The 60,856-nt window shown below is 44.3% G+C and overlaps 2 protein-coding genes across 3 annotated transcripts; one reads left to right on the top strand and one right to left on the bottom strand.

The window, feature by feature from the left end:
- Positions 1–12,975: 12,975 nt before the first annotated feature.
- Positions 12,976–23,590, bottom strand: RAB33A (RAB33A, member RAS oncogene family). Its single transcript, XM_027533461.1, has 2 exons — positions 22,467–23,590; positions 12,976–13,566 (listed from the first exon to the last, which is right to left on the bottom strand). The coding sequence occupies exons 1-2, from the start codon at positions 22,722–22,724 to the stop codon at positions 13,111–13,113; spliced, it is 714 nt and encodes a 237-aa protein (XP_027389262.1). The 5' UTR covers positions 22,725–23,590; the 3' UTR covers positions 12,976–13,110.
- A 4,728-nt stretch (positions 23,591–28,318) lies between these two features.
- Positions 28,319–59,122, top strand: AIFM1 (apoptosis inducing factor mitochondria associated 1). 2 transcript variants are annotated; one of them, XM_027533459.1, is made up of 16 exons: positions 28,319–28,604; positions 35,241–35,383; positions 41,326–41,425; positions 42,661–42,785; positions 42,913–43,043; positions 44,535–44,625; positions 49,349–49,433; positions 50,017–50,093; positions 50,984–51,092; positions 51,839–51,946; positions 52,280–52,368; positions 52,821–52,961; positions 54,585–54,727; positions 56,191–56,315; positions 58,336–58,532; positions 58,855–59,122. In XM_027533459.1, the coding sequence occupies exons 1-16, from the start codon at positions 28,499–28,501 to the stop codon at positions 58,924–58,926; spliced, it is 1,842 nt and encodes a 613-aa protein (XP_027389260.1). In that variant the 5' UTR covers positions 28,319–28,498; the 3' UTR covers positions 58,927–59,122. The 2 variants fall into 2 exon arrangements, with proteins under 2 accessions (XP_027389260.1, XP_027389261.1); XM_027533460.1 differs by lacking the exon at positions 35,241–35,383 and adding an exon at positions 36,572–36,702 and having other exon boundaries at positions 28,333–28,604.
- The last annotated feature ends 1,734 nt before the right edge of the window (positions 59,123–60,856 follow it).

Consider the following 60,856-nt stretch of genomic DNA (forward strand, 5'->3'; position numbering starts at 1 on the left):
TTCCAGCAGTAGTAACAGTGTAACAGCAATGAGAACAGTCATGACAGGGGCAGCAGCAGGTGCCCGGAGCCAACGTGAGGAACTCCGCCTGTGGCAAAAACGTGAGGAACTCCGCCCGTGGCAAAGGGATCCTTACTGCTTACCCAGTGGATCCAGGGAACTCGAAGCAGGGACGGCGTCGGTGAACTGGATACAATAGCTTTAATTAAATATCAATTAGATATATAAAGAGTAATAGAATAAGGATAGCTCAGCAGGAAAATTCAGTGGAGAAAAGAGGCTGAATAACTTGGTTTACGTGGAAAGCTAATAAAATTCCAAAATAAGGAATTTGCATCACCTACATAGGCTGCAGGTGTCCTCCCATTCTCCTGAAGGAGAGGAGACACTAAGGCCTCCCTGGTCAGATTTTAGAAGCCCAGGCATAATTAGTAGGCTTGACGAGCCTCCATGCTACAGATGGGAATTCAGCCAGAAGGTGAGAGAAAGAATGACATGGGGAGACCAAGCTTCGGTGAACAAGGTCTGCACTTTATTTTCCAAAGTAGTTTTTATACCTTAAGTTGTGCATAGAGGATAATGGGGGAAGGGGTAGGGTCAGCAGTAAGCCAGGCTTTCTTCCTGCAAACTTACTAAATGCAAAAGTTTAGGTGATTTACATAATCTTCTGGCCCGGAAGCCTGTCAACATTTTAAGATCCTTCTTTCAGAAAACTTATTTTTCTCTAAAGGTGATTATTCTAAAGTCAGGCACCACCCTCCAAAAGCATTAGAAAAAGTTGCATTCCTATAGGGCAAAGGTGTGGTGGGCTATAACAAGAAAAGAATTAACTCAAGGGTCCAAGGTTACAAACACTAAAGCTATTACTTACATTCCTATACACCAATTATATTAATCAGTACACTCCCAGGGACACAGTAGGTAAGGGATATGGAAACTTAGGAGCAAACATTGGCCCAACAAGTGAAAAACCCTTCGCCAATACAATTTCCAATCAATCTTTTAACTGCTCAAAGGAATCTGCATTTAGACAGTTTAGAACGTTTCATGCCTCTCACGGTTGGGAGGCTCTGAACAATCACATGTGGCCGGAAGAACCTACTCAGGCAGGCTAGAGGACTTCCAAAGGAGTTTGTAGGTTGAAACACCCTTGGCATGCCCAGGAACTTTATTAACTGGAGCTGTAAGTTAGCTCTTTTTTAGAGAGAGAGATGGTGGTGGGGGACAGCCCCCTGTAAAGTCAGAGGTGTAGGTGAGAGCACAAAGCAGTAAAGTAGGCAGACTCTGGTTTTGGGGGTAGATGCTCGAGAATTTCCAGGGGGACTCCTGAGGCTCAATCCCGCCTTTGCGTATGCTGAGCCTCCTTCCTCATGACCTTTGCCACGGGCGGAGTTCCTCACATTGGCTCCCGGCACCTGCTGCTGCCCCTGCCATGACTGTTCTCATTGCTGTTACACTGTTACTACTGCTGGAAGGAAACCCTGGGAATACATATCAGTGGAATCTTCTCATTGACAGCTTTAGAAGCAATCCATCAGCACTGTGGTGATCTGTAACTTTGGCTTATAGTTCCCAGGTCTGGCGATACATTCCTCCAAACTGTTAGGTCGATAACATCTTATCACAGAGCTTCCGTTATACATGCTATAATTCTCTAATGTTGGAAATGAGGGTAGTTATGGCTTTTCCTGTCACAACAATGATAAGACACTGACTCATTAAAAAATGAGTACAGAATCCAATCTGCTTTGGAGGAAAACATTTCTTCTGTGAAAGAATCTCATGTTTACAGGAAACTTTTTAAATGATTATTACCAGGAATTCATTTCCAGGGATCTCAGCTGCTTGTCTGAGATGAGCAGTATTACTAGTATTATTACATTATTACTAGTATTAGTATTAACTAATACTAGTAATTTTATTAAAAAGTGTCATTGTATATACCAGCAGTAAAGTAGCCTTTCCTTTGGTGGTTTAGTCACTAAGTCATGTCTGACTCTTGTGACCCCATGGACAGTAGCCTGCAGGCTCCTGTGTCCATGGTATTCTCCAGGTAAAAATACTAGAGGGGGTTACCATTTCCTTCTCCAGGGGATCTTCCTGACCCAGGAATAGAACCCGGGTCTCCTGCATTGCAGGCAGATTCAGCCTTTCCTTTAGTAAAGCTTTGAAATGATTAAAAAGTCCCTGCTTTTCTCAGAAATTTGGGATATTTTCAGTAGATCTGGGAACAGCTCTGTTTGCCCCTTATCTCCTCCTTTCCTGCCCTCCATTTCCTCCAATGTATCTACCTGGGCATGGAACAACAGACTGGTTCCAAATAGAAAAAGGAATATGTCAAGGTTGTATGTTGTCACCCTGCTTATTTAACTTATATGCAGAGTATATCATGAGAAACGCTGGGCTGGAAGAAGCACAAGTTTGCCGGGAGAAATATCAATAACCTCAGATATGCAGATGACACCATCCTTATGGCAGAAAGTGAAGAAGAACTAAAGAGCCTCTTGATGAAAGTGAAAGAGGAGAGTGAAAAAGTTGGCTTAAAGCTCAACATTCAGAAAATGAAGATCATGGCATCCGGTCCCATCACTTCATGGCAAATAGATGAGGAAACAGTGGAAACAGTGTCAGACTTTATTTTTTTGAGCTCCAAAATCACTGCAGATGGTGACGTCAGCCATGAAATTAAAAGATGTTTATTCCTTGGAAGGAAAGTTATGACCAGCCTAGACAGCATATTAAAAAGCAGAGACCTTATCTTTCCAACAAAGGTTCATCCAGTCAAGACTATGGTTTTTCCAGTAGTCATGCATGGATGTGAGAGTTGAACCATAAAGAAAGCTGAGCGCTGAAGAATAGATGCTTTTGAACTGTGGTGTTGGACAAGACTTTGAAGAGGCCCTTGGACTGCAAGGAGATCCAACTAGTCTATCCTAAAGGAGATCAGCCCTGAGTGTTCATTGGAAGGACTGATGTTGAAGCTGAAACTCCAATACCTTGGCCACTTGATGCGAAGAGCTGACTCATTTGAAAAGACCCTGATGCTGGGAAAGATTGAAGGTGGGAGGAGAAGGGGATGACAGAGGATGAGATGGTTGGATGGCATCACCGACTCAATGGACATGAGTTTGATTAAACTCTGGGAGTTAGTGATGTACAGGGAGGCCTGGCATGGTGCAGTTCATGGGGCTGCAAAGAGTTGGACACGACTGAACTGAACTGAGCTGAACTGAACATAGAACAGAAAGAATGCTTAAAGTTGTGCAAGTTTCTTTTTCTTGACAAAAATGTTGGGAATAGAAAGGGGCATTTCTACCTAGCAAATCTTCAGTATCTTAAGTATCCTTGAGTAAATCAGTAAATATCTCAAGCTTAGAAAATTAGGCCATTTAATCAGTTGTCTATTTATTGATTGATTTATCCTAAAGGCCAGATTGATTATTTTCTTTGCAGCCAAAGATGGAGAAGCTCTATACAGTCAACAAAAACAAGACTGGGAGCTGACTGTGGCTCAGACCATGAACTCCTTATTGCCAAATTCAGACTTAAATTGAAGAAAGTAGGGAAAACCACTAGACCATTCAGGTATGACCTAAATCAAATCCCTTATGATTTTACAGTGGAAGTGAGAAATAGATTTAAGGGCCTAGATCTGATAGATAGAGTGCCTGATGAACTATGGAATGAGGTTCGTGACATTGTACAGGAGACAGGGATCAAGACCATCCCCATGGAAAAGAAATGCAAAAAAGCAAAATGGCTGTCTGGAGAGGCCTTACAAGTAGCTGTGAAAAGAAGAGAAGCAAAAAGCAGAGGAGAAAAGGAAAGATATAAACATCTGAATGCAGAGTTCCAAAGAATAGCAAGGAGAGATAAGAAAGCCTTCCTCAGCGATCAATGCAAAGAAATAGAGGAAAACAACAGAATGGGAAAGACTAGAGATCTCTTCAAGAAAATTAAAGACACCAAGGGAACATTTCATGCAAAGATGGGCTCGATAAAGGACAGAAATGGTATGGACCTAATAGAAGCAGAAGATATTAAGAAGAGGTGGCAAGAATACACAGAAGAACTATACAAAAAAGATCTTCACTACCAAGATAATCACGATGGTGTGATCACTGACCTAGAGCCAGACATCCTGGAATGTGAAGTCAAGTGGGCCTTAGAGAGCATCACTACGAGCAAAGCTAGTGGAGGTGATGGAATTCCAGTTGAGCTATTTCAAATCCTAAAAGATGATGCCATGAAAGTGCTGGATTCAATATGCCAGCACATTTGGAAAACTCAGCAGTGGCCACAGGACTGGAAAAGGTCAGTTTTCATTCCAATCCCAAAGAAAGGCAATGCCAGAGAATGCTCAAACTACCGCTCAGTTGCACTCATCTCACATGCTAGTAAAGTAATGCTCAAAATTCTCCAAGCCAGGCTTCAGCAATAGTGAACCATGGACTTCCAGACGTTCAAGCTGGTTTTAGAAAAGGCAGAGGAACCAGAGATCAAATTGCCAACATCTGCTGGATCATGGAAAACGCAAGAGAGTTCCAGAAAAACATCTATTTCTGCTTTATTGACTATGCCAAAGCCTTTGACTGTGTGGATCACAATAAACTGTGGACAATTCTTCAAGAGATGGGAATACCAGACCAGCTGACCTGCCTCTTGAGAAATCTGTATGCAGGTCAGGAAGCAACAGTTAGAACTGGACATGGAACAACAGACTGGTTCCAAATAGGAAAAGGAGTTCGTCAAGGCTGTATATTGTCACCCTGCTTATTTAACTTATATGCAGAGTACATTATGAGAAACGCTGGACTGGAAGCAGGACAAGCTGGAATCAAGATTGCCGGGAGAAATATCAATAATCTCAGATATGGAGATGACACCACCCTTATGGCAGAAAGTGAAGAGGAGCTAAAAAAGCCTCTTGATGAAAGTGAAAGAGGAGAGTGAAAAAGTTGGCTTAAAGCTCAACATTCAGAAAACGAAGATCATGGCATCTGGTCCCATCACTTCATGGGAAATAGATGGGGAAACAGTGGAAACTGTCAGACTTTATTTTTCTGGGCTCCAAAATCACTGCAGATGGTGACTGCAGCCATGAAATTAAAAGGCACTTATTCCTTGGAAGGAAAGTTATGACCAACCTAGATAACATATTAAAAAGCAGAGACATTACTTTGCCAACAAAGATCCGTTTAGTCAAGGCTATGGTTTTTCCTGCGGTCATGTATGGATGTGAGAGTTGGACTGTGAAGAAGGCTGAGCACTGAAGAATTGATGCTTTTGAACTGTGGTTGGAGAAGACTCTTGAGAGTCCCTTGGACTGCAAGGAGATCCAACCAGTCCATTCTGAAGGAGATCAGCCCTAGGATTTCTTTGGAAGGAATGATGCTAAAGCTGAAACTCCAGTACTTTGGCCACCTCATGTGAAGAGTTGACTCATTGGAAAAGACTCTGATGCTGGGAGGGATTGGGGGCAGGAGGAGAAGGGGATGACCGAGGATGAGATGGCTGGATAGCATCACCGATTCGATGGATATAAGTTTGAGTGAACTCCGGGAGTTGGTGATGGACAGGGAGGCTTGGCGTGCTGCGATTCATGGGGTCACAAAGAGTCGGACATGACTGAGCGACTGAACTGAACCTGATTCTAGGGTGATATCACCAGGTCAAGCCCTGGCATATAGGATCAGCTCCCAATTAATGTACTACTTTGTCCTGGATGCAACAGGAGTAGAGCCCTTTGTCTCAGGCCCAGGAGCACAGCTTCCTTCCAGGCTTGAAAGAAACAGAGACAAGAGAAGTTAGCGATGTGGTTCTGGCTCTGCAGTTAGACTTGGGTCACCCCTGCTCTGACACTGGGCAGCGGTGTGAGCCTGGGCAAGTGACTTTGCTAATTCCATGCCTCAGAGGTTACTGTGAGAATCAAACATGATAGTCCATGTTAAGCACATAACCGAATACTTCAGCAGTGCAGAATAGACCGTAAAGTTTAGCTGCCATTAATAATTGTCATTATTTGAGTTGGAGGTAGAGAGCTTGAAAACTGGGTGAGATTTGACATCATCCTCCCCATGGAATAATATCCCTTGAAGGACAGGAAGGACCGAAATACCTGGGTGCCTGTGTGCATGCTAAATTGCTTCAGTCATGCTCAGCTCTGTGGGACACTATGGACTGTAGCCTGTCAGGCTCTGTCCACGGAGTTCTCCAGGCAAGAATATAATGGAGTGGGTTGCCGTGCCCTCCTCCAGGGTATCTTCCCAACCTAGGGATCAAACCTGCATCTGTTATGTCTCCTGCATTGGCAGGTGGGTTCTTTACCACTAGTGTCACCTGGGAAGCCCCAATACCTGGATAATTCCCCTTTATCTGCAACGTCAGGGTTTCCACCTGGGATTGGTGGGTAAGGATCAGATAAGCCAGGTTTCTTATCCACGGTTGTATCTGATGCTTCCTCCAGTACTTTAAATGTAGCGGGTCATAATACATACTTATTTTATTGCTGGAGAAGAGATTAAGTACCAACCGGAGTCAGCTCAGGTCATAAGGTCCATTTGTACCAATTTCAACTGTGTCATGGCTTAGGGGATTCTCCCTGTACCCCCAGGGCTCTCTCTTCAGGCTCCCAGGGTTACTTACTTACCTAGATTCAAAATCTATCTCCCTGGACAGGTGAAATGCTTCTCAATGTCTTCCCTCCTTCCTTGCCGCCAGACTGAGCATTCTCCAGGGGTCACAAATTTCCCTTAGGAGAGTTCAGCCCAGTGACTTAGTAAGGGAGCTTAGTTCTAAGAGTAACTCATAACATGAGATCTTTACTGTGGTGCTTTTGAACTGTGCTGTTGGAGAAGACTCTTGAGAGTCCCTTGGACTGCAAGGAGATCAAATCAGTCACTCTTAAAGGAAATCAGTCCTGAATATTCATTGGAAGGAGTGATGCTGAAGTTGAAGCTCCAATACTTTGGCCACCTGATGGGAAGAGCCAACTCACTGGAAAAGACCCTGATGCTGGGAAAGATTGAAGGCAGAAGGAGAAGGGGACAACAGAGGATGACATGGTTGGATGGTATTATCAACTCAATGGACATGAGTTTGAGTGGGCTTTGGGAGTTGGTGATGGACAGGGAAGCCTAGTGTGCTGCAGTCCATGGGGTTGCAAAGAGCCGGATACGACTGAGTGACTGAACTAAACTGAACTGACCCTCTTTACAAATTTAAAGTACTAGGGAAAGTGTTCTTGACACAAAAACTGATGGTGGTGGTGGTGGTGGTTTAATCACTAAGTTGTGTCTGACTCTTGGGACCCATGGACTGTAACCTGCCAGGCTCCTCTGTCCATGGGATTCTCCAGGCAAGAATACTAGAGTGGGTTGCCATTTCCTTCTCCAGGGGATCTTTCCGACCCAGGACAGGAATTGAACCCATGTCTCCTGCATTGCAGGAAGATTCTTTACTGACTGAGCTATGAGGGAAGATAAGTTCGAAATAAAAAAAGTGATGGATATGTTTATTACCTTGATTGTGGTGATGGTTTCACTGAGTATGTGCATATGTCTAAACTCATCAAATTATATAAAGTCAATATGTTCACTTTTTACGTATCATTATTACACCTAAAATTCTTTTTTGGTTAGTAGCCTTCCTAGCTCCAGGTGTCCAAGTGCCCACACTGGGACCAGGATTCACTCCTTCTGTATGGGCTTCCACACCAGGACATGGTCAGCACCCATTAGACATTAAAGAATCCACCTGCAATGCGGGGGACCTGGGTTCGATCCCTGGGTTGGAAAGATTCGAAGGAGGGCCTGGCAACCCACTCCAGTATTCTTGCCTGGAGAATCCCATGGACAAAGGAGCCCAGCGGGGTACAATCCATGGGGTTGCAAAGAGTTGAACACGACTGAGCGACTAAGCACAGCACAGCAAACACTTTCCAGCCTTCACTAATTTTACCAGCAGAGGGCACACAGCAGACATGCAATCTCTATTGAATTATCAGTCTTGTGTCCAGAGTGGTCCTCATAGTGTTGAACTGTTAATGCTCCAAATTAGTTCTTCACTTTCCTCTCATGGTTAAGAGGCTCTTGCCTTCTATTTCAGACAAACAGCCCAAGGACATTTGCTATGTCTGGAACAGTTTCATTTATCCTAGGAAAGGATCACCAGGCTGGATTCTGTGGTTACCTAGATCACTAATTTTGAAAGCATGGCTCAGGAAAGGTAGTTGTAAACTTTAGGGTTTATCAGGATGCCTGCGGGGGTGGAGGGGGCGAGAGACACAGAGACCTGGAGGAACATCAGAATCAACTGTGCATGTTAAAAAAAATTCCTGGGCGTGGCCCCCAGATCTAATACATCAGAATGTCTAGGCTGGTGCCCTAGGAATCCATACTATAACATGTTGCCAAGGGATTTCATACAGTCAGCTCTGAATCAGCACTGGGGACCTACTGCTGCTGCTGCTAAGTCGCTTCAGTCGTATCCGACTCTGTGTGACCCCATAGACGGCAGCCCACCAGGCTCTCCGTCCCTAGGATTCTCCAGGCAAGAACACTGGAGTGGGTTGCCATTTCCTTCTCCAATGCATGAAAGTGAAGTCGCTCAGTCGTGTTCGACTCCTAGTGACCCCATGGACTGCAGCCTACCAGGCCCTTCCGTCCATGGGATTTTCCAGGCAAGAGTACTGGAGTGGGTTGCCATTGCCTTCTCCGTGGGGACCTACTAATCCAGGGCAATCTCTGGTGTTCCCATCTCAGTCCTGCTACCAAAACAGCCCTTAGGGCCATGAGCGGTCATGGAGTCAGAAGTAGGTGTAAAGCACTGAGGCCTGGACCAGCCCTTCCTGAGGGAGCAAGGCCCCTCCCACTGAGGGGATGTGGAGGGTGGCCTCTAAAGTTAAGGTAGCAACTCTGTCCCCTCTGAGGGATTTTTTAATATTTATTTATTTGACTGTGCCTAGTCAGTTACCACACGCGGGATCTTCAATCTTTGTTGCAGCATGCAGGATCTGTTAGTCACAGAATTCAAACCCTTAGTTGCGGCATGTGGGCTCAAATCCCCTGACCAGGGATTGAACCTGGGCCCCCTGCATTGGGAGCATGGAGTCTTGGCCACTGGACCAGCAGGAACGTCCCCTATACTCTCAGATGTGATCAGAGAATAGCCACTGCGTTTGCCACTCACAGTGACAGGAGAAGCTGAACCTTGCTTCCCAGGGAGCTCTCAGCTTGTCTCCAAGCCCTCCGTCCCCACTCTGCACACAGGCAGGGTGGGCTGCAGGCAGCTACACTTGGGGGCCAGGTCTCCTCCCCAGCATGGCTCCAGATGGCGGTGCTTAGAGCAGCTTCTATCTCTCTGACTGAAGGGTCTTCCTGACAGAGTTCTCAGTCACATTGAGCTCAGCCAGAGCCCGTCCTCAGGCTGAGTCGGGAGCTGAGCACATGCTCAGATATTGGTGGGGGAGTAGTCCTGGGGGTCCCAGTGACAAGATTCTACAGACCCAAAGGCTGAGCTGCAGAGTCCAGCCAACTGTGTGGTTCCCAGCTACTGTCCAAGCCAAGGGCATCTTAGGGACTCCTTTGGCCCAGAGCTGACACTTCTGTCCAGCACTCGGGTTTCCTGGAGGTGTCTCATTCAGGGAGGGAAGTCCCTCTCTGGCCTCCTGGATACTGAATGGCCTCCTGTTCAGGCCTCCCTGGGTTGGGGGACTGACTGGAGGGAACCTGCCATCCCCACAAGGGGAGAGATCCTGGAGGTTGGAAGGGACTTGAAGATGGTGTAACATCATAGAAAGAGGCTAGACATGAAGTAAGACAGTACTACCTCGGACAGGTAAGCATGCATATTCTTATGTGTAAAATGGAAGGTATTATCCCTATCTCATAGGGTTGAAGGAACATTAAATGAGCTACTGAAAGAATATAAAGTGTTTCAGCACAGCGCCTGGCATCCAGTCGGTATTGAAATGTTGGCAGTGACTTCTCCAAGTCTTATCTCTGTAGCACAGGTGAAGACTCAAGGGTACAGCTCTGGAAAATGAAGGCGAACTGTAGAGGGGAGATGCTGGCCATCATGGATTGTTTCAGAGCCTCACTGGGGCTGAACGAGAAGCCCGCATCCCTTGAAGCCCCTTGTTCCTTATAACCCTCACAGCAACAAGGGTGTCACCATTCTCTGGATTCCTGTGTCCCCTTTCCTCTGGGTGCACCCTGGTAACAGCCCATTCACATGTTCTCTTGCTCAGTCTGTGGGAGACCTGGGGACCACCAGGCCGGCCTGCTGCTGCCAGCAGGAAGTTCTGGGGCTGGAAGACTGGGTGGAGCCTGGGGCTTCTCAGGATTCCTGGGGCCACTGTGGGGAGCCCCTGGACTTCTTGGCTGTCTCCAGGTCTCCAAGCCAGAGCAACATCATCCTGTGTGAAGGGCCGGGATGGGGCAGGTAGGAGTGGAGAGGGCCTGCTTTTGGCAGCGAAACTCCCAGAGCCTTGGAGGGACCAAAAGGTAAATGTCTGGGGGCAGTTTTCAGAGTCTGACTTTTAAGTTCAGGCCCAACCAGTGTGAAAGTGGCAGCCACACCCTCCTCCTTTCTGTTCCTCAAATGCACAAAGTAATTCAGACAGTAAAGAATCTGCCTGCAATGCAGGAGACCCAGGTTTCCTGGGTTGGGAAGATCCCCCTGGAGAAGGGAATGGCTACCCGCTTCACTATTCTTGCCTGGAGAATCCCATGGACAGAGGAGCCTGGCAGGCTACAGTCCATGGGGTTGCAAAGTCAGAAAGGACTGAGCGACTAACACTTTCACTTTCACTAACTCCTGCCTCAGGGCCTTGGCATGCATTAGCTGTTTCCTCTGCTTGAGGTTCTCTTCAATCATGGCTGGTTGCTTTCTTTCATTTAGGTTTCATCTCAGGTGTCCTCTCTTCAAAGATGCCTCTTGTAAGCACTCTAATATGTTGCTCTCCTCCAACTCCCACATTTTCTGTCCATTTACCCCATTTTATTGCCCTTAGAGTCCTTATCACTCTGTCAAATGATCTCATTTATATATCTCATTTCTTGTTTAGTGTCTGTCTCCTTTATGAAAGTAGGATTTTATTTTGTTCACCTGTCTATCCCCAGGGCTGAGAACAGAAGCACATAGTAGGTACTCAGTAAACGTTTGTTGAGTGCTGGAAAGGTGTTGGGTCTAAGAGAGGCAGTCCTGATGGTGAGAGAGGTTTTGGAATATTGTCGTCTTGACCTTGTTAAAGCAGAAAGGGGCGTGATCAAGGTGGGCCAGGATTCAGACTAAAATGCACCCATTAGGGTGAATGGATAAGTGTCCTCGCAGCCACTGAGAGGTGGCCTGACTCTGCAGCCAGGTCACAAGAGCCAAAAGACATCACAGCAGTCGTCCATATCCTGGACGAGGAATTGGCATCTGAAGTCAGACAAGGTCCTGGGGTGTTCCACTGTGGAGAAGCACAGTGACGAGGGTTCAGCAGGCAGTTCACCCATAGACAACAGGACCCCAGCTCCTCAGGTGAGATTCGGGGGCAAAATGTTAGGTGGCAACAACTGGACAGAAAACACAGTCTTAACCAAGATTACTAGGGAGACTCCCAAAACCAGAATCCAGGCAGAAACCAAGTCATGAGACCCAGAGTGGGAGCTGGGCTGAGCCTGAGGTCAAGGGGGAATTGGGCTAGCTGGGGAATTAGCCAGTGAAAGAGGCAGGACCGGACAGGCTGTTTGGTTGGGAAACACATCTGTGGCCCTTTGCTGTCGGGGCACGGGGCAGAGCTGCATTTGCCTACCAAAGACAGTGCTCAGCGGCTGTCTGTCTTCAACCCTCTCCCCTCCTCTTGGGCTTCCAACAAGAGAGCTGCCTTCAGCAGCACCCCTAAGCCAAAAAATATCCTTGGGACTGTTGTGGATATGCCTTCAGACAGACTTTTAGTTATTTTAGCCATTGGACGAGGAGCTGTCATATCCACAGGACCAGACATACAAGAAATACCTATAGGACTTCTGCTGGAGAGTGACCAAAAGTTCCCATTGGCTCAAAAAGCAATAAACTGCCCTGCCTGGGGCATGGGCCTCTCCAAGCTTGGCTCCCCATGAGGGCTGCTCAGCTGTCAGTAGGCCAGACTCCTAGTTGCCCTCCTGCTCAAGCCACAGGCTCATTCCTGCCTCCCTACTTCTGCCCACTCCCCTCTTCTTTACCAATCCAAACATTACACTTTCTTCAACAACCAACACAAGTTCAGTGATTTTTTTTTTTGGTGACCCCTCCATGATGTTGAATACATAATGCTCTCAATTTCCATAGCACAGTCTTACACTTGGTAATACTCTGGACTAATTTTTGTTCCCAAGTAGTTTCGGCGTGTACTTTGTTCTCCTAACTAGATCAGAGGGCCCTTGAACGTAGAGGTTGGATCCTCCTGCTATATTTCTTCCAGAGCACCCAGCAAAGAGCTGGGGACATCATAGATCGATGTTAACTTGAACCCTGCCCTCTTCAAGAAAGGGCAGCGGGAAAGAAATATTTTTGGTACCTGGGGCTGCTCAGTGAAAAATGGGGAACAGGAGCTAAGGGCATGGGAAAGAACTGGGCCTGTTGGGTAACCTACACTTTGTATTTTTAAATTTTGGAAATAAAAGGAGAGCAGCCTAGTCTCAACATCCAGGGAACCTAGGAAGTAATGATGAGTCAATGTCTCCTTTTAGAACTTCTCTATCCCTCCCCCTGCACTGGCTCTCAAGAACCATATACCTGGCCTGTATTCCACCCCCTCTGGGTACTTCTGCCCACTGATGACACCATATGAGAGAATGAATTAATCCTGAAGAAGTGACTCAAAGGATGAGCATTTCAGGTGGCATAGAAGACTGATAGAAAGGGTGCCTAACTAGTAGGGTGAGCTGCCTCTTCTGCTCATCACAGTCAGAAATGTCTTCTTGGAAGAAAGCAAGACATGAAGGCATGTGATAATCTATACAAATTTTATTTTAATATCAATTTGTATGGAAACAAGCAGGTGTCAGTGTTACGCAGGCACGGAAAAAAGGGAAAGAAAAAACCCTCCAGTGATAATTGCTCTTGTATTTATACCATTTGGTTTCAACAGGGACAGGAAGTTTTACTGTTAGCTTCCTGTGGGAACTCCAGTTTCTGCACCTTTCCCTGCTGCCTCTCAGCATCACGATAGAGCAGAGATTTCTGAGCCTTCAATCGGCAAGCCAGGCACATGAAAATTGACTCCACATTCTGGCTCTCTTTGGGGTCCTTGGCCGACGTCTCAAATAAGAGCATGTTGTGGGCATCAGCAAATTTCAGGGCTAAGTTGGAGGGCACCTGGATCTGTTCCCTCAAGTCACACTTGTTGCCCACAAGCACTTTCGGGACTAGTGGGGGCACAGCATGCCCATTGCATTCTTGGATCCACATTTTGAGGTTGGTGAAGGAGGTCATCTTCGTGACGTCGTAGACAAAGACCACAGCGTGCACGTTGCGGTAGTAGTGCTCCACCATGCTCTTGCGGAAGCGTTCCTGACCTGCTGTGTCCCACACCTGAACCTGGAAGATATGAAAGACCAACATTTGGAGTCAGAAGAGGAAACATGAACTAGAGATAGGACAAAACATGGTTCTGTGGCACTATAAAATGAGGCGACAAGCCCTGACACAGGAAGTGGTTCTTTGATAAATTGGCAGAATGGTCTTTTTCGAAGTAGAGAGAGAAGTTTCTCCCAGCGTTTATTAAGTCTTTCTTAAGATTTTGAGTTGGAAATCTTAAGGTTTTTAGTTGAAAACCTGGAGTGTAAATTGGTCAATTTTCCTGGAGGGCAGTTTGGCAATATTATCAAAAGCTTAAAAATGTACCAAAATTTTAGAGCCTAGAATCCCATCCAGAAATGTGTACAAAAGAAATAGCAAATAATGTAAATAAGTAGTTGAGATGTAATATACAGCATGATGCCCATAGTTACCACTGCTGTATGATATATATGAACATTGTTAAGAGAATAAACCTGAAAATTCTCATCACAAGGAAAAACTTTCTCTTTTCTTGCTTTTTCTTTTTATTGTACTTGTATAAGATGATGGGTGTTCACTAAAGTTACTACAGTAATCATTTCACAACATATGTAACTAAAACTATTATGCTGTATACCTTAACCTTATACAGTAATGTACATCAATTACATCTCAATAAAACTAGAGGGGGAAGCAAAAAGAGAGATGCGGTCAAAATTCTGTACAGAGATCTTAATCAATTTTTACAAAACAGGAAACAACCTAAATGTTCACTAGGAGATAAACAGCTAAAATGCATGTATGCATATATACAGGTGGGCTCTTCACCAGCTGAGCCACAAGGGAAACCCATCTACACAATGGGCTATTATGCAGCCATTAAAATATTCTTTGCAAAGAATAAATCGTGTATGGGAATTCCCTGACAGTCCAGTAGTGAAGACTGTGCTCTTTCACTGCCAAGCTCCCAGGTTTGATTCCTGGTCAGGGAACTAAGATCCCACAAGCTGCACAGCATAGCCAAAAAAAAAAAAATTAAATGGTGCAAAAATGCTCACAAAATACAAGCTTAAAAAGGATGATATAAAATATTTTGTACACTATGGTCCCAATATTAAAAAAAAATTTTAAACATAGACATATGCATAGGAAAGATCGGAAGTGTACAAAACTAGAATATTAATGGTTATTTATGAACAGTGGGATTTTAGGTGATATTTATTTCCTTTTTTGTATTTTCCAAATTTTCTACTGTAAGCATACATCACTTTGGGGTTTTAAACTTTTTTTGTATGACTTTTTAAAGAAAATAAAGTCAGTGTTAAAATCTCACTTTGTGGCTCAATTTATTTTAAATTCACTTCTTTCTTATGTAAAAGGTAAATTAGCTCATTGGAATTTTCTTCTGCATCTTAGTTTTTGGGATAAATGCCAATTAGCAACATACATAAAGATGTATGTAGTTCCCAGGGGATGCTCTGGAGTCTACACACATTCAGCCCAATCTAGTTTCCTTTATATATCCAAAGTCTTGGACAAGGGAAATCATGCTGAGAACAACTGTCCCAAGGCCTTGTACAATTCTAAGTTATGAAAGAGAATGTGGTAATAGTCACTAATTGACTACTATGGTTCTTAAAATGAAGTATAGCCTTTATTTGGAATTAGCAGTCAGTAAGTTTAATCTAGTAAATACAATTAAATCTTTTTGCTGGGTAAACATCTTATAGGGCACTAGAGTCATCATTCTGAGCATCAATTTTCATCATCCAGGCTTTCCCTTCATCTCCTTTATGGAGATGGGTGCCATATTCCTTTGGCACGATCTTCAAGTCATCACCTTCTTCTATTCAGATTTCCATGTATTTTGGTCAGATTCTCCTCTCCTCACTTCTGGACTACAGCAAAGTCTTTTGGATTCTAGATGCCTTCATCCCAGTGGCTCTTGCATACTGCTTTCAAATCAGCCTTCCTAAATCGCTGCTTGTATCAGCGTGTCATCTTCCTCTTCAGCCAATTCCAACAGCCCTCTACTGCATATGGTATCAAAATAGAAACGTTTCTGTCTGCCATCATTCGACCCCACCCAACCTAGTTTCCAGCTACTCAGCTACACCTGGTTCATTCTGTCCTTTGTACCTCTGGTCCTACTAGTCCACCTAAGCGGCTGCCCCCAGATTGCTCTACCCAAATCCCACCCACTCTTCCAGGCTCAGCTCATATTCCACCTTCTTCCTAAAACCTTCTCCAATTTTTCAGTTCTCTTTCCTTAGGAACGTTTATTGTACTTTGAGTCTCTACCACACCATTTAGAATATATTTATTTGTTCTCTGGGCTTCCCAGATGGCTCAGTGATAAAGAATCCACCTCAGTGGTAAAGAATGCAGGAGACTTGGTTGGGTTCAGTCCCTGGGTCGGGAAGATCCCCTGGAGAAGGAAACGGCAACCCATTCCAGTATTCTTGCCTGGAGGATTCCATGGACAGAGGAGCCTGGCAGGGTGCAATCTATGGGATCACAAAGAGTCGGACATGACTGAAGTGACTGAGCACACGCACATACTTGTTCTCTAGTCATTTCATCAGTGTTCTTGGCATCCCTCCAGATAGACTGTAAGCAGTCTTTTTCTGCATCAGGTCCCTCATCATCATGCTTGTCATTAATAATGTCGTCTTGATAAAAAAGCAGTACTGGCCCAAGTCACCAAAACTACAATCCATCTGACATCCTAGGTATCTGCCAAGGATTTCAGAGACAACATTTGACTTTGGTTACCCAGAAAAACGTTAAGTCCTCAAAGGCTGATTTGCTTTGGCAAGCAGAGACAGAAGGGATTCTCATTTCTTCCACCTCTCTGGTGCTCTGAGCAGGAAGAAAGAGGAGAGCAGGCCGGGAGAGGAATGGAGGTCAGTGGAAAGAGGGAAGGTATCGCCAGAGAATATCCTTACCACTTGGCTCCTGGTTTCCCCACCCCTACCCTCTGGTAGTCGTAACTCTTGCCTCTGAATAAGGCTGAATCCCTACCAGCTCTCAGGCGTGTGGCAGATGCTTTAACACCATGAGCTCAGGACTCTAAAAATACCTGCCACTAGCAGGAACACGGGTGGGAGTGTGTGAGGTGTTTGGGGATGAGTAGGTTGGCTGTTTGGCTTTTCTAAGGTAGAGCTTCAGAATGATGCACACCACCCAAGCCTGTGGGGACTTGAACCTTTGATTTTGGGGGCTTGGAATTTCAACCCCTCTCTGGTGAGAGGGGAGCCAGGAAGCAGACTACTCACAGCAGAAAATCACAAGAACCAGTGCTGTGGCTTCAAGAGCCATCACAAAGGGAGAGCACGACAGTCAGGCTCTCTGAAAGAGGAATGACCTTGTTTTGTTTCAGGGTTTGGTGTCCCAGTCCTTCTCGGCACCCTCATAAACCCCTGGCCTCTGTTGGACAGTGAAAGCAGCTCCTCCCCCTTTGGCAGCTGGCATTCCCTCACCCAGTCCCCCTCTCCCCTGTGGGCACAGCATCCACACGGTGGCCAGCGCTGGCGCCTGCCCCTAAGCCACACACATGCCCCCAGGACCCTTTTTTTCTCTCCAAGGACCAGTGGGGTTTAGTGGAGTCAAACCAACAATGGTGCAAATCCCAACCCAATCACATCCTACTAGTTAGGTGTCCTCAGGCAAGTTACTTTATCTTCAGTGTCCTCCTCTGGAGACTAAGGATAAACACAGCAATCCTGTAGGGATGCTGTGAGGATTAGCATCCTCATAAGCACAGGACACAGTGCCCAATACAGTCCCCCTTCATCCCTGGCCTGAAACCGCCACCACCAAGTCTGGCCAGACAGCTCATTGAGTGGGCACCCTTGGAAATGCAGCAGTGGATATGGAATTGGGAGATGCGGGTTCCAGCCCCTTCTTTCACTAACTGAGTCAATGACTAGGCAAAGGAAATAACATGTGAGAAAGACCTTTGCACAATACAAAGTGTTCTGCAAATATTAGTTGTTGCCATTGTCTCAGGGGGCCCATAAGCCCTGTCCTAGTAGCATTGCTCCTTTAATCCATTGGTTCTCATCTTGGAAAGCAAGATGAGACAGCTTGGCTTCTTCTTCTTTTTTTTTTTTTTTAGCTTGGCTTCTTGACGATGAGCTAGAGCCAAGGCAACGGCAACCAGTGGGGAGGGGGAAGAGAGAGGAAGGCCAGCAACATGTCCTGGTGGCTGGGGTTGGGCCCAAAGTGACGGGCACACTAGAGGAGCATCGAGGGGCACAGGGGAGCTGCCAAAGACACCTCTAGCCTTGTAAACCATTTTCCTGGGGCTACGGCTGCCTGAGCAAGTCCCTCACCCCCTGCACGTGCTCTTAGGTGACTCAGGTATTTATTTTCCCTAGAGAAGATATCTGGTATCTTTCTACACATAAGGTATGAGGTATGAATATCCTTCTGTTGGAGGCCGGTGAGGGAGGGTAGAAATGGAGAAAGGGAGAAAGTATATCTGTAATCTTTGGAGGATGCCCGAGGGGGTCACGGGGAAAGTTTAAGACAAGTCTTTCTTCAGAGAGCTGGCCCATCCCATGTGCATCTGAGATACAACCAGCTTCACACGCCAGGCTGACACAGAGAATGGCAAAGGAGGACGGAGAGACAAAAAGAAACTCACACACAGCAAGAGAAGCAGCAGTGGAGACAGAGAAACAACCAAACTGATGGCTAATTAACCATTAAGCTAACTGGCAGAAGATGGAAGCTCAGAAGCCCTAAGGAAGACATGATGTCATTCTGACTGCAGGCAGCTTCTGAGGGAACACTTAGTTCAGCCTCCATCCACTCGGTAATGTAACACACATGAGGGTGTTTTTCCAAGTGAGTGCGGAGGAAGAGAAATCCACAGTCTTGAGTGGCACCTGTCCCCAGCCATGGCTGACCGCAGGATGCCTGGTCCAGAGGCTAGGTCAGAGGGTGTGCCTGGCGTGTAGGAGGAACCCAACTGGACAGGAGAAGATGCTTCCATGAAAATCTACAAAGAGGGGCTCAAAAATTAGAACTGAGCCTCCCTTCTACTACCTCCCCACCCCCAAACACCCAGTCCTGTTCGGCATTTTCCAATGCTTTTAGACTGAGACAGGTGCGATATGATTTAGCTAAACCTGTAAGACGACACTTAAAGTTCTTTCAAGGAAGTTCCACCCTTCCCTTGGGGGTTGGGGGAGGCCTCCATCCTTCCTAGGCTGATGTCAAGAAGGCCTGTCAGTTTTCCCCTATGATGTCTCACTGTATCCCTGTCCCAGGTAACTTTGTGGGTTGGATGGACCACGGTGCTGGCCCAGTGTGGGGATTTACAGACTCTTCTAAGCCACCCTGGTGGCTCAGACGGTAAAGCGTCTGTCTACAATGTGGGAGACCTGGGTTCAATCCCTGGGTCAGGAAGATCCACTGGAGAAGGAAATGGCAATCCACTCCAGTACTATTGCCTGGAAAATCCCATGGACAGAGGAGCCTGGTAGGCTATAGTCCATGGGGTCGCAAAGAGTTGAACACGACTGAGCAACTTCACTTTCACTTTCTAAGCCAGGCAGCACAGTGTGTGGAAAGAGCACCAATAAGGGAATTAGGAGACCTGAGTTGTAGGCCGGGCCCTGGGTGATCTCAGACAAGTCACTTTCCCTCTCTTAGCCTGAGTTTCCTCTCTGTAAAACAAGGCAGTTGGATTAGAGATGCTCTAAGGTCTCTTCCATCTCTGAACATTCTCTGATTCTTACACTCAAGGTAAGACAGTCAAGGGACAGAAAGGAAAACCTAGGTACTCAGCACAACGTCTGCAGTGCAGCTGAAGGGGGCGTTCTTGAAGGCTCATGAGTCCAGGGGCTGAAACCCTGGGCCCCTGGGATCCCATAAGGCTGGCTGCCTGGCATGCCACCTCCCTCTGTGCACAATCCCTCCCAGCCAGATATTGCCCGACCGGAGGAGAGAGCAGTGACAAAACACATGGGCTCTGAATTGTGGCTGAATGCTGGCCCTATCACAGGGAAGGCAGGACAGTGAGATGGCGCAGTGCTGGGGCTCCAGGGTCAAAGACCGAAGCTCAGATCCATGTGCCTTGGGGCAAGTTATTTCATCTCTCTAACTTTGGTCTCCTTATCTATAAAACAAGAACAGTAATAATAGTCCTAATTTCATAGAGCTGCTGAGAAGATCAAATAAGATAGTACATGAAAAGTGCCTAGCCTGGGCTCTTTGTTTCTTCAATAAATAGAAGTTGCTGTTGTTGTTATTATGATTATTGCTGACTCGCTGCAGGCTTTTCTTGATGTTCTTGTGAACCAGGAAATACTGGATTATAAATGTCGTGAGGGGGTTCCAGACAGCTGACACCAAATGGGGCTTCAAGGCCCTACAGATGGCACTGGCATTTTGTTTGGTGTTGTAGTTTGTTTGGTTTTTGGCCATGCCTTATGCCATGCAGCATCTTAGTTCCCCCACCAGGAACTGAGCCTGGGCCCCCTGCATTGTGAGTGCAGAGTCTTAACCATCGGACCACCAGGGAAGTCCCAGCACTGCCATTTTAGAGCCTGACAGCCTTCTCCTGCTGAACCTGCGGTCTAGGGCTGCCTAAGTTTGGGGACTTTTCTCTCTCTCTCAAAAAGAGAAGCCTTTGACAGTCACCTCCTAGCCTGGGTTTGGTACCCGTTCCTTGAGACACTTCAGGCCAGCCAGAGTATGGGGCAAAACTGTCTCCCCTGGAGTGCCTGTGCTAGCTGCCATGCTCTGCCATCTCCCCAAAGACACTCCGGTCTCACCTGCCGGCTTGGGCCCTGGGCTTGCAGCAGCCTTGCTGGAGGCAGGGCCCCCATCCCGCTGCTCCCACACCCTACCCTGAGCCCCTTCAGAATCTGTCCTCAGAGGGCTCGCCCATCAGCAGTGTCACAAGGTTTCGTCCTCTTGAAAATATCATCTTCCCAAAAAAGCCTGTATTAAGCACTTATCTGCACGTGGTGCTGTGCTGGGCTCCATCTCTTGTGAGTCACACTGTCACAGGCTCTGCCCTCTGGGAAAAGGTCTGGAATCTTTGGTGGACACTGTAAAATCCAGTTTGACTAAGTACTGGATGTTAGAATGGAAGGAATCTTTGCAAAATTTCCCCCAAGGCCACTGGACAGTGACCCTCTTCCACTCGTTTTCACCTTCCACTTTCTGGCTTCCTCCTCTCCTCTTCCCCTCTTCTCCCTTCCTAGACTCCCAAACATTTCCTTTTTCTTTCATCTAAATTTCAAGTGGACTTCTTTCCCCCTCTCTTAAATGTAAACGACTCTTTGGCTCAATGTGACATGATGTTAAACAAGCGACAGCATTAAATTCGAAAGGTTTTGAGGGTTTAAGAACACATCCATAAGTATATTTCTATTTTGGATTTTAAAAGGCATGTTTTAGAAATTCCAGAGTCTTACAACCTTACATTAAAGAAGTTCTAGCCAAACAGACATTGACATAAGAGCCCTAGGAAAGGATGGAGACAGATACCTACTTTGACTTTTAAAAGGAAATGTAGCAATGCCCCCCGCCCTGCCCCTCCCCCTCACCGCCTGGCAAAATGAGAGGGGCAAAAAAGATCACTATTTCAAAACAGTACCTTATCTTCCTGATCCTGGGGTCAGTTGTTCTCAAGAGCACTCCCTTATCAGTACTGAGCTACCCATCTTCCTGACATCAAGTGCCTTGGACCAGTCCCTGAAGCCATTTTAAAACCTGTTCATTTTAATAACGAAGGAGTCGGGAATCTTGTACAGTTTAGAGCATTTCATCACCCTCCCCAGTTACTCAGCCCTTCTCTCTACATCACTCAGAAGAGAGGTCCTGTGGTCATTTGGGCTGTTTGCCCAATGGAAATGGAGGGTTAACTTCACCTGACAGTGTCTGACCACAGGCTTGAGAAAAGGCCAGATGTGGCTCTAGAGGAGTTGGTCTTCAGTGCCCAGTGCCTTTTGAGGTGTCTTTTCTGCCCATAACCCTGCCCCCTCTGCTCCCCTGGCACGCGAAGCTGCCCTTGCCAGGTCCTCCCTCCCTCCATCTTCTGCACATTGAAATATTCCTGTCCTCTTGAGTTTCCGCCTTTTCTGATCTGAGCACAAATGGTCAGACAAGAATATCTGTACTTATGGACAAACTAATGAGAGGGGGGCACCAAGATACTTTCCTTAGCCCTCAAACAAGTTGCTCTGCATCTTTACAAAGGCCCACTGAAGACAATACCAACAGAATGAGTAACAGGCATTAGGTACCCCAGACAAATAAAGAAGCTATCATTTGAGGGGTGCTCTTCCAAAAAAACTAGTTTTATCTGTTATGAAGTGCCGGCAGGTAACCCTGTGTCAATTTCTTTAAAAGGGCTCATGGCTTTGTGCCAGAACCACTGCACACCACTCCTATTCCAAACCAGCCCTAATCTCAACTATAAAATTTAATTTAAAATACAGCACTTTAAAATACAGGCCTGCCCACTGCCAAGGCCTGAGGGCTTAGCCAAAGCAGGTTTCTGCAACCTATTGGCATTCACGAGGTAGAAGAGACCTCAAGATATGTGAAGTGCTTTGGGATCCATTCCACAGACCAGGACGGAGATCCCTCATACCTCCCTCTGCCCACAGGTGCCGCTGCTCCCGGCTCAGGGTCGAGGATGGGTTTGAACCGGCTTTTCCTGGCAGGAGCTGTCAGGCAAGGGCAAAGGGCATGAATGCAACCACTCCCTCCAGACCTCAAAAAAAAAAAAAAAGGTGGGGGGTGAGGTGGGAACTGGGCCACTGAGAGAGGCAAAAGGGGATGAGGACTTGCGGAGGGTCTTAGGCTCAGCAAGCGGCGACACGGCCACACGCCGGACATTTACAACCACGAGATACCTCTGGCAAGACCCCCTCCCAGATCCCTCCCTTTCTGGACCTGACTGTCCGAATCACCTTGATCTTCTCGCCCTCGATTTCCACCGTCTTCTCCCTGAAGTCAACGCCGATGGTGGCTTCAGTCTTGTCCGGGAAGGTACCCCCGCAGAAGCGGAAGGTCAGGCAGGTCTTGCCCACGTTGGAGTCCCCGATCACGATGATTTTGAAGATGCGAATCTGCACGTACTGGTCCAGCGACGAGTCCAGCTCCAGGGAGGCCAGGCCAGCGGCCGAGGCGGGCTGCAGGTTCCCATGGCCCAGGATGGGCTGCGCCATCTCCCCCGGACCAGACCGGGGCCCCAACCCCCCTCGAGGGCTCCACACAAAGAAAACGGCCACGTTAGTGCGCTCGAGGCGAGCGAGCTTTGTGCGTGTGTATGTGTGTGCGTACGTGTCTGTGAGTGTGTACCCGCGCGTGTGTGCGTGCGCCGGCAACGTGTGTGCGCGCGCGCGCGCGTGAAGGGGGTGCCTCTCACCCCAGCCCCCTTCCTCCAGCGCACCCTCCTAGCAGCTCAGAGACAGTGACACAAAAGCCAGGGAGGGGACGAGAGATGGAGGAGAGCGGGCAAACCTTCTCCTTGCGCCTGTGCCCTCGGGCTTGCGATCCTACGGCGCTCCCCAGGCCGCCTCTGCCGCCACCGCGCCTTTGCATAAACCCTCCCCTGCCGGGATCCTAGGGACACACCGGAGGGAAGAAGCCTAAGGAGGAGAGGGTGGGTGGGGAGATCCGCACACGCCAGCTCGGGATGGTCTTCCTTTCTCCTTGCACCCATTTATTTTATAGCTTTCGGGCTCCCCACTCCCACTTTCTCAGAGCGCTCGGGGTCAGCGGGCTGAGAGCACGGCTGGGGAGGACAAAGAAAGCTGCACCCTCGGGCGTCTCTAGAGCACTTTGGCCCTGGAGCGACACTACTCGGCGAGGGTGGGATGTGGGGCGGAGACACCTCTTTCACCTCTCCAGCGGCGGGCAGCTGCGCCCCGCCTCCGCGGCCCCCCCTCCCAAGCCTTAAGATAAAGGGATGCTCTGTCTTATTGAGAAAGCAGGTGCGCTCGCGTGCCCCAGGGAGCCGGGGAGGGCGCTGCCAAGACACGCCATGGGTTGTGGGAGCCCGCGCAGCTGAGAGGAGGAAGGCAGGAGCACGGGTGTGCGTGTGTAGGGCGAGTTACTGTTTCTGTCACAGACTTGCCAGATGTAGGGGGGCGCGTGCCAGGCGCCAACCTCCCCTCATCACACCACGAGCACCCATCCTCTGAATGTTCAGGAGAGTGGCTCCCATTGGCTGCTGCAGTCGGTTGTGTTTGGCTGGCCAATGGGGAAGGCCCGCCGCGGCAGAGGGCCGGTGTGTGGGGTAAGGGAAGGGGGAAGCTAGTGCTGGCAGCTTCAGCAAAAGGGGACTTTGTTTCCGGGGCTAACCATGACAGGTCCAGGTGGAGGGATCCTGGGACATGGCGTAAACCTCACAGTGTCTTGCACTCCTGAGCTCTTCGTAGAATCACAAATCTTTGCAGAATGGTGGAGTTTCAAAAGGAAGTAGAAACCCCTAGGAGCGTTCACCCCTCTGCAACTGAATGTAGAACAAAGTGGTTGGTTCTAATTTGCCAGAAGCCTAGATTATGCTTGGAAGATGATAAATGAACAGAACTTTCTTACGGTATTAGGGGGCAGCTTCTCAAGGCTTAACGAGCATTACACATCTCGGTCAAGACCAATTCCCTCTGCCAAAAGTGATTTGCAGGTTCAGAATTTGTTTGAAATCAACTCTACTGAGGTACAACTTACATACAATAAAATGTGCCCGTTTACATTTCCTTTTAAGACTTTATCCCTCCTCCTGCATATTTCATATGCTGAGATATTAATGACACATACCAAGAGCACCGACTTTCGAGTTATTTGCTAATGCCATCAAGGTCAGGGATTCCAGCAGCACACGTAAGTTGCCATCTTATTTGGGTGTGAGGTTGAGCTGCAGAAGAGATGAACAGGACTAAATCCATTCCCACCATAAGGAAAACAATTCAGAGCATCAGTGACAGATCTGTAAGCAAATTGGAATGTGACTGCTCAGCCATTTCCTCGTTACTCAAAATGGCTGGGAAAATGGAGTCTTCTAGTTAGTAAACTTTTTAAGCTGAGTTAGCAGATATATTTATAGCTAACTCTTTTAGCACATATGTAGGTCACCCATTTCTAAAACCCTAGATTATACTATTCAATGTTAAAACCATTTCGAGAAGGACTTAATCTTCATTGACTAATCCAAGGTCATCATTATGAATACCTATTATCATTGTATAGTGTGAATAGCAATCCTCATTGTATTTTGTTTTTGATTGGTTGATATCTAAATAGCTTGCCAGATAATTCTCCTCTGTATTTGAAGCTAATGCTCCTGGTGATCATTATCTACAGAAGAGTAGCTATTTAAAAAAAAAAAGAGAGAGAGAGAGAGATAACTATTAACTAGGCTTCCCAGGTGGTACAGTGGTAAAAGAATCCACCTGCCAATGCAGGCAACCTGGCATCCATCCCTGGGTCAGGAAGATCCCCTGGAGAAAGAAATGGCAACCCATTCCAGTATTCTTGCCTGGAAAATCCCATGGACAGAAAAGCCTGGCGGGGTGCACTCCATGAGGTCACAAAGAGTCAGACACAACTGAGCATGCACGCACGTGCGCACACACACACAAATATATCCAGGAGGTAAGAGTGAAAGTATTCCCTGGTGGCTCAGAGGTTAAAGCATCTGTCCGCAATGCGGGAGACCTGGGTTTGATCCCTTGGTCAGGAAGATCCCCTGGAGAAGGAAACAGCAACCCACTAAGATCTGCTGGAGAAGGAAACAGCAACCCACTCCAGTATTCTTGCCTGGAGAATCCCATGGAAGGAGGAGCCTGGTGGGCTACAGTCCATGGGATCACAAAGAGTCGGACACGACTGAGCGACTTCACTTTCACTTTCAAGAGTGAAAGTAAGTTTTGCTAATTATAGCCATAATTAATGCTATCTTTCTGAGAGATATAAAAAATATTACATCCACATAAGATTATTTAGATGCATGCTTCCAGCAAAAACTTGTCACTGAGTCTGAGAGCTCTCATTATATTTGTAAGGTAGAAACATTGATTTCTGGGAATGTGGTATATCAAAATGTGCCCATGCCCTAATAAAAAGTCTGTGGAGTGAGATTTTGAGGAACTTTCACTCGTATTTTTGGAGTTACTCATATGTGTACATTGTTTTTGCCCCCTGCCAAAATGATAAAATATCATTTTTTATTAAGAGGCCAAGAAAAGTACCTCATTGCACCTACTGCAAAAGTATTAATAACTTTGCTGTACAATGCCTTTTTAAAGATAATTTTATTTATTTTTGGCTGTGCTGGGTCTTCCTTGCTTCCTGGGCTTTTCTCTAGTTGTTGCGAGTGGGGGCTACTCTCTAGTTGTGGTGCACGGGCTTCTTATGGCTGTGGTTTCTCTTGTTGCAGAGCACGGCTCTAGGGCATGTGGGCTTCAGCAGTTGCAGCACATGGGCTCAGTAGTCGTGGCTCATGGGCTCAGGAGTTGTGGCTCGTGGGCTCTGGAGCACAGGCTCAATATTTGTGGCACACAGCTTATTTTGCTCCTGGCATGTGGGCTCTTCCTGGATCAGGGATCAAACCCCTGTCTCCTGCATTGGCAGGCAGACTCTACCACTGAGCCACCAGGGAAGCCCTGCACAATGTCTTTTTTGTGTTAATGTTGCATCATTAAATGATCGTCTTTCAAATACACTCAGTTGTTTTCATAGGTACCTGATTGTCAAGATTTTGAGTGTTTTCCGAAGTTTCTTTCACCACCAGATAGGATTAACTTTGTATTTAATCAATCCTTGTTCATTACTGACTTTTAGAAATAGTAATAAATGTCAATGTCTGCAAGGCCTTTAAATATGAAATAAATAGAAATTTTTTACCTTATTGTGGAATTGATATTTTCAATATTTATCCCCCTCAAACAGCCCTACTTTAAAAGAAAACTATTACCTGCACTTCTGGACATTAATCTATTCTTAATGAGTATGGGGATCCTGAATAATTTTCTCCCAATAAATATTGTTTCCTGGGTTAAACTTCCTAAAACGACGTTGTAATTTCATTCTCGATCCCTAATTCCACTAAAAATAATAACTTCATCACCTACAATATTAGGGCCAAACTTTTTTGCCTGTTTGAATCTGGCCCCACCACATTCACCTGTCCTTATTTACTTTCTAGTATGTACTCGCTGCCATTGTCCCATGAAAATGTGGTGGGTTTTGTTTGTTTTATTCTTCCAAGCATTTTAAACAGCATGGTGCTTCCTCTAAGATACTTTACAAATATTAGCTCATTTAATCTTCACAACAACCCTATGGGATTGGTAGATGAGGAAACTGAGGCATAAGTGACTTGCCCCAAGTGGCAGACCCAGGATTCAACCTGGAGCAGACTGGATCCAAATTCAATGATGCTTAACCACTGAAAATATTACTTTTGGTCCAAAGTATTCACCATCTGAAACATCATTTCTTCTCCTCCACTGTCTATGTTAATTTTACTATTCATTCTTCAAGACAGAGCTCAAGTAACACTTTTTACATGAAGTCCTTCCTTAGCTATTCCATCCCGTAAGATTTTCTCTTGCTCTGGAACTACATCAGATATTATTATTTAAATGACCAATATATCTCATCTCCCAACTAGACAGTGACCACTTCTTATACTTTTCATATCCCCCAGAGCTCCTTTCATGGCACAGTCCAAGTGGCAAGTGCTCAATAAATACTTGTTAAATGAACATGTAACTCAAGGGGGTGGGGAGGGAGGCTCAAGAGGTCGGGAAGATAGATATATATATATATATATATAGCTGATTTAAGTTGTACAGCAGAAACTAACAACACTGTAAAGCAATTATATTCCAATGTTATATTTATATAATAATGTATTGTATTTATTATATTTCATTATTTACATTTCATTATTAAATTCATATTTATTTATATCATAAAGCAATTATATTTCCAATTATATATGCCAATTAAAAATATGTAACTCAAAACTTTGAAAAAGGCATATGTTTTGCATACTGCTAAAAATATATTCTTGCATTTGTATTTTTACATTTGGTGGAGTCAAAAACACCTATTTACACTCAGTCCCTCATCCTACTCCTCCCATAATTCTTAAAATCCTGCTTAGGATTTCTCTCACAGAAAGTTGGTGAAACACGAACTCTTTGCCAGCATCCTGCTCTCAAGCACGGAAGCCATAATAGCAGGAGACTATCCGCAGCACCTGGGACAGCGTCTAAGACACAGAACTGCACGACGACAGATTTGGAAAAGAAGAGCCGTAATGATTCCTCCTCCAGGAAACAAGGGCTGGGTGGGAAAGCGCCAGCAACTTGTAAAAGAGGGAAGTCCACTCCGAATCTGCATAGCCAGGTGCCCCGGCTGGACCTCCGGAAAAACTGGAAGTGGACTACCGTCAGAGAATCCGGAAGGCTTAGGACCTAGTAATCAGTGGCTTAAACAGAAGAACAAACTGTGCTGGGGCCACGCTTTGTGAGGTTCCGTTACAGGTTCCCGCCATCGACACAGCGGCAGCACCGGCCACCACCTCCCAGCAAAGCGGCTTCACCGGTCCCTCCTCAGACAGCTTTCTGAGCTCGCTGAGTGGAACACGGTACTCCCAGCCCTTGGAAACTTGCAAGCAACTGCGCCTGGGGTCTTGCCAAGTGTTCGGACAGCTAGGCGCCTGCGCCCAGCTTCTCCCCGTGCGGGCCAATCGCGATGCGGCCTGGAGCGCCACGCCTGCGCAGTAGGCCTCCAGTCGCGAGTCCCCTTCTCCAGCTCTGGCAGGCCGGCTTAGCTGTCCAATGCACACCCGGAGCTGGGAGGAGGAGCCTGCGTAGAGTGCGTGTGAAGGGAGCTGGGGGAGCGGGTCAGGGCCCAGGGTGTTTGACCCGTTGGTACGTGCGTAAGAAGAAAGGAGAGGAGGAGGAGGTCCAGGGTAGCGGTTGCCGAAATGTTCCGGTGTGGAGGCCTGGCAGCGGGTGCTTTGAAGCAGAAGCTGGCGCCCTTGGTGCGGACAGTGTGCGTCCGAGGCCCGAGGCAGAGGAACCGGCTCCCAGGTGACTGACCCATCCCGGGCAACCCCCACCTTGAAGACCAAGGGCCTGGGTTTCACAGGCTCCCTATGCCGCTCAGGGCTCCCCCCCACCCTACCCCCATCCCTGGGGAAAAAAACTAAACACACTCACGATCGATCCTGTGAATTCCGAATTGGCGGGATCCAAACCGTGAGTTTCGCAAGCCGTGCCGACCTGACCTTCAAAGGATCTGAGTCCGGTAGTCGGCTTGAGGCCTCTTCCTGTGAGAGTTTACTGTTCAGGGGTAACAGAAGAGCTGGCTGCCTTGTATTGTCCAGTGCCACCTCCTGGCCACCCCCAGTTCGCCTTTTTAGAGCAATGAGGTCAAGTAGACTTTGTCATTTGTCGATTGTGAGACTTGAAGCAGGACACAAGCCCTACGCCTCAGTTCTTCTGTAAATGAGCATGTAACCTTAAAAACCCCAGATGAGATTCACAGATTTGAGTCCCTTGGGAAACAGAAATAGTGCAATGCAAGTAAGAAGTCTGTCCGCTGTGCGCCAGCCACCAGAAAGAGTTGGCCCAGAATTAATTTGAGTTGAGTTGCCTGGTCAGTGAAATTCTTGATGGTCTCTAATCTTTTGAAGAAACAGTTTGCAGAACACGTTGTATTTACCCCGCCCGCCCGTGAACTTGTTTCAGCAAATTTTAGAGCTGGAAGGGATTTCATGGTAAAATTCAACCCACTCGTTTTATAGATAATAAACCGAAGCACAGAGAGGTGAAATTACTTGCTCAAGGTCATATACCTAATTAATAGGTAGAGCAGAGGATAGTTTGCCGGTCTCTAGGTTCCTAATCCTCTTGCCCCAACTCCACACTGTTTGCTAAAGTTTTATCTCAAAAGGATAAATCTGGTTTTATCTCTTTGCTAAAGTTTTATCTCTTAAGGATAAATCTGGTTCCCCTTTAAGCCCATTGGGCATCAGATATCCTTGAATTTATCTAAACATGTCTTGAACCTGCCAGTTTTCAACCTGCACAACTTCAAGGGGGTAAAGAATTATCCACCAGTACAAGGTGCTTGGTTTTGTTGGTTTATTTATTTTTTCATCAATAATCTTTGAACGGTCACCCAAGGATATTCATATTAGCAGTGTCAATATAGAACTGCCTTGAGGCCTTTTCAACGTGGAACTGCTTGCTGGGTGCTTTTTAAAAAGTAGAAAATATTTCCCTTAGATTGTGAGAGTCTTATAAATGTACATTTGAATAGTTTTTCCAGTTGCTATCCCTCAAGAAAATGTTTCCTGATGGGTGTACCTGAGGTATGTCCTAAGGCGTGTTGCTCTTGAAACTTAGCACTTCTGCCTTTGCAGAAGTTTGAAAAACTAGATTAGGTTTGAAAAACTAACATCCTGTCTATGATGTCATCTGCATGGGTTTTGTGCGTTAAATTGAGGATGCTGTATTTAAGTTGGACAGAAATTTACACAGAAATTTAGGTAAGCTGAAGATTTTCATGCAGACTGGGCTTTCAAACTCTGTGTACTTATTTTGCCTAAAACGCACAACTTTTGCCAGCATTCTGAAGTCTGAACAAACGTTCTCATCAATTAAGTGTGGATTTGCAAAGATGATATCCACCTTTGGTTTGAGATGGTTGGTGATATTAGAACTATTGAAAAATACTCACTAAAAGTGTTCTTTTCCATTGCATGACTTGTTTTAAGGCAGTCTGCTGTAGAGTATATTCTGACTTCTCGACAGATTCCATCCATCTCTTTGTATACAGTTATTTGTCCTTTGGCCAAGCACCAGAGGATAACCTTATTATCTTTAGCAGTGGGTGGGGGTTGGGTTACAATTTCAAAAAGAAATGATTCTGTCGTTGTAGGAATCAACTTTGTCTTGTGGCTTGATGACTAATTGCTCTTAATCTGAATTCTTTTGCCCATAGTAGCCATAGTTTACCATAGGTTTTTACATAGATCAGGGAGAGGCATGTTTGTAGACAGGCCATTTCCCCTTCCTGTTTTCCCCTCCCTCCCCACTAGTTTTTGCCAGGATTATAGCAAACTTTAAACCTACTTTGGAACATGTCATCCACATCTGTCACTATTGTCAAGTTCATTTGCATTATATATTGCCTTTTGCCTTAAAACGATAATTGCTACTATCTGGTTATTTACTATATTTGGATGCTCTGCCTCTTTCCAGAAATGATTGAAGGTAATTTATAGTAACCACTTTGTGTCGGCATTCAGAATTGAGGAGCATATGGGTTAGGTAGGTAATAGATGTTTTCTGTTCTGTAGTTTTTTATTTGGTTATCAAACATTGTGCTATTGATGTGATCAAACTCATCACTGACCCCCGACCTGAGGGTCAGATGTTTGAACATTTTGCTCTGTTCAGAACCCTTTTCACTCTCTTAAAAGAGAAACTGGATTCCTTGTGGGCAATGATCCAGACTTCCTGGACACTGCCAAATGACACTTTTTTGAAGCCTAGAAGACAAGCCTTTATCTACTCCTATTGCTGGGACAGAACTTTCCAGAAGAAAATTTTAGCAAGTCAACATTTTCTTATAGACATTTGCTATTATTTTAAGGGAGTTGCTGTATATTGTAACTTTCATGTTTCCAAAACTTGCCTGGTTGAATAAGTTAAAGTGGAAGGCCAACCCCAACTGTACCAAATGATAATCTTTGGAAGAGAGCCGTGGGAATTTATATTTAACAAGGCTGCTGATGTAATTCGAATGATCAGGCAAGTTTGGAAGCTGCTATTCTGAATGAATAATGACTCCCTTCTGTTCCACTGACCTAAGGATTAAAAAGCCAAACTGAGCAACCTTGAATCTCTTGTGATTTGTGTCAAGCCCATTTTTCTGATATTCAGAATAGTTATAGCCATTCTCCCCTCCTAAACTATACACTACCCGAGGACAGGAATTGTGTCACATTTAGTTTTGTGTCCTCAGCATTTTGTACAGTCTGGTACATGGTAAATCCTCAGTGACTGAACCCTAGTACTGTGAAGGACTTAACTTTGGAGAATAGAGTTAGATTTTTTGTGTGTCATCAAAATCATTTTTCTTCTGGTGCCGTTCTTCGGAGTGTTTCACACAAGAGGCATTTAGCTGCAATGGACAGATCACCTAGGCTTGTCCGATCCTGTGTTTTAGACATGTCAGAAGAGTAAGTTTGATGTTCAGAAAACAAGATTCAAGACAATATTAGACCTCCTAACCACTTGAAATTTCTGGGTGCCTCAATTGTATGGATGTATTTGTGGAAAAGGGCTTCTGGGTGTATGGAAAAATAGGAGATTATGAAATCTACAGCAGTGAATTTGTTGATTTAGATACTATTCTAATGCTAGCCTGTGGTATTCAAAACTTCTTTGCAAAAATTTCTTCAAAATGTTCAGTCCTTATCAGTAGAACTGGGGTGAGTTTCTATTTATCTTATTCATTAATTCATGAAATATTTATTGAGCAAACTCCTACAGGAATTGAATCTTTCCATGATATAATGAATATAGACAATAATATTGTATTATAGTATCAGACTTGCTAAGAAACTAGATCTTAATTATTCCAACAACTACAAAGAAATGATAATTATATGACATGGTAGAGGTTCTAATTACCACAAAAATGGCAATCATAGTATTATGTATAAATGATCAGTTTAAAAAAATCGTAAGTGTGAGGAAGAAAGCTCTACTTTGGTACATGTGGTCTGACTGCAGAAAATCTAAAATAAGTAGATTGGTGCAATGAGAAGTCAAGGAGTAAGGGGGCTTTCCCACATTAGTAAGACAGGTGAAAAGGCATGTTTCAGTCTTTATATAAGATTTCCTAAAATTCTGAGGCTGTGGTAGGAAAGGTGTGGGAATAATTTTATAGGTAAAAGAAAACTCGAGGGAAATATGAATATCCATACCATATTATCACCTTTTACAAAATTAAAGTCACTAGATATATAAAAAGTTGGTTTGTTAATGACTGTATTGTGTTATATTTCTTTTCAAGCAATAGTGTAAATGTAAACCCATTTCCTTTTTTAAAAGTCAATTTGCTTTTAAATGTCTTTTTTTTTTCAAATTGAGGCAAAAACTGCTGAACTTAAATTATTATATTAAAACAAAGTTGTTATGGTTTTTAGATTTAGGATCTTCTAGAGGAATAAGTGGAATTTTAAAAACATTTATTTTTGGTTAAAAAAAAACTTGGGATGGAGGTAAGAGACAACTAAATTCATTGTACTATATCTAACCATGTGGAACTTTTTCTACCCAGTTTCATTTTCTAAGCTCTGAGATTTGTCAGTTTCTATTTCTGATGCTTCATCATTTTTATGGACTTCTGAAAATCAAAAGCTTGCCCAGATTGAGATAAGCTTCTCAACCCTTGCCCGTGTTTTTATTTTCATGATTTGTTGTTGTTCCCAAATATAAGCCATTTTATTTCATTCAGTGATGAAAGATTCTAAAACAGGTAAGAAAGAAAAACAGTAGAGAAAAATACATTTCCAGTTCTAAGAATATAGATCCATAGTTTCTTATCTATAATTTAGCAAAGAAAATAGGACTAAAAAAATCAAGTTTTTGGAACCTGAACTGGAGAGAAGTTAACTTAGAATCTTTTGTTTATTCTCTTCATTGTGATCGGTCATAGAAACATTAATGCGTGTGACTGGGTTGCTGCCCCTTATTGTGCTGGGTGTTACTTACTATATGGTATATGTAATATATACTTAGCACCTAATAATTCTAAGTTCTGGGATGCCCGTGTTCCCAAGGATTTCAGGTAAGAGAATGCAGCTGCGTTTTGGACATGTTTATACCCCTCTGAGCCCTGTAATTTTGAAAGCTGGGGAAAAGCTCCCTATTTCGAATTTCTGCAAGTACATATGGACCAGCTACCAGCGCTGTTCTGTTTGTCTTTTAAAGCTTGGTCACATCAGAACATAGCTACTTGCCTCTAGACCAGTGATTCTCGAAGTGTAGACTGGCAGCATCAGTATCACCTGGGAACACATTAGAAATGCTATTTCTTGAGCCCTATCCCAGATCCTCCAGCTCAGAGACTCTGGGGTGGGGGTGGTGTAGGTCTGGCCTTCCATGCTTTAATAAACCCTCTGGGGGACTTTGATGCCCACTCAAGTTTTAGAACCACTGCTGTAGATCAGGATTGGCAAACTACAGTCCACAGGCCAAACCCACATGCTTTCCTATGCCCCTTGAGCTAAAATTGGTTTTTACATTTTTGAGATGGCTCAAAAAATTTTTAATAGACAATTTTTTGAAAATTATTTAAAATTCACATTTCAGTGTCCACTAACAAAGTTTTGTTGGGACACAATCACACCCATTCATTTTTATGTTGTGGTTGCTTTGGCACAACATCAGCAGAATTAAGTCGTTACAGCAGAGACTGTGTGGCCTGCAAATCTGAAAATATTTTCTATCTGGTTCTTTTTTTTTTTTTTCCCCATGTCTTGTTAACTTTGGAGGAGGATCCCATCTATCCAGAGCACCTTGATTACTCCTGTGTCATCACAAAATGCAAAATAAAATCATATCAAACTTTTTACTCAGGAGCTTGTTTAATTGTTTAATGTGCTGTAAGTTGTTTTCTTTTTATTTTATTTATTTTTTTATTTTTTAAACTTTACATAATTGTATTAGTTTTGCCAAATATCAAAATGAATCCGCCACAAGTATACATGTGTTCCCCATCCTGAACCCTCCTCCCTCCTCCCTCCCCATACCATCCCTCTTTACAGAAAAATTTGCAAACCCCTGTTCTAGGTCAGTAGTCAACATGAAGACTGTCACAAGCAGGGAAGGTGCTGGGACCGTCTTCCTTCATTTGAAAATGCCAGCATCCTCCTGGAGAAAGAAGTCTATGAAACTCTGACATTTCCATGTGTGAACGCTGTTACGATCCTCAGATTCTTAATAGGCATTCTGAGTTTCTACATCAACATAATCTTTGTATTATTTTGGAGGACTAAGAGCCAAGTAGCCAGTGGATATTTTAAATTTTGTCATTCTAAAAAATAAAATCCAAAATTCTTCAGTTCTTTGGGGGAGATAAATTTACCTAATTTTTTTTGTGGTTTTCTTCTGAGATTTAGCATTTCTGTCTTCCAGGACACATTGCCTTTCACACAAGGCTAAAGTCTTTTCTGGTTAGATTGTGTTGCTGGAGTCTATGTGTGCAAGGTTTGAGCCAGCCATTTAAATTACTCCTTAAGTGATTGTTAGAGTGTCCCAGGTAGCCTGTAGTTAACTTGTTATATCTGTCTATTCAGTCATCTCTCCATGTTTGCTTCATTTACGGTGAAGATGTGAAGAGAGACGTATTTGATGAACTGCCCGGGTTTTTCATTACCTTTTCTGGAAGTGATAAATTCCTCCCTGGACAGCATTAAATTATACTTGTAAAACTCCAACAACTTTAGAGTGTACATTCTGATATCTGTTGTATTTGTGTGTACAGTTTTAAGTTTTTTTTCCCCTTGGTCATTTAACAGTGAATATGACACAGCCCAATGTGCATTTAAGTCTTTACTTGTGCAATGCATTGACATTTAGTCATAAACATGTATTAACTATTTTATTTTTGTATGTGTGTGTGTCTTAATAAATTGTGTTCCTTAGGCAACTTGTTCCAGCGATGGCATGTTCCTCTAGAACTCCAGATGACAAGACAAATGGCTAGCTCTGGTCCATCAGGGGGCAAAATCGATAATTCTGTATTAGTCCTTATTGTGGGCTTATCAACAATAGGAGCTGGTGCATATGTAAGTAGAAAAGCACCTTGTGTAAAGAAGCTGCCAAACAGCTCCCATTAATAGACTCAGTACTACTCTGCTTTAAGACTTTTACAACTAATTCTCCTTTCTCTTTTTGGAAGAATTTCCAAAGAGCCTTCTTTAGAGTGCCTACTATCTAATAGTCTGTGAGAACCAATTTGAGAATGACTGAAATTTCATCTCTCATTGATGATCTTTGCTCTTTGCACTTGTCTTTTTACTCTTTACTTGAAAGCTTCTGCGTTTCCTTAGATTTGACTAATCTATGGAATTGTATATTTTCTCTTGGATATAATGCACTAACCTATGAATAAGGTCAAAATTCATTGCAGCTCCTTAGCACAATATTTGATTTTGACCCATTTGCCAAATATTGTATTTTTCCTTGGCTTGGGATAATAAACATTTAAAAACAATAATCTTCAGTTCAGCATTCCCTGAAAGAAAAACTTATCCAGGAACCTCATCCAAAGACTAAATTCTAGAAGTAGGTCTAGTATATCTCCAGGTTTAAGATGGAGTTTGTGTGAGGTGAGAAATGTGCTTTAAACTGTTATATAGTATTACCACAATAATATCCCCTTAAATGAACTGTGATCAGCTTAGCTGGTGACAGAGGAATTATTCTGTGGGCATTTTTTTTAACTTGGCAGAGTTTACTGTGACTAAGCAGATCAGTCTAAAGCTGGATCATGTAAGGTTGAGTGAACCAACTTAGATAACACTTAGTAATGCCCTTGATTGAAGGAAGCTGTTTATTTTACTTATTGAGAGCAAATGGTTGAACAACATTACAATTTTAGTTCTTTCTACATTGGTAAGAGGGTGAACTTATCTTTGTTACTGGATCACTGCATTAAAAAAAGGGGGGGACATGAAAATTATTTGACGTCACTTAGATGATCATTCTCTGACCTAACTCCAAATGCACAAGCAAAGTAGATAGTTCTTGCCAGCTGTGAGGTGAATCAGAGTAAGAACTAGGTGAGCTCTGTCTGGTGACAGACTTTGAGGATATATACATTCTCCTCCAATCCTGGAACAGCATTTGTTTTTCTTTTTAGCACAGGGTAACCAAAAACACTTCCCTGCCTTTATATTGAATGTTTCTTCATTAATACTTAGTGCTTTTTCTATTTCCCTTTGTTTCTTTCTTGGCCTTATCTTTACCTACAGTTGTGCAGTGTCATCATCTAGGACCCCCTTCTAGATCACTAGCGTCTACAGGTGCTTCTGGGAAAGATGGCAGCAGCCTAGTATACTTCTTAATTGTAGGAGCAACAGTCACTGGGGCAGGAGTTTATTATGTAAGATACTTACACTCAAATATATTTTGGGGGTAGGGTGGGTGAGACCATGGCACTAATGAAAACTTGATCCATTAGAACATGATGAAACATTCATGGCATGTGCTTTCTAGGTATTTATTAAAGGGACATTGTCAGTCACTAGGGAGTCCTTTATTCTTCAAACTGTTAAAGTCTTACTGGAAATATCTAAAGCCATATATTTAATGATTGCTATAAATCCTTGTCATCAACCCTGTCTTTGAAACTTTTGCCAATTTCATAATTCTTTTTTTATGATGCTGAATTATATTGTGCTTTAGTGCTGCATACCTAACAAGATAGTCTCAAAGAGTAAACACTGAGTAAGCAAGTAAAGATGACTTGAACATCATCCATTTTGAATCATTTTAGGTAAAATATAATTTCTGTGTTTTGTGGGAAACAGCAAATTAACCCTACTTTTACTGCGAAAGGGCATTTTATTGAATGCTTCTGAGGAGGTCCAAAAAGCCATAAAAATTGCAGTGTTCTCCACACTCACCCCCAGCCTCTATTTCAACTAAGTTCATTTGGCAGTGTCCCTTTTGTAATCTGTATGTAATTTGGTCAAACTAGTGGCTGAAGTGGTATAAGCTAATGCATTTGTGTCAACTGCTTTCTTAAATGCCTCTCTCATTATTTAGATACTACCCTCTAAGCCTTTAACTTTTCCATTTCATAGCTCTCTCAACTTTTCCCATCAGTTCCACCCCATTCATTCAGAAATAGATTTTAGGTGTTCATATCTGATATGTTTGTAACATTTGAAACCCATTAAACCTCTGGTTCATGTTGCTGTACCAGAGTTGGATGGCCTCCACAGAGCTGGCCAGGCGAATCTCTTAATGCCAGGCCACAGAACAGGGCCACTCATACTGTTGCTTCCTCTTGTCTTAGAAATGTCTGTGAAGCACAAGTTCCTCTCAAGCCATTCAGTTAAATGCCTCATTGCCCTCTGTGTTTATCCAACACTGGTAATAATAAAGCTGCTGTATTATGGTGGTTTTAGGTTAAATGATAAGCTTTTGTCTACCTACAACTTATCAAACTATTGTGTTTTGTTTTAGATTCCATTTTAAATCATTTAAAACATGATCTGAGGTGACTTAGATTTGTCAGTGAGCAGAGGAGCCTGGTGAGCTACATACAGTCCATGGGGTTGCAAAGAGGCAGACACTGCTGAGTGTGCACGCACGCGTGCACACACACACACACACACAGAGCCAAAGTGGCCTTTAGAATATTTAATGAGATTTAGTAGTTGAGCCATTGTTCAACTGATAGGACCACATTGCCTCACTCAGAAAATGAACTGTTACCTTTCATATTCGTTTAAGTGGAATAGATGCCATTATATTCATCTGTTTAGAACAGTTGTCTGCTAACGTATTTCAGGATTTTGTAGTTTTTTTTTTTTTTTTTAACCTGACATGTATTCATGTCACTGACTGGAAATCTGCAAACTGGGGAGACAGAGACCCTTGGGGGAAAAGTTAATTTTTATTTAGTAGGTCTGTAACTTATTTTTATATCAGAACATTTACTTAAAAGCTAAATATATAAATATATGACAAACCTCTTTCTTGTTCTTTCCCCAGTAAACCTCAAGGTATTTCTTGGTCTCCTCTTCCCTGATGTGTGAACCAATAGGAGGTGTGAGAGGGCCTAGGCTATTATTGGATATCTGTCTCAGTGTGAACATGACCTCAGTTTACTTCTCTGTTCACTCGCAGTGATCAGCTTAAAGCCATCTTTTTAGGTAGAAATCCCTTTCTTAAATATTTTTTCAAGGAATGAGTAAATGCTGGACTTGTATATATTGCCAAGATTTAAAATAAAAACTCTTCCTGAAATTAGTGTTACTTGAATTCAGTTTATGAATTTGATGAATTTAGTGGTAAATTCAAGGAATAACCATTATCTTTTAACATACAGCACTTAATTTTCTAATCCATTCATGTTGTATATTAGATGTTTCCAGGCTGATAAATGTCAAGTGCAAATCTGAGAATTCAGGTTCCTTAATGCAGTACATTGCCTAGTGGATTACTCTGTAAGAGAATCATATTATTCTTAAAACATGTTTTTATGCTACTTCCTCTGATTATCCTTACTTTTTCCTCCAATTAATTAATAATGTGGGATTTCAGCTGACATATGGTCACTTAAATTTCTGTCTTGTTGACCCTGTGGGTTACAAAAAGAGCAAAAGTGTTATAATGAAAAAAAGTCGTTCTTGCCTACTGCTTTTTAAAATATCTTCAATAAATTCTGATGCTGAATTAAAAAAAGAAAACTAGTCAGTTCTAATGCTGTGTTAAAAAAAAACCTAGCCCTTCAATTTGAAAGGATAGAGAAGATCAGTTCAGTTCAGTTCAGTTCAGTTGCTCAGTCGTGTCCGACTTTTTGCGACCCCATGAATTGCAGCACGCCAGGCCTCCCTGTCCATCACGAGCTCCCGGAGTTCACTCAGACTCACGTCCATCGAGTCAGTGATGCCATCCAGCCATCTCATCCTCTGTCATCCCCTTCTCCTCCTGCCCCCAATCCCTCCCAGCATCAGAGTCTTTTCCAATGAGTCAACTCTTGGCGTGAGGTGGCCAAAGTACTGGAGTTTCAGCTTTAGCATCATTCCTTCCAAAGACATCCCAGGACTGATCGCCTTCAGAATGGACTGGTTGGATCTCCTTGCAGTCCAAGGGACTCTCAAGAGTCTTCTCCAACACCACACTTCAAAAGCATCAATTCTTCGGCGCTCAGCCTTCTTCACAGTCCAACTCTCACATCCATACATGACCACAGGAAAAACCATAGCCTTGACTAGATGGACCTTTGTTGGCAAAGTAATGTCTCTGCTTTTTAATATGCTGTCTAGGTTGGTCATAACCTTCCTTCCAAGGAGTAAGCATCTTTTAATTTCATGGCTGCAGTCACCATCTGCAGTGATTTTGGAGCCCAAAAAAATAAAGTCTATCACTGTTTCCACTGTTTCCCCATCTATTTCCCATGAAGTGATGGGACTGGATGCCATGATCTTCGTTTTCTGAATGTTGAGCTTTAAGCCAAACTTTTTCACTCTCCTCTTTCACTTTCATCAAGAGGCTTTTTAGTTCGTCTTTACTTTCTGCCATAAGGGTAGTGTCATCTGCATATCTGAGGTTATTGATATTTCTCCTGGCAATCTTGATTCCAGCTTGTGTTTCTTCCAGTCCAGAGTTTCTCATGATGTACTCTGCATATAAGTTAAATAAGCAGGGTGATAATATACAGCCTTGACATACTCCTTTTCCTATTTGGAACCAGTCTGTTGTTCCATGTCCAGTTCTAACTGTTGCTTCCTGACCTGCATACAGATTTCTCAAGAGGCAGGTCAGATGGTCTGGTATTCCCATATCTTTCAGAATTTCCCACAGTTTATTGTGATCCACACAGTCAAAGGTTTTGGTATAGTCAATAAAGCAGAAATAGATGTTTTTCTGGAACTCTCTTGCTTTTTCCATGATCCAGTGGATGTTGGCAATTTGATCTCTGGTTCCTCTGCCTTTTCTAAAACCAGCTTAAACATCAGGAAGTTCACGGTTCACATATTGCTAAAGCCTGGCTTGGAGAATTTTGAGCATTACTTTACTAGCGTGTGAGATGAGTGCAATTGTGCAGTAGTTTGAGCATTCTTTGGCATTGCCTTTCTTTGGGATTGGAATGAAAACTGACCTTTTCCAGTCCTGTGGCCACTGCTGAGTTTTCCAAATTTGCTGGCATATTGAGTGCAGCACTTTCACAGCATCATCTTTCAGGATTTGGAATAGCTCAACTGGAATTCCATCACCTCCACTAGCTTTGTTCGTAGTGATGCTTTCTAAGGCCCACTTGACTTCACATTCCAGGATGACTGGCTCTAGATGAGTGATCACACCATCGTGATTATCTGGGTCGTGAAGATCTTTTTTGTACAGTTCTTCTGTGTATTCTTGCCACCAGATAGTATATTTTAAATACAGTAGTTGTTTAAGTGAGATGTTTGCCCATTAAGTATCTGAGTGTCATTAAAGAACAGGCCTTTGAGGGAAAGATGGGTTGCTCTATGAGACTAGGCTTATTGGTGGTCATGCTTCAGGACGTTATCTAAGTCCTGTGATACTTAGATAACTTGGGACATCTTCCAAGATAACTTATGGCCCAGCTTCCTACCCAGGACCCTATAGGTTGGTTTCACAGCTAGTATCCAGCAGAGTCCAAAACCTCTTTTATAAAGTTTAGCTCTTCCTAGCACTTTATTCTTCCAGTATAAAGTATTTTTCTTTTTTCTTCAGCTGTACCTTCAGAATTAAACATGAGGAAAATTCTTCACATAGAGCCTAAGGAAATCTGAAACTGGAACATTTTCATCTGTTTACCTGTATTCTTTCCACACCAAGTGTGTACACACTAAATATTTTTTTTATTTCTTAAGAAAACATTTTTGCCTTAGTGATTCTAACACAGAAGAACTAACTTCATATAGACAAAAGCTTCTCATTTAATTGAAAGATAATGAATGTTACTTATGATGTGTGCTAGCTAGCTGTATGATGAAATAAATTTTCTCCATGTTTGGGTCTACAGGCCTACAAGACAATAAAAGATGACAAAAAAAGATACAATGAAAGAATTTCAGGGTTAGGGCTGACACCAGAAGAGAAACAGAAAAGAGCCACATCATCTGGTGAGTATGATTTGAGACTCAATATATAAAGGGAAAATTATAGACAGTTTGCTATGTTTTGCAGGTATCTTGTGGACATGATGATACTGTGAGATTGTAAACTTCCAGAAACTATGGTATTACAAGTGTTTGACTGTAATTTAGGTTTGAGAATAAACTTAGTGATTAGTGATTGGTTGTTTTTCTTTATATTAAACTCTTAAAAGGCAAGCTTTAAATTAAAAAATGCAAGCTTGGCAAAGATACTTATTGGAAAAGAGATGAAAGCCTTTTTTTCCCCCAGTGAGGATATTCTTTTGGTCTGTTTTGTTCCCCTTGTGAGTCTTTGGAGTTCAGAGTTGTTCAAGATGTGTTTGTTTGCCTAAAGCATGTAGCACTAGCCATCATTTCCATCCCACACTTCTGGCTTGAAAATGAATGAAAATGAATGAAAACATTCTCAGGAATGTTTTAATCCTTTAATAAACCCCACAACTCCAGGTAGGCCATTTCCATCACTTTCCTCCATAACACCTCCTTATTCTTGAACACTGTTTAGTAATCCCCAATTGATCTGCTCAGTTTTCCCCCATTATTACTAATAAAAGGTGAAACTGAACTTGATATTTTCCTGTTGGCCATTAAGAAATTAAATGGGCAGGACAGAAGCCTTCGAATATATACTTTCTAGTATATTTGAGAAATAGCTAAACATTGAAGCAGGCAGTGGCACCCCACTCCAGTGCTCTTGCCTGGAAAGTCCATGGATGGAGGAGCCTGGTGCACTGTAGTCCATGGGGTGGCTAAGAGTCAGACACGACTGAGCAACTTCATTTTCACTTATCATTTTCATACATTGGAGGAAGAAATGGCAACCCACTCCAGTGTTCTTGCCTGGACAATCCCAGGGACAGGGGAGCCTGGTGGGCTGCCGTCTGTGGGGTCGCACAGAGTCGGACACGACTGAAGCAACTTAGCAGCAGCAGCAGGTTCTAGTTCTGAGAGGCTTAGTGAGTCAATGACCTTGGCCACATCATTCACCTCTTTTTTTGAGTATTCTTCACTTATCACAGGGATGCTTCCTGTTCCTGTCGTTTCAGAAGATGTGACGTTTGTTAAGATTAATGTACTTGCAGTGTTTTACTAGCTTTTTATATAAAGGATTGAGTCAAGTTCAAGGTGATTTTTTTTTAATAGTGGCAAGGAGTCATCTGAGACTTAAAAAATACTCACCTTGTCTGATCTTCTGCTTATAGCTCTGGAAGGAGAGCCAGAACCCCAAGTGAGGATACCAAGTCATGTTCCGTTCCTGCTCATCGGTGGAGGCACTGCTGCTTTTGCTGCAGCCAGATCCATCCGGGCTCGGGATCCTGGAGCCAGGGTAAGGCACACACTGTCTTGCTTGACATGGAAGGTGTGGTCCACAAGCACTTAGCCAACATGAGCACTTTGACATTTGCCTCTTAAACAACTTGGCTGTGATAAGTATCATTATTTTGTGTCCAAAGGTACTGATTGTATCTGAAGATCCTGAGCTGCCTTACATGAGACCTCCTCTTTCAAAAGAACTGTGGTTTTCAGATGACCCGAATGTCACAAAGACACTACGATTCAAACAATGGAATGGAAAAGAGCGAAGGTGTGTTCACTTATGTAAAATGGGCCCAACCAGCAACTTCAGCTGGTTGTACTGTCTCTTCAGCACAGAGAGTAAGACAGGATTTAGCAGGAACTGCACACAGCACATAAGACAGGTGACTTGGCAGCACTCCGGAGTCCGCTGTAGTACACACTTAGAGCAAGTGTATAGCTTAGAGCGAACATCAGGCTGTAGTGGCAAGAGTCCTGGATTCTGTTAACCAGTGCTACCAATAGCTGAAGTTATAATGTTGGCCTCTGAAGTACTCATGCCCCTGTTCCCAGGACCTTGTATTAGACTTCGAAGAGCAGCTCAGCCTGTGTTGTCACGTCTTCACACTTGCCTAGGCATGTCCCATAAAAGCAGAACAAAAGACACTGTTCTATGGCACTTTCTTTGACACCCCAGGAGATATTCAGATTGCAGGGATACAGTGGGAACACTAAGGAAGAAACTCTTTATTAAAATCTTTGCATGAGAGACTTAGGAATACAAGTCAAGAAGCCCTTTCCTTTAAAAGGCTCCTTGGATCTCCTGAGTCCAGTACCATGTTCTTGGGTATCAGTTTTTTTCCTTGTTAGTGGATCCCTTTGACACTGGACTAAATTTTATAAATCTACCTGCCTCCCTCACTTGTATCATGTCCTGTTATCAAGCAGGATGCATACTTCCAATTATGTGTGTATGCTTAATTGGTTAGTTGTGTCCAATTCTTTGCAACCCCTTGGACTAAAGTCTCCTCTGTCTATGGGACTCTCTAGGCAAGAATACTGGAGTGGGTTGCCATTTACTCTTCTAGGGGATCTTCTTGACCCAGGGATCGAACCCACGTTTCCTGCATCTCCTGCATTGGCAGGTGGATTCTTTACCACTGAGCCACCTGGGAAGCCCTCCAATTAGGTTGTTGTGCTCAGTCGCATCTGACTCTGTGCAGTCCCACAAACTGTAGCACTCTCCTCAGCTCCTCTGTCCATGGGATTCTCCAGGTTACCCATCCCTTAATTAATCCCTCATAGACGGTATCTGCTATTTGGTGTGAGATCATCTCAGGAGCTAGACCAAGTTGTCCAGTGATCAGTGCCATCCTGGACAGCTTGTGTGGGTGGATGTGAGTACCAGCACCTCGGCCACTCCTCAAGTCCTGACTTTGAAAGGAACCTAAATGCAGAGCACGATTTCTCAACCTCGGCACTATTGACATGGAAGGTTGGATACTTTTTTGCTTTAGGGGCCTGGTCTGCATACTGTTGGATGTTTCACAGCATCCCTGGCTTCTACCCCCTAGATACCAGAACCATCCCTCCAGCAAAGCTGTTGGAGCCAAGAATGTATCCAGATTGTTCCCATGACCAAGATTTAGTGCCCTTGGGCACCTACTTGAGAAAATATTCCTGAAAGCTTTCCGTGGTGGAACCAATTTTTCTGAACCTCTGGGGGAAGTTGATAGCCATTCCACGTACTTATAACTTTTTCTCTCTTTTCTCTGTACAGCATATATTTCCAGCCACCTTCTTTTTACGTCTCTGCTCAGGACCTGCCTCGTGTTGAAAATGGTGGTGTGGCCGTCCTCACTGGGAAGAAGGTGAGCTAGTAGGCTGCTTTCTTAGTCAAGCTCCACCTATGTGCCCACAGGGGCAGCAAGGATGGTGACTTGCATTCCCACTGGCCCTTCCGTCTGTCTGTCACTGTAGTTCATCAAAGAAAGAGCAAGTCATTTTAAGGTTTAATATTGCCAGTCGGTACTAATTAGTGTGTCTCCCAGGGGAAAGCACTGTCTCTAGCCTAGAGTAGCAGGCTAGCTAAACCTTCCCAGGGAAGTCAGGTCATTGGAGACCATGACTCTGAGGCTGTTCCTTCTCCTGATTGGCTCCTCTGCCTTTCCTCCTTCTTTCTGTTTTTCCACACTAACATTTCTTTGGGATTATTGATGACAGGAGATTGACAAATGTATATTATTCAGGATAGTAAAAAAAATTCAGGCATGACATCAGCATGGAAAATATTGTTGGATTTTACAAAGGTGAGTGCCTGAATACGGGGGTGGGCAGTGACTGGAATACGGGGGTGGGCAGTGACTGTTAGGGTTCAGGGAGGGTTTTGTTTGCTTGCATTTTGTTTTGTGTTTGTTAACAGGAGGGAAGTCTAGAATGTGTCTGTAAACTACTGGCAACATTCCAGTAGAGAGGGAAGGGCTATCAGAAGTAGCAAGGCCCAGAAGAGATGGGATCCAGAGCTTGAGTGGAAGTACTGACCTTTGATAAGGACAGGTTCATTTCTCCTATACGGGGATGTTAGGTGGAGAAGATGGATATGGGTTGGTGGATAAGCTGGTAAGAAGACTGTATTAAGTATCCCCTATGTGTAGCACACAGGCCCTGCCTTCTAGGGGCTAACAGTATTAGGCAAAAATGTGAGCAGATAATCATAACATAGATTTGGAATAAGAAAGAAATTTGGTGTATTGTGGGAATTACTGGGAAGTGTGCCCAGTATAATGATGGAAAAGCTTCCTGGAGAAAGCAGTCTCCTTCTATAGAATGGGGAATATGATGAAATGAAGTAGCATTCACCAGCTTAGAGAAAAGTGAAGAACATTCAAGTGAAAAAGAATAACATAAGCAAAGGCACAAAGGGGTGAAAAAGCGTGTTTGGTGCAGGGAAATACAAGCAGCTCGGGACTGATAGAGCAGGAAGCTAAGGAGTGACAGGAGATGAGAAAGCAGGAAGTTAGGGGCCTGATGGTTGAGCTCTGTCGTGTGAAAGATCTTGAGTTTTATGGCATTGACCCTGAGGAGTTGTTGAGTTTTAGACAAGAATATAAAGCAGTTGGGTTGAATTTTAAGTAATCACTCGGTTGGCTGTGAAGAGAATGGATTTCAGGAAAACAAGACTAGAAAGAGACCATTTCAAAGACTTTTTTAATAATCCATGTGAAAGATGGTGGGAGTCCACATAAGGGCAATAGTGCTGATGGTGATTAAGAAGAAGTAAGCACAGTATGAAAATGCTTTATGTGCATTCAATTACATCATGGTGCCCTTCACAATAATCTTATGAGGTGGGCACTATTAATATTTCCATTTTATAGAGAAAGAAATGGAGATTTAAAAGAGGTGAAGTATCTTGCTTGAGATTACATAGTTAATAAGTAGTAGAGGCAGAATTTGAGCCCCAGATCTCTCTGATTGGAGAATTCTGATTCCAGAGCCCAAGCTCTTAATACCATCATTGTATAGCTTCCTAACAGAAAGGTGATGAAGAGTAGGGAACAGACTAAAAGCATAAAGTCAAACTTGGTGGGGTGTGGTGGTGACCGATTGGAGGAAGAACATGAAAGAGGAGAGAGGCGAAGATGACTTTCTGATTTTCAGCTTGTGTGGTAGATGGTAGTATACCCCCACATAAGAGACATTGCAAGAGGAAGACCTAGTTTAAGGGGGACATGACATTTCATTTGGGACTGTTAAGTATGAACTAGAATATCTGTGTGGATATGCCCTAAGGGCAGTGTTGGAGACATGACTGTAATGTTCAGAGTAGAGTTCTGGGCTCAGATATGGATGGGGAATCGTCCACGTACGAGTCAGAATTGAGACCATGAGAGTAAGTGAGGCCCCCCCATGGAGAACTGAGGTAGTCATGTCAGAAGAGGAGTGAAGCAAAGATGGAGCCCTGTGGAACCCAAATTTCAGGAAACAGGCTTAAGAAAAAGTGTCCTAAAAGGAGACTAGGAAAGAAGTATTAAAAGGGCAGGATGAGACGAGCCCAGGGCCAGGGCCAGGGTTGGAGAGAGTTTCAAGGAGGAGGATGTGAGCCAGGGTATTACCACAGCAAAAGAATCTGCTAACAAAGGAATTCTAAAATGACCCATTACATTTAGCTGTTCAGATATCATTGTGAAGTTAGAAAAGAGGAGAAACTACTCGTTCAGAAAGTTTAAATGACAAAACGGAGATGGCATTGGGCAACAGCTGGAGGAGGACATACATAGAATCAAAAGTGGTACATTTAGGATGGGGCAGACTTAAACATGTCAGTGGGCTAAGGTAGAAGATGTCACGAGAGAGATGGGGGAGTGAGTGGCTGACTAACAGGAGAGAGAGGAAGGGTAAGAGTCAGGCATAGAAACGAGACAGAAAGGCTACCTCATCCCAGTAACTGGCAGAGAGGAAGTGAAGTCTGTATTCAGGGGTTAGGAGGTGGGAACTATTATGGGAAGCTGAGGAAGTTCACATCTAATGGCTTCACTTGTGTTTGCAGTAAACTAGGATACCAGGTTGGAGAGGGCAGTGGCACCCCACTCTAGATCTCTTGCCTGGAAAATCCCATGGATGGAGGAGCCTGGTAGGCTGCAGTCCATGGGGTCGCTAAGAGTCGGACACGACTGAGCGACTTTACTTTGACTTTTTACTTTCACGCATTGGAGAAGGAAATAGCAACCCACTCCAGTGTTCTTGCCTGGAGAATCCCAGGGACAGGGGAGCCTGGTGGTCTGCCATCTATGGGGTCGCACAGAGTCAGACACGACTGAAGCGACTTAGCAGCAGCAGCAGCAGCAGGATACCAGGTGGGTTACCTGAGAGGTTTGAGTCAATGGGTTGGATTGAGGAGGGAGCTTATCCAGGACAAATCAAAGGTGGCTAAAGTAGCTACTCACCCATCCCATCTGTTTATATCATGGCCCCCTGGACAGCTTGACCCAGTGCACCTGTCATATGTTTCTAGCACTACTTGCACTGTCCTTATTAGAGCGTTTCTCATGCTTAATTACAGTGCTTATTAAATTATCTGTCTTGGCTGCTGCACTCTGAAGGCAGCAAGGTATCAGTTTTTCTCAACATTGTGTCCCCAGCACTTAGCACAGCACTTGACACATGAAAGTGCTAGTCACTCAGTCATGTCCAACTCTTCATGACGTCATGACTATATAGCCCACCAGTCTCCTCTGTCCATGGAATTCTCCAGGCAAGAATACTGGAGTGGGTTGCCATTCTCTTTTCCAGGGGAACTTCCCGGCCCAGGGATCGAACCCATGTCTCCCACATTGCAGACAGATTCCTTACCATCTGAGCCACCAGGGAAGCCCAACACATACTAGGTGTTTAATAAATATGTCTTGAATGAATGGTCTCACTACTCGTAAGGAGTGGAGTGGAGCCAGAAACCCCAGTCTCCCTGACTGCAAAACTCAAGCTCTTCATCATAAGGAGCAGGGTGCATGGAAATGAGGGATGCTGGCAAGAGCACAGTTTGAGAAATCTACCATTGGCCCAGATTAGATGGAATGGAACAGCCCACTGGGTAAATGGAGAAAATCAGAAACAAGGAAAGGTGCCAGTGGGACTGAGAGAAAGCTGGAAGGATGGCAGACTGTGACCAAAGAGTGAGATATTTGATGTAGAAGTTTGAGAGAGAGGATTTGGATGTGGCTTAGAGGAAAAATATGAGCCAGGTGCCGAGGACTTCAGTGACTGAGGGGTGACCAAGAGCAGGCCGGATAACACTTGAGTTGTAGGGGATATAGGTCAGTGTCCTTCAGAGGGAATGAGGGCACGAGAGTACCTTGGAACCATCAGCAGCTATAATCCTTTCCTTGTGATGGGGAGGAGTGTGAGCGAGTGAGCAATCTCTACATATGAGCTGTCCTGTGCCGGCGGGGGGAGCTCAGGTTTAGTGAAAGCTAGAAATTGGGAGAAAGCATCCTACAAGAATGTTAAGGATAGGAGAGAGTTGTTAACAAAGAAGTAAGGGTCCCTGGACTTCGCTGGTGTTCACCGTGCTCCCAATGCAAGGGGCCCGGGTTCAATCCCTGGTCACGGAACTAGATCCTCCGTGCCACAACTAAGAGTTTGGAGGCCACAACTAGGACCCAGAGCTGCCACTTTTTTTTTTTTTTAAAGAAGGGTTCCAAAGAGCCAGGCAGAAAAGTCTGTCCCTATTCTCCATTCCCACAAATTGGGCATGAGCTTTGGGACACTAGGAACTTACTGTGATGTTGGCCACTTAGGAAATTATGACTCCTTGAAGAAATTGGTACCAGTAATTAGGTTTCTTAAGGATCACTTTAGGTCAAGAAGTAACTCTTCTCATTGGGCTGATGACTGCCAGGTTCAGGTTTTTTTGGAGGGTGATGGAAGTGTTCCAGAATTATATAGTGATGATGGCCACACAACTTATGAATATACTAAAACCCACTGAATTGTACACTTAAAAATGGTGAATTGTATGTTGTATGAGTGATATCTCAATAAACATTTTTAAAGTGAATTTATCCCTTTCTGTGTGTGTATGTTTGGCGGGACCAGGTAGTACAGCTGGATGTGAGAGGCAATGTGGCAAAACTTAATGATGGCTCTCAAATAACCTACGAAAAGTGCTTGATTGCAACAGGTGAGTACTTCTGGAGATAGCTTCATTCCCTGATAGAGCTCCCTTGAGTTTTACTGTAAAGACATTACTAAGAAAACTGAAACCCAGACTCTGAAGTGGATGTCTTCCCTTGGTGCAAAGCATGGCTATCTAACTACAAGCATCTGAGCAATAGCCCCTCTGGACAGTCCTTACTGTTCCCTCTGCTAAAGGCAGGGATGGCTATTGAAAAGGATTGCCTTTCCCTTCTTAGCCTTTGTCCTCTGCCCTGAAAGTGATATAACCTCATGGCTTCATTGCCACTTTCAACCAGAAATCAAGAGAGGGGTTTGAAGCAGTTGCTTCAACAAACATGACTGTGCTTTCTGGTGAATCCTCGTGAAAAAGTAGGAGAGAATGGGAGCAAAAAGTGAGGCCTTCTGGCCATCTACAGGGAGGGTGGGCCCTTTGAGGAGAGACTCTCAAATCTGCTTTTCAAAGGAAATTGATATAAGCCTACTGCGGGGACGAGTGGAAGGAAAACAAAGCCTTGTTGCGAGTTGATGCTTCTGTTGGGCCAGCTTCTGCTTGTTGGGCTAAAGGGTTTTTCTCCTCTGATTTCCAGGAGGCACTCCAAGAAGTCTCTCTGCCATTGATAGGGCTGGAGCAGAGGTGAAGAGTAGAACAACACTTTTCAGAAAGGTAATTGTCAGCTTTAGTGCTTTTGTCGGTTTTGAAGAGGTAGCATAATCTCGTGGCCCCAAGTACCCACCTGGGAATTGGGAGATCCGGGTTCTATCTATGGCTCTTCCGCAGACTTATTATCTGGCCTTGAGCAAATCACTTCCTCTCTCTGCACCTCAAATACCTCACTCAAGAGTTTTGAGCTCCTAGGTAAAAAATACATTTAGCGTTTTTTATTGCTTGTTATAGTTCCTTCCGATGTCCCTTCCACAGTTGTTTTTTTTCTTTTTTTCTGATGCACTTGAGTCATTGGAACTCCTTAGAGCCCCTTGGCATTTTTCACTGCAAATGCTATTGTGGAGACTTTGGGGAGAAAAGTTAAGAGTACCTAAGTGAAAAAGAGGAAGGAGTTGCGTCTTAACACAATGTTCTACTTATGAAAACTGAAAATTTCCAGCCACTTCTATAGGTATTGGGAAAGATTTTTACTATCCTTTAAATTCTTAATACAACAAGGTTTGTCAGCCTTGGCACTCTTGGCATTTTGGACCGGATAACTGTTTGTGGTGAGGGGATGGACTGTAGGGTGTTTAGCAGTGTCCATGGACTCCACCCACTAGCTTCAGGTAGTACCTGTGACAGCCAAAAACGCCACAGACAATGTCAGATATTCCCTGGGGCAGAGGGGGCATGCCTGTCCCCAGTTGAGAACTACTGTTAATAGAGTGTTACATTGGAGAAAGAAATTTGCATCAATAAAATAGAAGCTGTAATTGAGCCACTTCATACAAGGAGAAGATTTTATGTGCAAATTACTGTTGTCAAAGATTTATCAGAAAATATTTCCTAGTATTATCATTGTATACCCCTTTGGGAAATCAATGGATTAAACTGGTGTGATTCTACAGATCGAAGACTTTAGAACCTTAGAGAAGATTTCCCGAGAAGTCAAGTCAATTACGATTATTGGTGGAGGCTTTCTTGGTAGCGAACTGGCCTGTGCTCTTGGCAGAAAGGGTGAGTATTGGGGAGTGACCTCCATTTTCTTTCTCTGGCCTTATAGCACATGCTTTTCAGAGATGCATTTGCCAGCATCAGTAGAAAGGGGTCGATTAATGTTTACATGATGAAAAACTAATCACAGAGCTTAGCTCTGATGTGGGTCACCTTAGTGATTGAAAGGCTTTCATCCAAGCAGCTGAGCAGTGCTGCTTTCTTTCCTTTTCCTCTCACCTCTAGGCCAGAACTCCTTAGAAATAAAATATTAAGGAAAGTGAGTTATTAAGATGGTAGGGGCAGTGTAGACTAAAGAACTGCATGTATCTTTGAACTGCTGCTCCCCGTAAAAGTCAAAGACTTCTTTCCGACACATGATGGTTCGCAGCTTGACTTATCTGTGAGTTCCAGTTCGAATGTTTCACAGCAGTCATTTGTTTTCTTACCGTGGTTTTTCAGCTGTGTGAAATCAGAGCATCTTCTCAGGAGGGTGCATACTATTCAGAGCTTGGAAGGCACTTGTGTAAGCCTGGGTGTATGTGCACCGACTTCACTGTATGTCCCTGAATCCAGGGACAAGTTCTGGCACCTGTTGTGTTTGCCATGTGGATGGATGCCCTTGTGCCCTAGTGGCCCAGAAATGGGTGCTCTGGCCCAGGTCGTGGCCTTGCCTTGTGTGCAGTAGATGGCTATCGCTGGCCCCTTTACTTCTCTTCCTGGGGTTGGCCTTTGCCTCCTGCTTTACCTACTCTGTTTCTTCTTCCCAGCTCGAGCCTCAGGCACAGAAGTGATTCAGCTTTTTCCTGAGAAAGGAAATATGGGGAAGGTCCTCCCCGAATACCTCAGCAACTGGACCATGGAAAAAGTCCGACGAGGTAGAGACACTCTTTCCATATGCTCCCACTCTTGTCTGGAGTTAGTTAGAACTGGCAGAGTTTGCTTCTTTGGGAACCCCCTGTACATAAGCCTTACCGGCTGCCAGGTGAAAAGTTTCCACCATTCTCCTGTCAGCTGGCTTCATGTAGGTGTTATGAATCTGATGCAGCAGATTCCTGGAAGTGCCGGAAATGAACTGTGGGTGTGGGTGCCTGTGGCTCTCCAAGGCCGCCCGTGGTGCTGACGAGTCCTGGTTTTGTGGGGGATGCCTCTCGTCTGTTGTGAGGGTGGTGGGCTCACAGGCTCAGCCTCATGTCTCGTTTGCCTTCCAGAGGGGGTTAAGGTGCTGCCTAGTGCTATTGTGCAATCAGTTGGAGTCAGCGCTGGCAGGTTACTCATCAAGCTGAAAGATGGCCGGAAGGTAAGGAGGGGAAGACAGGCTGCCAGAAGACCTTCCAACCCTGCCCTGCCCTGCCCTGTTTCCTCATTCTTACTCCTTCATTTGATACCCATAGATTAGTTGTCTTGGCAGTTGCCATTGACCTGTCATAATTTTCTGAATGAACTGTCCTCTACTAAAATAAAAATGATGGGAGCCGGCATAGACACCTGGGAACCATTTCCCATATCCCCTTCTTGTGTATGTCACACACTTTTGAGACCTTCTACGGTGGCAGATTTCTGTTCGGATGGAAGGGGGTATGTATGTGTGCAGGCGTGACACTTTATGAAATGGAACTTAGAACCTCTTTATCAGAGTTAATCAGTGATTTTTTGATAAAGCCCCAATTTTTAGTGACGTGATATACAGTTGCTCCAACCATAGGTATACGAGGAAACTGTGATCATTGACTGAATTCTTTCTGTCCTCAGGTAGAAACTGACCACATAGTGGCAGCCGTGGGCCTGGAGCCCAATGTTGAGTTGGCCAAGACTGGTGGATTAGAGATAGACTCTGATTTTGGTGGCTTCCGGGTAAATGCAGAGCTCCAGGCCCGCTCTAACATCTGGGTGGTAAGTGTGCGGTGATGGCCTGACCAGATGCAGTGCGTTGGCTCGGGCCTGGGCGCAAGTCTGCCTGGTGTTGCTCAGAGATTCAGCAGCAGCTTGCTCAGAAAGGGTCTCTGTGTTTGGAAGCTGAGGGTAGACAGCAGAAGCTTGTGAACTGTTCAGTTTACAGGATCAGGTCTGGCCTCATGCCACAGGCTTCTGGAAAAGGAAGTGAATGGTGCACATGGCCACAGAAGTAGGCCTCTCCCGGTTCCGCTGTTGGCAGCAGCCATCAGCATCCCCTTGATAGGCGTGTGTGCAGCTTTCAGACTGATCTGCTGTTCCTTTTGCCTGAACACGAGTCCAGTTTTGTAACATTCTCTGGAAAGGAAAATTACTCCATTTTCATTTTCCTTGAGTACTATTTTTAGGTGTTTTTAAAAATCTGTTACAACACAAACAGGACTATAGTATGTAGGAACATGAGGTAATTTCCCTATTGTTAGATCATAACAAGTGTATTGTGTTTGATTATGGACTCTGCAACCAAGGACGTAGGAACTTTGAAGGGTGTTTTTCCCTTAAAGCTCTTTTTTTTTTTTTAAAGATACATTGTACTGGATTTTTTTACAATTGTTATAAAAGCCATACATGCTCTGTGTGGAAAACGCAGCCAAAAAGGAGAAAGGGAGTCCTCGGCAGCAGCCACGGATATTTGGGTGTATTTCCTTCCCTTCATTTCCTAGCACATAGGTGTTTTTCTTTGTTGTAGACAGTCATGACAAGCATACTACGTATAAACCTTTGTATTCTTTTCTCTTTCACTTAACGTTCAAATGTAAGTTTTTTCCACATTGCTTCCAATTCTGTGAACAGTGTAGTGACTGTATAATACTCCATTTGGTGGATCTCAGAATTTATCTCCCCACTGCTCATATGTTGGATTTTTAGGTTGCTTTGGGGGTATCTGAATAGCCACAAAGATGAACAAAGAGTGAGAGAGCTAACAAGCCACCACATCCTCCGTGAAGCTGGCCTTGTTCACCTCCAGCCAGCAGGGGGTTCTCTCTCTGCTTGAAACCCTGAGCTCACTCACTGCATTCCTCTTGTATGGCACACCATCAGTGCAACAGTGCCACACCTTCCTCAGTGCTTGTACACTCCATGTGGGCAGGGTCTGTGTCAGGCATGTCTCTGCAGCCCAGACAGTATGATGCGCTGTACAGAGTAAATACTCTGGAAATACTTGCTGAATGAATGAATGAATATTGAATGATCAAAAAAAAAATCTCACCTTGGAAAAGATTTCTAGGTAAGAGGCAGTCACATCTAAAAACTGGTTTCCACACAGGAAAAAATATTCTGCAAATCCTGGTTATTAAATACCCTGTTTCTGCTAAAGGGCAGAACCAGAAGAAAGTGCAAGCTGGAGCATGCAGAACTGAGGTTAGCTTTGAGGAAGCATCTGATGTTTTTTTAAAAATGGAAGCGTATCTGTTTTTGATACTGTAGGTATGATTCCAACCTGTGGATGGAAAATGTTAGTTAACATCACAAGCATTTTTTTGAACCCCCAAAGTTTATGTTCTGTCCTTAACTTGCTTTTTTTCTTTAATCATGTGTCATGTAACATATTTGTCTCCAAAGGCAGGAGATGCCGCATGTTTCTACGATATAAAGTTGGGTAGAAGGCGGGTAGAGCACCATGATCATGCTGTTGTGAGCGGAAGATTGGCTGGAGAGAATATGACTGGAGCTGCTAAGCCGTACTGGCATCAGTCAATGTTCTGGTAATAGTTTTGTGCTTTGAGGACTCAGTCGGTTAGAACACAGAATTGATGGAGCCAGAAGCATATGGTTTGGTTTCCTTGTGGGCCAGTTAGCTTCATACAGAGGGTAAAAAAATTGCATCTCATGTCTGTGCTTTCTACCCCTGAGCCATCTTCTGGTAAAAGGACTCCATTCGACCTAAGTTTGAACAGGTGAATGAATGGAGATGGCACTAGAACTTCTGCTAAAATAACTCAGAGTTGGAGCTACAGTAGGTAGGACAGAAGTGTGCTCTTAGATAAAGACAGAAGTATATTTTCTTTGTTCTTTGCTGCTGATGCTCAGGAGCCCAACCTACGGACAAAGACAGCCCACTCATGTAACTCTTAAAATAAGCAATTCAGAGTCAGACAAATATAGGCAGCTTTCTGGATAATGAAAAGTTAGTGATGGATATTCCTGAGTACTGGAGCTGGCCCTGTTTGGCCCACTCTCATCTTGTTGATTTGAAAGATGGGATACATTAAAAAAAAAAAAAAAAAAAAACTTCAAGGTTTCAGAAACCTCTAAGCCGTTTCTGTTGAGAAAATTCTCAGCTGATGGCAGTACATTTCAGGATGATCACACACAGTTTCATGAGTGGGCAGCAAAACAAATAATAGATGGATCTCGGGGTCCACATGTGTAAGATAATATACTTAGGAAAAGAATAGCTCTACAATTGTCAGTTTCCATGAACAGAATCCAAGAAGTCATTGTAGACTGTTCCCTGAAGACACCAGTCCAATGAGCTTCTTTGGCCAAGAAGATAACAAAATATAGGGCCCCAGAAACAAAACAGCTCAAGTCACTGAGATGATTACAAAACCATGGCGTGCCTCTGCCACCAATATTCCATGAACTTCCTAGCATGATGATGATAGGAAAAGTTTCCAAGAAGAACAAAGAAAATAAAATGACCAAGTGAGCCAAGGTGCCTCTGTATAGAAAGCATTTCAGCTTTGAAAAAATGGAAGCTAAGAGGAAATGATGCAAAGTAAAGTAAGGAAGTTTATCAGTTAATAAAACCACAAAATATCTCACATTCTGAGTTCCATAGATATGGAGCACTCTTTAAAGTTTCAAAAAGGCAGCTTTGAAAAGAGGTAAAGGGAAGTAGTGAATAGTAAATGTGGGGATGTCATCCCGCCCCAGATGTGGTGTATGGTATAAACACATGATAAAATTTTAAAACATATAGATTACAGTATGGATCTGCAATATGCATAGTGGCTTGTTAAGGAAAAATAAAAACTGTTTGGGATAATCGTGCTTTCTCACAGTTGTCCCCAGATGCCCTAGCAGGCGAGAGATCACTTTGGGATTTCTCTTGCCACCAGGTTCTTTGGTTGGCACGAAAGCATGGTTGTTGTCATAGAGAAAACATTCTGCCACACCATTCTTGACAGTACTCTGACAGAATACCTTCCTTGTCCTTCCTCAGGAGTGATTTGGGCCCCGATGTTGGCTATGAAGCGATTGGTCTGGTGGACAGTAGCTTGCCCACAGTCGGTGTTTTTGCAAAAGCAACTGCACAGGACAACCCCAAATCTGCCACAGAGCAGTCAGGTAAGGAAGCCCAGCCTCTTCTCGTGAAGAGTATTGAAGAGTATTGAAGAGTATTAAGCCGTGGTCCAAATCCTCCCAAACAAGGGCTTTCTGTATTGGCCAGGGGGAACCTGTGAAAGCCACTCTTCATGGTGTGCTTTAAAACACAGCAGACCCAAAGTCCTTACTCTTCAGTGGTCTGAGAGCTGGTGAAATCAGGTATCCTGGTCAGAGCATAGATGGTTACAGTGGGTGTTATCCTAGACTCTGGACGGTAGGTAACTCAATGACTGAAAGTCTAGTTTTTCTGGATGGACTAGGAAGACTGGTGTGATGAAGAAAACTTGTACTTTTTCAGTGCCACCCCCTCTTTTTTTTGCTTCCTGCTGATCCCAAGAACGAGGCCCAAGAACCTTAGTGTGGGACCTGCTCCCTTCCTTGTGCCTTGGACAGTGAAGAACTGGGCTGAGTAGTTCTTCCATACTCAGTCGCTCAGTCATGTCTGATTCTTCACAACCCCATGGACTGTAGCCTGCCAGGCTCCTGGGATTTCCCAGACAAGAATATTGGAGTGGGTTGCCATGCCCTCCTCCAGGGGATCTTCTGACCCAGGGATTGAACCCATATCTCCTGTATGGGCAGACAGAGTCTTTACAGGGCCACCTGGGAAGCCCAGGTAGTTCTTAAGCCGCCTCTAGTTCCAGTTGTCAGATCTGAACACCAGGTTTTCTTTAGACAGGAAGCAAAGAATATCTCTCTTGAAATGAATGTCTCTCCCACACACATCTCTTTCATTAACTCCCAGGCCTCTTCTGTCTCCCTTCGTGACCTTGGCTGAAGTTATTTAACCTCTGTGTCCTCCTATTAGAGGCATTTTAAGGACAAATTGCTCTTTAAGGAGAAAGCAAGACATATGGATATATGGGTCTTGTTCATGTATAATCTAAGTGGATTACATTATTACTCCTTAATTTGGACCTCTCCTGGGAAGTGGATCCCCGGAGGAGGACCCAGGGACTTATAAACTGCAGGTCACTGCTCTGTCCACCAGGCAGTATTACCTGAAGCCTGGTTCTCAGAAGACAAAGTACCCTCTCCCCAGGCTGCTGCCACCACCCCACCCAGGAGGAAACACTTGCACTACGGTTTTTCCCTTTAGAAGTGCCTTCTGCTTTGGCCAGAGTGTCTCTAATGATGCTAAGAGAACTTTCTGCCATAGTGGCAGTGTTCTGTCTTCTGTCCGAAACATTAGCCACTCGGCACATATGGCTCTTCAGCACTTGAAATGTGGTTAGTGCAAACGTGCTACATTGCTTCAGTCACATCCTAGGAATTTCCCAGGCCAGAATACTGGAGTGGATTGTCATTTCCCTCCTCCAGGGGATCTTCGCAACCCAGGTATCAAACCCACATCTCTTATGACTCTGGCACTGGTAGGCAGGTTCTTTACCACTAGCGCCACCTGGGAAGCTCAAGAAGAAAGGCTTCCCTGACCGGGAATCAAACCAGAGCTTCAGTGGTGAGAGCAGCTAATCCTAACCACTAGATCACCAGGGAGCGTTGGGTTTCACAAATGAACTGGTTTGGCAAATGAGGAACTGGACTTTACATTTTTTGTTCAATTTTAATGAAAATTAAACTTCAATTGTGAATTAATTTTAATTAGGATAACTATACCTAACTAGTGGCTATTGTACTGACCGTAGCTCTAGGATGTTTCTCAGACGACAAGAATAAGTCTTCTGTAATTTGAAAAAGATACCAGGAAATATCCGTAGAGTCAATTTAAAATGAGATAGAAAGTTTGGGGTCAGACTGACCCAGTGCCCAGCAACTGGCAAGGAAGAGCTTTTGTTGGCTCTGTCAATGGAGAGGAGCTGGAGAAGACCAGTGTTTACTGAGGCAGCGTAGAAAAACAAATCATCTAGAAGCAGCCTGAAGCAGGTGTTGAAAGATACTTGCCTTCTAGAATTTCCAAGTGCATAATAAGTGACTTTGTTTTGTTTTGACTTTGCTTGTTTGTTTGGGGGGTTGACCACAGGCACTGGTATCCGATCAGAGAGCGAGACCGAGTCTGAGGCCTCGGACATCCCTGTTCCTCCCAGCAACCCTGCAGTCCCCCAGGTCCCCACCCAAGGGGAGGACTACGGCAAAGGTGTCATCTTCTACCTCAGGGACAAAGTGGTGGTGGGGATCGTGCTGTGGAACATCTTCAACCGGATGCCAATAGCACGGAAGGTAGGTGCCGGCACAGCTCTGAGAGGAAGATAGGGGTGTGGGCGGAAGCTGCTCCTGTGACTTCATCAGCTGTCCTGCCAGGCACTGTCCTCCCAGGTCAGACTGGGCCTGAGCAGAACAAGGTGTCGCCTTGGCTCAGGAATGTTTCTTTCTTTTTTTATAAAAGGAATGTTTCTTTTTCACTCAGGACACGGTTGGGTGGCGTCCTCACTTGGGCTTTGCAGAAAGCCCTTCCCACAACTCCCTCCCGGTGTGGAGTGGGGGCTGGCCTGGCCCGCACACACACGAAGTGAGTTAGACTCCTTGTTCCTCTGTCCCTCAGATTATTAAGGACGGTGAGCAACATGAAGATCTCAATGAAGTAGCCAAGCTCTTCAACATTCATGAAGACTGAAGCCCTCGCCCTGAGTAGCAGGCAGGCTCTTGGCTGTCCCTGAGAACAGCTTAGATGAGTAAAGGAGCATTTTTTTTTATTCAGCAGACTTCCTCTGAATGTATGGGTATGAATGATCAAGTCCTTTGTGAATATTTCAACCATGTAGGCAAATTCTTAATGTTCACATCATTAAATAAAACCTGATTCTTCTAAATTCTCTTCTCTTTGAAAGGGAGCGAGTGGGTGAAGGGAGGAAAGCTGTGCGAATGAGAGAGCAGGCCAGTTGGAAGCGTTCCCAAATAGACCATCTTTCTTGGCCTCCTTCTCCTTGCTTCACACTCTCAGCTTCTTTCAGTTTCCTGAACTCTCTCGCCTTCCAGACCTCTTTGTACAGACCTGCTATGGCCTCTTCCCGCAGAACTTGACCCCTCTCCCCTCCTCTGGGGAAAATCGCCATCTCTGAAGACTTTCCTGATCCTCCCAAGCCTGTTCCTTGCTTACATGTCCCCCTGCTGCTCTGCAGCTCCCTGGAAGCCAAAACTCTGGGTTTCCTGTCTTCTCACGGTTCTCTCTCCAGAGCTGGGCACAGGGCTCATAGTAGGTGCTCAGTGAAACATTGAATGAGCACACACATAAACATGTGGACTCCACTCTGCTCTACCTGGGGCACCTCCCCTGTGTACCCCCCAGCCCAGAACTGAATTGGTCGTGGGAGGGGAGAGCAGAAAAGACATTTACTGCAAACGGAAACAGAGGTTCGGAGACCGGTGCTTCAGGGCTAAGCTTGGAGTCTGACTCGTGGAGGGATCTTGGTCTCTTCAACTCCTCCACTCACTGTCCCCCAAACTAGAAATTTCCCTCCCCTATCCCCTTTTATCTCAAATAGGCTTATAGGCATGCCTCACCTTATAGATGATTTCCTGGGAAGAGAAGTCAAAGTTTCATAAATCAACTCATATTTTACATTTCAAATTACTTAACTTTTAAAAATCAAATCTTAATTTCTATTAAGAGGAAAGTTTTACTACTTTCAAGAGTCCTATTGGGAATCTTTTTCTAAAGAGAAAATAATTACCAGGCTGGATTTTGTTATCGGTATTGGGTTTGTTTAAAGGGAGTAGCAGCTATAATGAAATCCCTTCTGGACACTAGAACGGGACATATGTCCACTTTAAGAGTTAGCTGCACTAGAACAGCTTCTTACCATATATATACACGTTTAGTGAAGTATGATCTGAGGCATGACATACCTAAATCCATAGGTATAAAACTCATCTAGTATTCTGTGAAACGGGACTTATTATATAGTGATTGCTGCTTACAGAGATGGTACCAAGACACTGTAAGACCCTGAAGCATTTAAATCATTTTTTAAAAAGGTCAAATTGTGATTTGCCTTGTTTCACTGTTAGGTGCAGTTTCGTCTAATTCTTTGACAGTTGCCATCCTTGCATGGAATGTCATGATAATTCAGTTAACTAAAATGAAAGGATCTGTTCTTCTATTCAGTGTTCATTGAATACCTACTAGGAGCCATGTAGATGGCAGAATAGGAAGATGGAGAAAACATGGCTACTTCTCCTAAGGAGCTGCTGGTGGCAGTGAGGAAAGCAGACACATGAACCCAGAAGCATAATATAGTCAGTTGTGTCCACAGGAAGATACAAAAAGCCCTGTAGGCACGAGAAGAATGGAGATCAGCCAGAGCACCCGTCCTTTGTCAATCACTGCTGCTGGATCACTTCCTAAAGCATCACTTGGTCCACGTCCCCCGACCCTACAGCATAGGACGAACATACACTGACTTCCTGTCATTAGTCATATCAAGTCCCAACCTCGGCCCCCTCTGCCCTGTGGACCACCTTTGAACATGCATATGCGCACACACATAAACATCTGGTTTATCTCCACTTTTAAACTTTTGTTTGTGCTCTTCACATCTGAAACA

Source organism: Bos indicus x Bos taurus, chromosome X (assembly GCF_003369695.1).
Source record: "Bos indicus x Bos taurus breed Angus x Brahman F1 hybrid chromosome X, Bos_hybrid_MaternalHap_v2.0, whole genome shotgun sequence".
Taxonomy (NCBI): domain Eukaryota; kingdom Metazoa; phylum Chordata; class Mammalia; order Artiodactyla; family Bovidae; genus Bos; species Bos indicus x Bos taurus.

Coding starts and splice junctions, on each gene's coding strand:
- AIFM1 (XM_027533459.1), top strand. CDS start 28,499: ATGTTCCGGTGTGGAGGCCTGGCAGCGGGTGCTTTGAAGCAGAAGCTG. Junction 49,434..50,016: donor AAAGTGCTTGATTGCAACAG/GTGAGTACTTCT, acceptor TCTGATTTCCAG/GAGGCACTCCAAGAAGTCTC. Junction 51,093..51,838: donor CTGTGCTCTTGGCAGAAAGG/GTGAGTATTGGG, acceptor TCTTCTTCCCAG/CTCGAGCCTCAGGCACAGAA.
- RAB33A (XM_027533461.1), bottom strand. CDS start 22,724: ATGGCGCAGCCCATCCTGGGCCATGGGAACCTGCAGCCCGCCTCGGCC. Junction 13,567..22,466: donor TCGAGGGCGAGAAGATCAAG/GTGATTCGGACA, acceptor CATATCTTCCAG/GTTCAGGTGTGGGACACAGC.